This window comes from Nyctereutes procyonoides, unplaced genomic scaffold (genome assembly GCF_905146905.1).
Source record: "Nyctereutes procyonoides isolate TBG_1078 unplaced genomic scaffold, NYPRO_anot_genome, whole genome shotgun sequence".
Lineage (NCBI taxonomy): Eukaryota > Metazoa > Chordata > Mammalia > Carnivora > Canidae > Nyctereutes > Nyctereutes procyonoides.
The window spans coordinates 2,964,246-3,036,334 of NW_026575140.1; positions in this window are offsets into that span (position 1 = coordinate 2,964,246).

Genomic DNA, 72,089 nt, shown 5'->3' on the forward strand with positions numbered 1-72,089 from the left:
CATTAGAGTAATGCATTTTCATTTTAGAAATCTTAGGAAAAAAAATCTTAGAAAGCAGATAATACACAAATATAAAAATACTTATAATACTGCCAGCCAGAACCATTCACCGTAAACCTTGTTTACATTTAGGATATATTTTGTTTCTTTTCATTTTTAACAAACAAAATACAATTCATAAAGACAAGCTGCAATAAATGCAAAACCATAAAACTCCTGAGGGCTCCCTACACTTTCATGGCCACAGCTAATGGGGCAGGCATGGTGGGAGAACGGGGAATAGATCATCCAATACAGCACACCATCCAGCCTAAACTGCTCAGTTTATTGTTCCCTGTCTGATCACTTCAACAGTTATGGAAATTTCTCTACCCCAAAGCTCCATTTCAGTATATTACATTATTGTTTGCCTGCTGAAGGAGTTGTCCTTTTCCAGCAATCTAAAATCATGATACACAGAGCTCAGATTGGTAGGCAGATTTGGGGAGGCCCCAGAGTACCTTAACAGGAATGATGAGAATTATATCCCACCAGAGTGGGGTAGCGTTTAGAGATGACTGGTTTAGAAGCTGTTTGGTGACATCATCCATCCACGGGCCAAGGAAATGATCTTAAGCCAAATGGAGCCCACACGAAATGGCTGCTCAGTATTGGAAAAATAAAATAAATAAAGCTGAATCCACTCAGCAAGGGATAGAGATGACAAGACCATATGATTAGATTCCTTTCTGTATTGATAACTGCAGGTTCTTGGAAAACAGAGATCCTTTTAACGTTTTTCTTGGGAATTCGTCACAAACATCCCTTCCCAGATATACTTGTCCGGGCCGCTTGGGTAGCTTTCAGTTGTCCTGCATAATAGTCTGGAACTCTTCTCAGGCAATACAGAAAAAGGGAGACACCGGCCCTCTGATGCTGTATTTAGTTCTGAACCACCGTCCCTGTATGATTTCTTTCATCCCATTCTCTCCTGCTTCTCAGTAAATCCTGCGACTGGCCTGAAAGGAAGATATCTAGCACACCACCTTCCAACGTGGTGTTTAGAATGTCTCTCTGCAAATGTTAGATCCCTCTTTATCCATAACCTAGGCTTTCCTGTTACATCAGGTTTTCTAGGGGATATATACATGGCATATCACACAGACACACACACACACACACAACCTTATTCTCTTCAGTCTTGGGACTTCTGATATCTTGACCTCAGCACCATGGACAGCACCCCCCCCCCCCCCCCAGTGACCACACAGTTTCTGGCAATAACAACCAGACATGAATATTCATGTCACAGAAACTTAAGGATATATATAGTAATGAACTACAGATACGTTTGGCTGCAATACCAACTCTCTTTAAATTCTTAATAAGTTATATGTAGTAACAGCAAATTTGTTAGAATAATTCACAAATGTGCCAACAGAGGAGAAAAATAAAATTCTGTTAACCATCAGCAAGATCATTGGATGCGTTCACATCTGATAGCTGGGTTCAGCCATATAACAGTCACAAAGAGAGCATAAATTAAATACCTATCTTTCTGCATATTAGTCTTAATAAGGTATATGCAGAGACTTATGCTGAAAATCCCCACTTCTCACAGTTCATAGAAAGAGTGTTATCACCCAAGAAGACATCACAAGAGAGCTAATTTTATAAGGGTAGAACTAGCTAAAATGAGACGGAGACCCCCTATATAAAATCGGAGCACCTACTTCTAGCAGTGGTTTTCTTAGACTTGAGGATCCTTTGCAGTATTTTTATAGAAATCATCATTGTTTGCACAACTTTTTTTTTAATTTTATTTATTTATGATAGTCACAGAGAGAGAGAGAGAGGCAGAGACACAGGCAGAGGGAGAAGCAGGCTCCATGCACCGGGAGCCCGACGTGGGATTCGATCCCGGGTCTCCAGGATCGCGCCCTGGGCCAAAGGCAGGTGCCAAACCCCTGCGCCACCCAGGGATCCCAGTTTGCACAACTTTTATAGAAGAAACAAATAAACTTTGAGATTCCTTTGGAGTTTATGGTGCAAAGATGCAGGATGTGAAAGTTGTGTGTGTTTGTTTGCAAGGGATGAAACTCGTGTTATGTAGGTGCTACTGACAAAGTATTTTGGAAGTGGGAAGTGTCACAGATAAGTAAAACTAAGAGGAAATCAAGACAAGAACTATGAAAAAAAAAAGTTGCAAACAGGTCCATGTATTTTATGTGTCCATAAGTAAGCTCCATAACATATAATAACATACTTAATCAGGATAAGAATGTTCAAAGCAAAAAAAAAAAAAAGAAGAAAAAGAAAGTTCAAAGCAGATGGCTATAGATTGCAATTTAAAGATTTTGATTTTTTTTCAATTTTTCAAAAAAAGATTTATTTATTTGAGAGAGAGAGCACATGTGAGCAAGGGAAGAAACAGAGGGAAAGCAAGAAAGAGAATCCTCAAGCAGACTCTCCCCTGAACTTGGAGCCTGATGACAAGGGTCTCAATCCTAGGACCCTGAGATCATGACCTGAGCCAAAATCAAGAGTCAGATGTTAACTGACTGAGCCACCCAGGTGCCCAGATTTTTCTCAGTTTTTTAATTGAGATGGGAATAAAAACTTGACTTAAACTTAAAATACTGTTATCCAAAATGCAAGGTTTTGCCCTTTCTGGGAAATAGAAGGTTGTAGAGATTACAAAGTAGGAAAGAACTTGAAGAAATACGCCTCTTCAACAGACCAAAGTCCAAGTCTTTGATCACACATCAACAGATAATAGTGGTTGGGGGAAGTGAAAAGAGCACTCTTCCAGGAATGAAAAAATCGGGTACTAGGTTGGCTACATAATGTTGGGCTTTAAATTACTTACCTGAAGATAAAAATTGGACAACAAAACAGCTTTCCAGCGGTATACAGATTCTTGGAAATTCTTTTTACCTTTCTGTCTCTCCTGTTACTTTGTAACAAGAGATTTTTATTTTATTTTCATGGCAAGACATCCCAAGAGCTGGTGGAGAGGTGTCAGAGGAACCTAGACTTCACATATTAATTACGTAGTCCTGTGTCTCCTCCGAACCTGGTTCCCTGGCTTCCTTCTCACATGGAAAAATAGAGGGCCACCGGCCGTCTTCTGTCTCATGCCAGGCATCCCCGGACATGGCTCTCTCCACTATAGTCAATTTAGGGAAAGTTTAGAGGATGGATAGCACATGTCTTTACCTGCTACACTGGAGCTTCATCCCAAGGCAGCCAGGACTCAGGGCCTCAGGAAAAAAAAAAAAAAAAAAAAAAAACTATCACATGAAAATTCATGTAGAAATGAAGTTAGTATAACAAATGCAGCACATGAGACCATTAGTACTAAATACTGGCTCTGATGAGGCATCAAAGAAATGGGTTTTAGCTCTTTCTGAGTGGACTTATTTTCTTTCGGGCCTCAGTGTCACCAACTATAAAGTTAGGGACTCGGATTAGATAACCTGCAAAGGTGTCCCTATGATCCCTCTATGCCCTGTGATCCCTCTATTGATTTTGCTTTTTGTTTTTACAGATCTGATGATGTCTGATGTTTGACCATTCTATCCATTTGTTTCTTCAACGCCAATAACCCACACTTTTCCATACCTCCTCCCCGCCCCCCCACACTTATTCCAAGAAAGAAAGACTAAAGGCAAGAATTTTGCTAACTAGGAGTTAATTCTCAAAGTAAAGGAAGTCTGTAGTCTATATAAGAAGATGAACTCCTGGGGCGGCCCGGGTGGCTCAGCGGTTAAGCTTCTGCCTTCAGTCCAGGGCCTGATCCTGGAGACTTGGGATCGAGTCTCACATCAGGCTCCCTGCATGGAGCCTGCTTCCCTCTCTCTCTCTCTCATGAATAAATAAATAAAATCTTAAAAAAAAAAAAAAGGATGGTGAACTCCTCACTGTTTAATTATTTTAAGGCAAAAATGAGTTAAGAATAGTGCAATTCTATAAGACAGAAGATCAAGAAATACATAAAAATCTTCTAGAAGCATGTTTGTTGACTCTGTTGAGGCATACATGTATTATGAATACAATAATCTTGTAATGAATATTCACTTTGTGCCAGCCAAAGGGTATATATGTGTATTAGTTTATCTGTCTATCTATGCATAAATACCTCAGCTATAGAGCTCCAATCAGAGAGTGGTGTGCTGGATCTTATAACACTTCACTGGGCTGCAAAATGATAGGTAACAACTGAATTTATCAGGGTCTTCGGATCAATCACTAGTTTTTCTTAGCCCATTAGATTTTATGCACCCGACTACCGGGCATCATGCTAGGCAATGGGGTATGCAGCAGTGAATAAAATAAAAAGGGAGTAAGATAATCACAGAAGGCCTCCTTGACGAGGATTTAGGGAAGTGACTTCTTTAAAAATGAAGAGAGGACATGAAGAACGAGAGGAAAAAAGTCGTGAAATGTGTTGGGGTATGACAGGCTGAGACATGAGATCACGTATGCATGAATGAAAACACAATGTTGTGGGAGGTAAGAGAAGAGCATTGCAAGTGGAGGTACAAAGTGTTGAGTCAGGTTAAGAAAATTCCAGAAATTGAAAGACCCAGACCAGTAGTGAAGAAGTTCAGAAACATGAAATTAATGGAAGTGCTTCCAATTAAGCTTCTCTCTTGTAACTAAATGAAATCCTGGCTATTAAGCAGATAATTCTTGAGATATATGTATAATATATGTAGGACAGTTTTTATAGAAATAGTTTTCAAAGGAATGTACACAAATGCTTAAGGGTCTTGATATTACTACAAGGTGTCTTTGAGTTGATATTTATATTCATAATAATATCAAGTCATCACTCTCTTATTTTTTATTTATTATTTATTTATTTATTTATTTTTATTTTTTGTGTATTTTATTTTTTATTATTTTTTATTTTTATTATTGTCTTGCCCTGATGGCACAAAAGAAATAAGGGGTAATACTACTGGAATGTTAGCATAGACCCAGCTTTATTAGTGGCCAATGTAGCCTTTGTTACGATTCATCTAGAGTTTAAAAGATAAGTTTCTTCTAGGAAAAGCACTGGACATGGGTCTCTAAAATATATTGTGTGATATACAGAGCACTTCTACTGCATTCTGAAGTGTGATGACTGCCCCAAGGAAAAGTTCTTGTGTAATTAATTGTCTGTGAGCTGTGCTAGCCGTTTTTACCATGTTTTAACACTATTTTTTTTTAATTTTTTATTTATTTATGATAGTCACAGAGAGAGAGAGAGAGAGAGAGAGGCGCAGAGACATAGGCAGAGGGAGAAGCAGGCTCCCTGCACCGGGAGCCCGACATGGGATTCGATCCCGGGTCTCCAGGATCGCGCCCTGGGCCAAAGGCAGGCGCCAAACCGCTGCGCCACCCAGGGATCCCCACAGTTTTTTACTTGAAAGAATGACTGACAAATTGCAAAGTTAGAAAGAACAAGACCACTCAGCTTCTGAGTCAAGTTTCAAGTTCAGAGGTCCCCAAGATCACCCTGAGGTTCAAAAATTTACTAGATGAATTCTAAGAACGCACTGACCGCTGTTATGCTCATGGTTACAGTTAAAGCCAAGGGGTAGCTGATTAAAATCGGCCAACAGAAGAGGCTTTATAGCAGGAAAAATCCACACACAAAATTCCTCCCTGTGGAGTCATGAGCAGCATTCCTTTATGGCATCAATTTGCAGCAATATTAATGGAATATTTCTAACCAGGGAAACTTACCCTATCCTTGGCATCCAGTCTTTTTGGAGTTTGGTCACACAAACTCGGTTGACTATTCACATGGATAAACTCAATCTCCAGCCCTCTGAAGGTCAAGCTTATGTGGTATGTCTCAAATTCTCCTAAATCACATTGCTTGTGTAGCCCAAAGCCCCAACCCTAAATCACACTGTTATTATCTGGTAGACTTTAAGGCCCCCAGGTAAACAAAGAGACTCACATAGACATGACATTCCAAGGACTTGGATTTTACCTCTAAGAACCTGAGGACATAGGTCAAATGTCTTTTGGGGCCAGGCTAAATTTTTTCCAACACATTAAAAAAAAAAAAAAAAAACTATGGTAATTCTGACTTGGGTATTTGACAGATCTTTTCTCAAAAATGAGTAACACTCTCCTGTCACTTCAAGGAAAATAACTGACAGTATGAGTTACCAAATAAAAATACAAATTTCAAGCAAACATTAGACTTTTGAAAATATGGATCTACTACCATGAGTGACAGTTTCCCAATATTGAGAGACTTTTCAGGAGAGATTAGTGATGATATTAACCAGTGTTCACTGATATGATTTTCAGAATCTGGGGACACCTGCGTGGCTCAGCAGTTGAATGTCTGCCTTCAGCCTAGGATGTGATCCTGGAGTCCTGGGATCGAGTCTCGCATCAGGCTCCCCGCAGGGAGCCTGCTTCTCCCTCTGCCTGTGTCTCTGCCTCTCTCTCTCTCTGTGTGTCTCTGATGAAGAAATAAATAAATTTAAAAAAAAAGAATCTTACTTACAACTAACATTTAAGAAACTACAACTTATCAAGTTTTGGTATAGTATAAAAAAAGAATATCCATAATTATCTGATAAGTCTATTAAAATATTCTTCTCTTTTTAAGCACATTATCAGTGTGAGGTTTGCATCTCTTCACATAATTCAACCAAAATAATATGCTATGCTTTACCAGATTGCGTGCAAAAATAGAAATAAGAATTCAGCTCTATTCTTTTAAACCAAACGTTAAGAGATTTGTTAAAATGTAAAAGCAGGGATGCCCGGGTGGCTCAGTCTGTTGAGCCACCTACTATTAATTTCAGCTCAGGTCACGATCTCAGCATCATGAGATCGAGCCCTGTGTTGGGCTTTTAGTTCTGTGGGAAATCGGCTTGATGTTCTCTCTTTCTCCCTCTCCTTTTGCCCTTCCCCCTGGCTAGCACGTGCATGTTTTCTCTCTCTCACTCTGTCTCTCATATACATAAATAAAGCTTTAAAAAGAAAACATAAAAGCATAATGCTCTTGTCAGCAATTTTCTTGCTCGGGAAAATAATTATTCATTCATAAATATAGGTCACTACATGAGCATGGAATCTAATATTTTTAAATGAATCAATAAATAGGTCTTTAAATTTGTTTTAATTTCTTTTTTTCATTTTGGATTTCCAATATGATAAATATCAGTAGCTATCACCCACATAAAAATGTGTTTGCTTCCATAATTTTTAGAACACAAAGGTGTCCTGAGGCCAAATATTTGAGAATAGCTACTCTTTGAGCAATATTTTTCAAACTGAGCCTCATGATCCTTTAGTCACAATCATAAAAACTACTGTTCGTCTGCCAAATCTGAGTAACAGTCTGCTTTTGCAAATAAAGTTTTATTGGAACACAAACATGCCCAGTTATTCGTGTGGCTGCTCCCACACTACGAGGGCAGTTCCAGCAAAGTTGAGTAGTTCTGACAAAAATTAGTATGGCTTGCAAAACCTGTAATATTTACTCACTGGTCCTTTAAAGAACAATGTTTGCTAACTCTTGCTTCTGTGAGCCATGAAATTAATTTTGAGGGCTTGGACCAGCATTCTTACAAAATGGAGAAAAAAATTAAAAGAGAAAAGAAGTGAAACAAACAGAAGGGATAAGAAGGATATAACATAGCGGCAACTATTGTTTTTACAAAACATTTGTTTCTATGGAGAGTGCGCACGCGTGTGCGTTGGGTTCAAATAGAGAATATTTTCTAACTGTGGGTCATAGTCAAAAACTTGAAATCTGCTGATTTAATGAGCAAGCTAATGACGGCTAGGATTCTCAGAGATGCATTGTTAACAATGTAAACTGTTTCAAGTTCTCCGAGGCAGTATATGGCATATAAATCCAAAATAGATAAATTGACACATTTATATCAGTCTTACTGAAGATATTCATAGATATTTATGGCAAAAACAACTTCAACAGTTTTTATAGAATGTAAATTTCCCCCAACTTTACAGATTTGGTTATGCTTCATAGCCTGTTATTTTAAGAACTCCACAGTTAATGTCATTTTCTCTGCACATGTCATTGCAGATATGAAGTTTGTTTCTTAACCTGAAATTGGTCTTTTTTTGTGGTGTGTTATACTCTTATTGTTAATATGCAAATGACTTCAGAATGTGAATGCCTCTAAAATCACTGATCGATGTTTAACAGGCCCACTTTAATATGCACAGCCCATGAGCACATAGTATCATGAATTTTTACAAACTGAACATACTCATGTAACGAGACAGAGTATGGATTTTTTACACTGCGCATTGGAACACGTTAGAACTGAATTATTTATTGAGACTGTTCATTTATTGAGCATGTTGTTAGGCATTTTGAGACATAAAAACATGAACAGGATTCTTCTCTTGTCATCAAACAGTTTACAATTCAGATGAAAACTCATATATAAATAGTTGTGTGTATGTGTGTGCGCGCGTGTGTGTGTCCATCATACATTGTAGGCTTGAAATCTCACGTCAGATCGAAAGAGAACATGCTTTGGGTTCAGAGGTCTAGACTGAAATTGCTCCTCGAGTATGTACGTCCTGTGAGGCCTTCTTATGTGTGTGGCGCAGAGCTGCTAGACCCTGTGCTGGGGACTGAGCGTCCTCCCAACATCCATATGTGGAAACATAACCCCCACTGAGATTACATTAGGAAGTGGGACCTTCAGGAGATGATTAGCACGAGGACAGAGCTTCACGAATGGGATTCTAGTGCTCACATAAAGGAGACCTCAGAGAGCAACCCTGTCCCTTCGGTTATGCGAGGACACAGCAGGCAGATAGCCGTCTAGGAACGAGGAGGTGGGTCCTCACCAGACACCGTTTTTGCTAGTGCCTTGCTCTTGCACATCCCAGCCTCCAGAACTATAAGGACTAAATTTCTGTTGCTTACAAGCCACGTCCTCTATGATACTCTGTTAGAGCAGCCTGAATGGACCAAGACGTCCTGGGTGCTAAATAAAAATATCCTCAAACCGAAGAAACTAGCAGCAGCATAAGAAACCCAGGTTTTGAGGCTGTTCTGGCGGGGTCCCTGCCTTGGAGGAGGCACTCTGAAGCGATATGGACAGGCCCAGGGACAACCTCAGCAAACAGGTCTGGTAAAATCCATGTCAGGCAACAGGGCTGTGGGGCTGAAACAATAGCCAAGGAACAAAGATAGAAGCACTTGGTTAGGTAGCATCTTTCCAAATTTTAGGGTGGAGTTTTGAGGAGAAGCATTTGAGACTTGCAATTACCCAAGTTACTGTGCGAACTTCTTCTTTCTCTCCTCTTCCTGGAGCGCCAGGGTTAGGTTTTCCCAAACCATTTATGTGGCTACACATGACAAGTCTTATCTGCTATAGTTGCTAGCTCCTTCTTTGTCATGTCCACAATCAGGAAGAGAGCAGCTTTCTTTGAATATGTGTCTGAAAATGTTCAGTATTTTCAAAATCAAGAAGATCAATCCAGAGCAAAATGACTGTATTGCGTCATATTAAGTTGTATTGCATTGCGTTATGTTGTAGTGCATCGCATTATATTTTTCGTGGTGGTGTTCAGATGGCCAATTGCTTAAGTATTGAGCTAGCGCATTGCCAATAGACTCCCCAGTTAAATAGAGGTAAAACCCCCCAATTATATACGTATAATACCAACATCCCTCATCGCTCCCTCACCAATGGTTGCCATCAATAATGGATCATCAATAATGGATAGGCCCTTTCTCTCTGAGCCTAAAGAGACCTCAGAACACTCATGACTGAATTGATCCTGGCAGTTTCCATCAATTGATGAGCATTGGCACATGGGGGGTTTTGTGTTTTCTATATGACTTTATATCTGTAGAGACTCACACAAGCTTTTCTTTATTTGTTTGGTTAGTTGGTTGGTTTAAGTAGACTCCATGTCAGGTATGGAGCTCATTTTGGGCTTGAACTCATGACTCAGATCAAGTTGGCCACTCAACCAACTGAGCCAACCAGGTACCTCAAGCCTAGCTTTTAAAATACAGCTTTCGCTATATGATTCTGATATTACAAATGATTTCCTTCTTCAAAGTTCAGCAGTTGAGCCTCTGCCTTTGGCCCAGGCATGATCCCAGAGTCCCAGGATCGAGTCCCACGTCACGGTTCCTGCAGGGAGCCTGCTCCTCCCTCTGCCCGTGTCTCTGCCTCTCTCTGTGTGTCTCTCATGAATAAATAAATAAAATCTTAAAAAAAAAAAAGTTCTATCATGTTTTTGGGTTGTCCCTGCAAATTTGACTTCTTATTCTGTAAACTTGGGCCAAATCCAAGTTCTTGTACAAAATCCTACCATCATAATAGACATGTTCAGTTGCCTAATCACTCACCATTACTATCTTCTTTCTTGAAAAGAGAGAGTTCAAGAAAGTGAAATACTAAGGTTAACTTTCCATTTTCCCTCATAGATATGAGAGAGGCCACAGGACACAGTCTTGGCCAATGATATGTAAAGAGAAATCTGTGAGGGCTTATGGAAAACCATCTTCTTTTCCTAAAACATCCCCTCACTGTTTTTAGCTTAGAACATCAACCATAACAGTCATATTATGACTATGTGAAGCACAAACACAAGGGAAGTCCAAGAGAGTCAGAATTGCCAGCCTGTACGTCAATAAACCACTCAGCTGCTGTCAGCAGTCATCCACCAACAGACTTCTTGTTAAATCACACACAAATCACTTTTGGTTTAAATCATTTTAAGAAAAACTTACTGTTATTTTGAAAATGCTCCTAATCAAATCATGGCTTGACCCTTGGTTATTGCTATCAATTGCATTCCAAATTATGCAATTAAACAGTCAATTCCTTTATGTTTAAGTAGAAAAAGAAAGAAAAAGGAAAATACTGGCGAGTCAAAAAAAAAAAATTAAGTAGGACATGCGTGCAGTTATTTTCCACAGGACCCTCAGAGTAACTCAGGAAGCTGCAGGTCTGTACCTTCTGAGAGGTCTTCCCATGGGGACATCAATTAAATGATCTGACCCTTGGTTTCTCTTCTGGAATGCAGGAATGCAAATGACAACAATAACAAGGTGCCTGCGCGTCTGGGATTGGTACCCTCCACTTTTCAAGAGTTTGAGTTATCCCACTTCACTTCGCCAAAAGACCTGCTTTTGCTAGCCAGAAGACTCCCCAAGGGGATTTCCAGCCTTATGACGAAAGGCAAAGGCAAAGAGTGTTCAGTGTTGGGACCGCGGTGGGCACCTCCAGCAGGGAGAGCACCTCCCAGCTCCTTGCCCAGGAATCACACTCAGCCTCTTACCATCTCAGGGTCAGACTGCCATTCCTTTGAACCGTGTCTGTGAGCATCTGCGCTTTATGTTGATTGATTTTGTGCATCCCTTAGGAAGATGCGTCCTGAGGTATCAGGAAAGTCTAAGAGAGGCTATTTTTTGGGTCTGGGAATGCTAAAAAAAAAAAAAATACCTATAAATTAATGGTAGTCGCTTGTTCACTTTACACTATTTTAGCTTATGAGGGGTTTCACGGGAATACCCTGTCTTTGGAGAGCAGGGAAAACCGTACGCAGGAGATGTCCAGAAAGCACTTTTGGCACGACTCCTTCGTTGTCTGACACAGGACTTGGCACAGGTGCTTAATGGACTTCTATATTTGATTAAACCCAAGAGAGCTCAAAAGGCTGAAATGATAAGTGTGCACAAAGACTACACACCTCTTTCTATGAAATTCTACTCTTTTTTTTTTTTTTCTATCTCAACTGGGAATTACTCCATATGCTACAAAATGAATCTTTCACTCAAAGGAAAAATGGAAAGCGGTGATATGTTCATCAATTTGCTGGTTTGAGGGTTTAGGGTTTTTTGTTTGTTTTTGATTCTGCATTAGCTACATGGCATCAATATCACTTTTTTCCTGGAGGGACAGATCTTACAAATCACTTCTCAGTTTTGAGCAAATATCGTAGTGAACAATGCTGCTGGGAAGAATCTTGCCTCAAGGGACTACTTATTGTCAACGAGCTTTCAGAGTAGCTGAAATAACATTGTTTTGCTCAACTAATATCAGCTTTAGCATCATGTTTTTGAAAGCATAGATGTAAACACAGTAGAGCAAGGATGTCATCTTCTTTTCTTCCTTTCTTTATTTTTTTAACTTCATGAACCTCCCCATGCACGTATGCCCGCCCACCCATACCTTCATACAAGTTTGAAGCATGAGCCCATGTAGCTGAATTGTTTTAATTTTTTTCTTCACCTCTCTTCCTTTTGTCCTACATAAAAATAAAAAGTGACAGAAAATAGTGTGTATGTACATATATGTGTGTGTGCATGTGTGTGTATTACTTATGCATATATATACATACATGTGCGCATATTTGTGTGTGCATGCATATGCACATTTATGTGATTTTACATCATTAGCACTAAAAGTAAATATAAATGAGGAAGGTGAAGATTAGACTTTTTGTGACAAATAATAATTATTTTTTGTTTGATTTTGAGCACTAGTCAGACAACAGCGGTAAGTGTGATAGCTTATTAAATTCTCAGCAACACTTTGAGTGGAACATGTTTAACCTAATTTTACAAAAGAGAAAAAATGGTTGATGAAAGTTACTCCAAAAATTACAAAGGGGATAAACAGCATGTTTCAAATTTGAATCCGGGTCTATCTGTTATCATTTACCTGCAGTTTTAAATCATTATTACTATTTAAATCATTATTACTAATTAGCCTGAAGAGGCTAATTCATTTCTTCAGGGTAGCTGTTGAACAAATATATAGAGTTTCTATTGAAAACTCAAATTAACTCGGTCAATCCTGACTTTGAAGCAAAATAGAACAATTTATATATAAAATGATGCTCCTAAGTTACCTTCCCTATAGAGAATTAGAAGTGAATACAGAAAGCTAGAAGTCTTTTTTCTTTTCTGTTTGGCTAAGAGATAACTCCAAAAATAGATGACCATTGCTTAGTAGAACTCCTTATTTGGCCTTTTGGATTTGCATAAGCAGGTACAATGATGACTCCAGGACTAAGTTTGTTTTCACTCTTATTTTTTTTTATTTTATTTAAATCCAATTAATTAACTAACATATAATGCATTATTTGTTTCAAAGCAGAGGTCAGTGATTCATCAGTCTTATATAATGCTCAGTGCTCATTATATCACATGTCCTCCTTAATGCCCATTAAGGGTGACCCAGTTACCCCGTCCCCTCACCCCACCCCTCCAGTGACTCTCAGTTTGTTTCCTATGATTAAGTCTCAACGCTTGTCTCCCTCTCTAATTTCATCTTGTTTTATTTTTTCCTCTCTTCCCCTATGATCCTCTGTTTTGTTTCTCAAATTCCACATATGAGTGAGATCATGTAATAATTGTATTTCTCTGATTAACTTACTTCATTTAGCATAATATCCTCCAGTTCTATCCACATCTTTGTAAATGGCAAGATTTCTTTCTATCTTTTTCTTTTTTGATGTCTGCATAGTAAGTAGGCTCTGTGCCCAGCATGGAGCCCAACTCAGGGCTTGAATTCATGACCCTGAGATTAAGACCTCAGCTGAGGTTAAGACACCGACACTCAACCAACTGAGCTACCCAGATGCCCCCAGAACTAAGTTTCTTAGCAAAATGGAGTAAAGGGAACCGAATTTCCAATAAACCCAGTAGAGAGTTATCTCAGTCACTTTGAGCTTCCTCAGCAAAACACAATAGACTGGGATTTTCTAAACAAGTATTTTCTTCCTCATAGTTTTAGAGGCTGAACATCCAAGATCAGAGTAACAGTATGGTCAGGTTTAGGTAAGAACTCTCTCCCTGGCTGTGGACAGCTGCCATCTCTGTGTGTGGGACTTATCTTAACTGGGTGCGCACAAGGAGAGAGAAAGAGAGAGAACAAGTTCTCTGATGTCTCTCCTTAAAAGGGCACTAACCTCATCATGAGGGCCCACTGCCATGACCTCATCTAAACCCAATTATCTCACCAAAGCCCCATCTCCAAATACCATCAGATTGGGGGTTAGGGCTTCAATGTACCAGTCTGGGAGAGGGGGCAATATTCAGTCCACAACAGGATGGACACAGGGAAGAATACAGAAAAGCCACAGAACCACAGAGAAATTAGGGAGGCAAAGACGATGATGGGAACCTAAAATCTATTTCTGTTCTTTAAATGGGAGGGGCAGGGATGCTTGGGTGGCTTAGCGGTTGAGGCTCTTTATGCTATGCTGGGTGTCATAATTATTTTCTTTTGCCTTAAACTCTAAGACTGCCTTATCTGGTAATATCATGGGGAATATTCTAGGAAAAGAGATTATGTTGTTGGAAATGCCAAGCACAATTAAGATCTAACTATGAAGACAAGACAAGCTATATATCTGATCTGCAGAAGCAAGAACTCAGGAATAAAGGGAGAATTACAGCTGACCCCATTCCCCTTTTCCTTAGCCCCTAAATCTCTGGAGAGTTGGTAAGAGTAAACTGCAGTTTGCACTGTGTGTTTCATAGAATTCATTGGACTTGCCAGGGCAGGGCACGTACTTGACATTTGGGTCTAACAGATATTTCCTGAGTATCTACTCTTTCCTAGCCAGTGGTATTGGACCGACTGGGCAAACTTGAGGTCATTCCAAGGGGCTTTAATAATGCAGAGTGATCTCAACTAAACAAAGAGATGTCATGTAACCTTGTGACTATTTTAGCAAAATATAGACTAAAGAGTTTATAATTGCATGACGGTGGGAGTACTAGTTTGTTAGCCCTGTCATAGCAAAGTACCACATGTGGTTGGGTGAAGCAACAGAAATGTATTGTCTCGGTTCTGGAAGCTAGAAGTCCAAAATCAAGGTGCCAGCAGGGTTGGTTCCTTCTGAGAGGTGTGAGGGAGGGATGTGTTCCAGGCCTCTCTGCTTGGCGTATAATGGCTGTCTTCTCTCTGTATTTTCACACCTTCCTTCTCTATGTGTCTGTCCTTGTGTCCTTGCAGACAAAATGCCTCTTAATAAAAACACCAGTCATATTGAATTAGAGACTATCTTAATGATTTTACTTTAATTCAGTTACTCCTGTAAATACCTTATCTCCAAATAAGGCCACATTCTGAAGTACTTCTGGGTACTAGGATTCCAACATAGCTATTTTGGTGGGACACAATTCTTCTCATAACAGGAGGCAATCAATGCAATTTCAGAAAATCATCCTATATTAAGAAAGCTCCTTGGATGGACCCCTAATTTACTCTATTGTACAAGACAGCCCTTGGATGTAGGAAACATAGAAAAATGACAATGTAGCAAGGTATTAATGGATGGTAGGAGTGACTTCTTTACTTTCCCCAAATTACAAGGCAATCATTTTTTTTCCTGAAATGTAACACAATCCAAGTATTGCAGGTATAACTGACTTCCAAAGTTGTTTTAATAGTACTGGAATAATTTTCCATTCTACCAAATGGGATACTTTTGAAGAAACAGCATCCATCTGAAACTCTAGTTATGGCAGGTTTGTTGAAATATTAAGTCCTGTTATTTTATGATTATGCTCTGGATGTTGTAGCTTTCTAAATGAGGTTTCTGACTATATTATGGATTCTTAGAAATTTTCAGTTTTGCATTTAAGTTTTCTAATCAAAGATCATATCATTTAATTTCTGAGGTTCTGCTCTTTAAGTTGAAAGGTAAAATTCTATGATTAAAAGTTTTATGATTATTGTAAAACTGTACACAACAGGGGATACAATAGTATAGTCAAATTCTTTTTAAAGTATGCAGTAACACTAAACATCAATAATTTTATGCCTTTAAAAATATACTTTTTATTTCTCCTTTTTGCAAAGATGGTAGTAGCACATTGTCTTGGATGCATAAGAGCACTCATATTTAAAATGCTAAAGTCAAAAATTTGCATTATAATGAAACTGGTAACTGTCCAATGTCTTATTCTAAACCACAAAGTTCAAGTATTCTATGGTCAGGGGCAAGAAGTCAAATTTTCTCCCTAAGATAAAGAGTTGAAAAAAATCATAAAATTTAAATGTCTTTCATTATAATTTTTTAAATAGGTCTATCTCATATTTTCTTATTTCTACATTGTCTTCATCAATGTAAGTCTGTGACATAAATTTTAATACATGATTTATGGTTACAAATTCATTTTTTCATTCTCATTTATTATGGGGTGTCACATTTTATCATGCCTGCATTTAATCATCTCCTGTCTGCATATTAATGTTACAAATACGATACCTGTGTAGTCCTAAGAATCCAGGAGCTTAGCTGTCTTTGAGTGTAACGGTTGAGTGCCTTGAAAAGTGGGGTTGGAAAAAAAAAAAAAACTTTAGATGTCTTTGTACATGCATATGCATTATGGAATAACTCATGTAGTGAAAAAGAGGGTTTTCTACAGTATAGAGTCAATTTGTATAAATTGATTTTTCATAAGCCCCCATAATTTGCACATCCATAACTGTATTGAACACATAATAAGGCTTGTGTCAAAACCAGGTAATATCATAAACAAGACATTTCTAAGTTTTAGTGTCAAGTTTAGACCAATAGGAAATATACTAATGCCCTTAGGTGCATTCATTCACATTGACACATCTTATGTATTATTGGATACATAAATGAAAAGGCATGTTTTTGGGAAATTCATGTTGATCTGAAGTTGACGTGAGGTTTTGAGAGTTGAGTAGGGAATGTGCAACTAAAGATAAGTAGGGAATCTGCTGCCATTAAAATATGGGTGCTTGACAAAAAAAAAAAAAATGAGCTCAATATATGTGTGATTAATGAATAAATATTTTATTTCTACTTGTCAACAAATAGTACCTAGGAGTTACACCTGGCATGAAAGCAAATTGAGTTGCAATGCTCTTCATAGGGAGAGTGTAATGAGATAAGTGTGGAGGAAGAACTGGGCTGAGTCCTACTACCAAACTATAAGAGAGGGAGAAACAAATCATAGGCAGAGCATCAGGTGCAAAGAACAAAACCAAACCAAGATCAATGAAAAGCCATACATGCCTGGGAAGAAAAGGAATTATGGCAAACTTGGGAGGAAAGGTGATTTGGGAAGTCAAGTACAGAGGGCTAATAGAATCAGAAAAGGAAAAAAAAAAAAGAAAAGAAACTAAATCTGTGGTCTGTGACAGAGGGTGTGCTCCTGACTATAAAAACTTGAGGTAGAGTTTGAGAAGAATGAGGGGGCATATTAAATAAGAGGAATTGAGCACATGATTGGTATTGCAGTAGAGAAACAAATGTGATGAGTTGTCATCTTTGGATTCAAAGATGGCTACATGGGAAGACAGTCCTAACTCACAAAGAAAATAAGAAGACAGAATCACGGAAGACATGCCAAAGTGCTGAAATGTAAAGATACGAGAGGGTGGTTTGTCATGAATATCCATGTAGCCATATTTAAGGATTGAGAATAGAGGCACAATAACCCCTCTTTTCAAAATAGGACAGTGGCCTTGAAATAAACTGGATCACCTTCCAAAATCTTTGTTGTTCTACTTTCTTATGTTACTCTAGTTTCTAAAGGAGAAAAACTTCCAAACAAAGCCTCCACTCTTGGAAAATAAGGTACCTGGTGAATCTTCCTTGGATTCTAGGTTTTCTCTTCCTTTTGGCAAAACTTTAAGGATATCAGAATATTAAATATTATCAGAGTAATAAAACAAGGCCTATGAAGCTGATAAAGCCACTCCGCTTAGAGGAATGTAGATTCCCGAGACAGAGGAAAAATGTGCTTTCCCAGAGATTCTTAATAATTATTTCTGCCTTTTTTAGATATGATGAAGTTCACATGAGTGATAACTTCTGTAGATGTTGACAAAATCAACAATAGCTCTGCAAGGAAATAAATTGTACAATTAGAAATTTCAGTAGCTCTGTGAAGAAAAAGGAACCCTTGTGCTTTCCTTGTGGGAATGGAAACCAGTCCAGCCACTGTGGAAAATAGCATAGAGGTTCCTCAAAAAATTAAAAATGGAATTAACATATGGTCTAGTAATTCTATTTATCCCAAGAATACTAAAGTATAGATTTGAAAAGAATATATACACTCCTGTTTATTGCAGTGTTATTAACTATAGCCTAATTATGGAAGCAACCCAAGTGTCCTTTGATAGATGAATGAGTAAAGAAGAGGTGGTGTGTGTGTGTGTGTGTGTGTGTGCAATGGGCTACTACTCATCCAGAAAAACAAAAATGAAATCTTGCCATTTGCAACAAATACACCTAGAGAGTATAATGCTAAGTGAAATAAGTCCGTCAGAGAAAGACAAATGCCATACAACATCACTCGTGTGTAGAGTTTAAGAAACAAAACAGAAAAAAAAGAAAGGAAGAAACCAAAAGCCAGACTCTTAACTAGAGAGAACAAACTGATAATTACCAGAGGGAGATGGGTAGGGGCATGGGTAAAATAGGTGAAGGAGACTGTGAATACACTTATTTCAAGACAGAAAAGTTTCATGAGATGAAAGCAGTGCACATCACGGTCCAATGAGCCCGAATGTGGTCAACATGGAAGGAGAGAAGTCTGGAAGATCACACTGGAGTTTTGCGTCTCAGCTGGTGAATGGCATAAAACACTTCCAGTCACATTTCATTGACCAAATTTAGTCAAGTGCTCTATATTAACTACAAGGGAGACTGGACAAATGTAGTGTTCCAGGGGCACCTGAGTGGCTCCGTCGGTGGAGAGTCTGACTCTTGATTTCAGCTCAAGTCAAGATCTCAGGGGTTTGAAATCAATTCCCACATAGGGCTCTGTGCTCAGCTTGCAGTCTGCTTGAGATTCTCTCTCTCCCTGGCCCTCTGTCCCTCCCCCACTTGCTCCTTAAATACATAAATAAAATCTTTAAAAAAATAATTAGTGTTCCTGAGTGCAGTGGAAGAAAATGTTACAGTGTTAGCAAAAATAGCATTTTCTTATTATAATACTTGTGTCCTCAGACACCTCCCCTTCTTTCTCCTCTCCCTGCTAACCCTTCCCTTCCCTTCTGGGGCTGTATTAATTCTCTTCAGCTAGCTGATCTCCCCAGTCTTGCATTTAAAAACAAAACAAAACTATAGTAACGATAGACAAATTTCCTTCTCCAGCGCCAGCGTATCTCCTCTGAAATCCAAAAGGACATATCCAATTGTCTCTTGAATATCTTCATTTAGCTGTTTCATAGCCATTTCAAACTTGGCATATTAAACACGACTAATGATTGACCCTGTCCCCAAACCTGGTCCTCTGACATGTTTCAGATCTGTCAGGCAACTCTCATTGGCTTAGTCTCAATCTTAGAAAGTTCCAGGAAAATACTTTCTCTCTCCATCCCAAGTCCTCGTATTTAAACTTTGAGTTAGTTCCTGAATCTGAGCGCTCCCCCACCGCTTACTTCACCACTATGATCTCTCACCTAGTGCAATGATCCCTTAACTGATTTTTTCCCAAATTTAACCCCTTGCTATTTATTTTCAACTGACTACCCAAAGTAATCCTATTTAATCTCAGTTTAGAATGTATTACTCCCTAAAAAAAACTCTGATATTTCTCCGCATTGCACAGTTCACGCATGGCCTTATTAAAATGGCTTCAGGCCACGTGTCCTAACTCAACCTCTTTAATCTCATCTTGTAGCGTCTTCCCTTAGCTAATTCCACCCTGCCTGCTTGGTCAACCTGCTAGTTACTTAATCTTTCAAACGGGTAGAGCCTGCTTCCACCTCAAGTACTTAATATTTACTTTTATCTATGTTTGGATAGCACCTTTCCCAGCAATCTGCATGGCTCTCCCCAGTCCCTTGAGGTATTAGCCGAAATGTCATCTGTTAAAGACGGCTTCCCCAAAAATCCAATATAAATTGATAGCCATCCCCTACACACACCCATTTTTTTGTCTTATCCTGATTAAATCTTTCCCCTCATTCTATTTATCATCAAACCATGTATTATTTATAATGACTTTCTAGAGAGCCCTATATAAAATCGTGACCCTCAAACTTCCTTCTCCCCTATGCTGCTTAACTGTTTTTTTTTTTCCTTATAATGCTTATCTTCAAAGAACATGTTATTTAATAGGTTATTTTCTTGATGTATTAGTTTTCTACAGCTGCTGTGACAAATTGCCAAGCTTTATGGCTTAAAAATACAAATTTATTATCTTAAAATTCTGTTGGTCAGAAATCTGACATGGGTTTCATACTAAAATCAACGTGGTGACAGGACTAGAATTCTTTTCTGGAGTCTCTAGGGGAAAATCTGTTTCCTTACTTTTCCCAGCTTCTCAAGGCTGCCTGTATTCCTTGGCTCATGGCCTCCTTTCATTTTCAAAGCCAGGAATGTCTGGTTGAGATGTTCACACATCACAGTTTTGACTCTGGTACTCCTGCCTCCTTATTCCACATTTACAGGCCCTTGTGATAATCCAGGATGGTCTCCCAGTCTTAAGGTCAGCTGATCAACACATTTATTGCCATTTATGACCTTAACTCCCCTCTACCATATAACTATATGTTCACAGGTTCCAGGTTGGAATGTTGGCATAGCTGGGAAGACAGGGGCATCATTCTGATGTCACACTTGCTTGTTTTCTTCCTCCCTGGTCTCCAAAGATTCTCAGTGTTGGGAGGACAGGGATTGTGTTCCCGACTACTCTCCTGCCACTGGACTCTTCTTGGTTTGTGGGAGCAGCCCAGTAAGTATTTGGTGGTTAAATAAAATAGTGAATAATAGGAGCGCAGGTACAATCACTAGGATGTAAACTGATTCTTGAGTTCTCACTGGCAGGGGTCACCTAAAGCCACATTATCAAAGTGTGGTCTGTGGACAGGCAGCATTGACATTACCTCAAAAAGTGCTAGAGATGCAGAACCTCAGGTCCACCCTTCGTACTGTTGAATCTGAATCAGCATTTTTTATAAGATCTTCCAGTAATACGTAAGCCATGCTTGAGAAAGAGTGACGTAACAAATATGAAAACCAACCAATCGATTTGACACATCTCTAGGAATTTGCAGAGATCTTGTTCTCCATGCTTGGGATTTTGAATGAGTGGATGCTCATCTCCACTGATCCAAGCATCCGCATATGCCAAATCTCCTTTTCTCCATGTATTACATCAAATGATCTCTTGAAGTGGTAAAATCCAAAATTTGGATTACTATTTTTGATAAGCCTCAAACACAAAACTACAAAACAAAAGGACAAAAAACAGCCTAATAGTCTCTACAGCTTTGCAAGTGCAAAGAAAAGAGACCTAGCCAGAAAGGAACTCAGCACATAACTGCCTGAATCATTTAAACTCCTTTCCTGGTAGGGGGTAGGGGTTGGGGGGATTAAATACTATTTTCTTCAAGCCTTTTAACAACAGAAACTGGCAGGAGACTTTTAAAACACTGCTGTGTTTCATCAAGTCTTTTTGACTACACCAGAGGATAAGGCTTATTTTTTTATTATTGATTATTTCACTTATGTGTATAAGTATGTATTTTAAAAACACAAGAAGCAAAAGAAGAACAGGTAATTAGGCAATATAACAACAAAACAACTTTTGATTTTACTTGGCTCACAACGGGACTAAATATATTTTGTAAGAAAAAGTGATTATATTACTTTAAAATGAATTGATCGTTGTGGCCTGAACTCTGTAGCCTTTGGTTTTCTCCTTAGTCAACTGAACAATGAAAGATCTCGCAAGACTCCTTTTGACAACTCAATGCCTTGGTTTCAAGATACAATTTGTTCTCTCTCTCATAAGACTAAACCCATCTCAACAAAAAAAAAAAAAAAACAAAAAACAAACAAACAAAAAAAAAAGACAAAAACCCTCTATTTTCCAAAAGGCATTTTCTTTTGAAAGAAGCAGTATTAAATGCTGTATCTTCTCCCCAACTCTTAAATACTAAATTGCTAAATTCCTTTGTATGTAGGGAATTCTAGGCCAATGCCAGAAATCTAAACACACACACACATACCAACCATAAGCATATTCATTGAAGCATTTTAAAACACAGTCCTTTCTTGATTCTCACTTTTGTCTAGAATCTAACCTCGCCAGAGCCAGCTAATCAGCTAAAGATCAGCATATCTAGACTATTTGCCTCGGTCAGTCCCCAAGCTGAAGTTTGACTGCATTTGGGCTTCATCCCACTGGGACTGTGGGCTACCCAAGGCATATGATTAGTTTGTCACACTCCTATTTTGTGGTAATCACTGATCTCTGCATGTTTAGTTGTAAATACCCTGAGTAAGTTCATGCTGTGATATTCATTTGATGACATACCAGCACAATGCTGAAATTTAATAATGTTTGTAGCATGTTTTCCCATTCAGATGTGTATTGAAAGCCTAATGAAGCCTGTTGGAAGTTCGTTTGTCTTTGTCTTCTTAAACTTACTATGTCATCAGGAATGCTGGGCAGTTTTTTGTTTTTGTTTGTTTTGGCTTTTGTTGTTATTTATGTATGTATGTATGTATGTATTTTTGAGGGGAAAAAAAAACCCTCCTCTGGTGATTAAGGACAGACGCAAAGAAAAAAAAACTAATTCCATTAGATGTAATATTATGCCATGTAATGTTTCACCAGTGGCATTTTAACAGAGATTCATATTGAATTGCACTCTGGACAACTCAGAAATGTTGGTGACCATATGCTAAATTCTGCAAGGCACAGTAAGAGGGGATCACATGCTTGTTAGGATATGCCAGGGCAATAGCCACAAATATGTTGAATGGCTTCATACACATACATGCTCTCAAGGTAGATTATATGTGGAAAATCAAAGGCTGAAAGACTTCTGCATCCTCTCCTGCTCAAGTGGAAAGATTTTAGTTTAAGAATAAGGTACACAGCTTATACTTGAGCTACATATAAAGTTTTTCAAGCATTTCTTTAGGAATCTTCAGAAAGATTGTCAACTCTGTTTCTTTCACATTTTGTCCATCTTTGGTTGGGACAAAAGTGTCATGAGAGGTAATTGCACATGTTTATGCAGAGATCATCACCATCATCATCGATGTCAAGCCATGATTTACTTAATTTATGCCAGCTGGTCTGGTAACTGCGCTATGTGCATGACAGTATTTAGTCACAGCTCCATTGTATTTCTATCCTCATTATGCAGATCAGAAGATCACTGCTTTGAGAGCTTAAGTAGCTTCCTTAAGGTCACACAGCTAATATTTGGTGGAGACTGGCTTTTGATACTGACTTGATAGCATCGATTCTTGTCTGTATCCCATGTAAATAAGTAAAGAGAATGCACATTTTGAGAAATTTTTTGGATAATATGGTAAAAATTGAATAAGTCTATATTATAATTCTATATCAGAATGATTAATCTTACAGAACTTAAAAATAAAATTGTATTTATCGTTTGTGTAAATCGAGGCCAAGACTTGAGTGACAACTCCATGATCAAACACATTATGAGAAAATGGCTTTCTCTTCCAGCATCCCTACTGTAGTCTTCTTGTCCTTACAATCCAAAAAAATTTTTGCAGCTTGAGCCAGTAGATCCAGACTAGATGTGTCAGAGTGCAGCAAAAAAGGCAAAGAAGGACACATGATCTTTTCTATCATCTATTATCTATCTATCTATCTATCTATCTATCTATCTATCATCTATCTATCTAAAAGGGAGAGAATGAGAGCATGAACTGAAAGGGGGAGAGGGAAAGGGAAAATAGGAGAACAGACTCCCCACTGAGCAGGGAGCCTAATATAGGGCTTGATTGCAGGACCCTGAGATCATGACCTTAGCCAAAATCAAGAGTCTGACACTCAGCCGACTGAGCCACCCAGGCACTCTGATGCACCATCTTCTCTAATATCCTTGATTGCGATACCTGACAAAACTTCCAGTGATGGGGCACCTGAAGGCATAGTCAGTTGAGGGTCCAACTCATGTTGTGATCTCAGGGTCATTAGATCAAGCTCCAAGTCAGGCTCCATGCTCACCATGGAGTCTGCTCAAGATTCTCTCCCTTTTCTTCTACCCCCTCCCACACATCTCTCACTCCCTCTCTCAAATAAATAGATAAATCTTAAAACAACAACAATGAAAAACTTTCAGTGATGTCTCTCTTGGTGGCACATGTCCTCATCTAGCTTCAAGAAATATTGAGGAAGGGCAGCCTGGGTAGCTCAGCGGTTTAGCGCCAACTTCGGCCCAGGACATGATCCTGAAGACCCAAGATCAAGTCCCACATCGGGCTCCCTGCATGGAGCCTGCTTCTCCCTCTGCCTGTGTCTCTGCCTCTCTCTCTGTGTGTCTCTCATGAATAAATAAATAAAATATTAAAAAGAAAGAAGAAAGAAAGAAAGAAAGAAAGAAAGAAAGAAAGAAAGAAAGAAAGAAAGAAATATTGAGGAATATGCCCTATTATGTGGGCAGCAATTTTCCAAGTGGGGATGGCATGATTCTATAACTAAAAACAAAAGGGAAAATGGATATTGGAAACTGTCAGCAATAGATACCATAAAATCTAAATACTCCAAAAAATTCAAGTTTTTCATTTTTAAAAATAATTTAGAAAACATTAAAGTTGCTATATTAGGGATAATCTGGATGACCAGTTTATACACAAGAATATTTTCAAAAGATTTCAGGGTTCATGCTAGTTGCATTCCGACTTACAAAATTGTCAGTGACAGCATTTCCTCACTGGCTTCTTAAAGCTTGGCCACCATAATGAATGACACAGTAACTATCCCAACCCGGAAGTTCATGACCAGTCGACGGCTACAGCAGAAGCAAATGGTCATTGATGTTCTTCACTGCAGAAAGGCAACAGTACCTAAGCTGAAATTTGGGAAAAACTAGCCAAAATGTATAAGACCACACCAGACAGATGTCGTCTTTGTATTTGGATTCAGAACCCATTTTGGGTAGCAAGACAACTCGCTTTGGCATGATTTATGATTCTTTGGATTATGCAAAGAAAAATGAACCCAAACATAGACTCAGAAGACATGGCCTATACGAGGAAAAAAAAAAAAAAGACTCAAGAAAACAGTGGAAAGAACGCAAGAACAGAATGAAGACGGTCTGAGGGACAGCAAAGGCCGATGTAGGTAGTGGCAAAAAGTAAGCTGGAGATCTGACAACAGCAGTAAAGATTTTGCAGTGACTTTATCTGTAGAGATTGTACAGATTTTTCACAAGAAGATTGATAAATTAAGAACTTTGAAAAAACGTCAGTCACAAAGAGCACCATTTCCATTGTTGGGAAGTGATGAAAGAATTGTGGCAATTCTACTGCATGAGTGATGTATACATGCCAAATGAAGGTCAAATGACCTCAATCCACACAGTAGGAACAACAGTTTTATATTAATTTGAATAGAGAAAAATGATCACAGGTTCGATTCCCCCCTTGTGCACAGCAGAACTGATGTTACAATTGTAAGACAAGCTGTGCCATGGCAATCACATGGCAAGCAGGGACTTTATTTCAGCAAAACAATATCACCTGCCAAGCAAATAATCCATGCTTGTTTACTGTGATTTTTATCAATGTACATTTTTTTGTGTGTTTAGTGATAAACTTGAAAATTTATAGTTGTTTAATAGCTATAAACCCATAGATCTTTTAACCAACTTTATGTTTATTGCATAAATAACCTTAGAGTAAAATTAATTTATATCCTCATGGGTTATATTATTTTTTTCTCCCTTTTAAACAATTTCATTTACACGTTATTCAAATTTCTAAAAACAAAGACAAGTAAAAAGTGCTTGGTAAAGGTAAATAATCACTTGAAGTGGTAAATTCAAGTTTACTTCCCAGTGTCTTCAAAAACAAACCCATTTACTCTACACGATGCTGTGTGATCTCCAGCCTGAGATTAATTGACACTTTTCTCTCTAATTCCCTCTTCTCAGCATCCGTCATTTCCTTCTGTGTCTCCTGTGTGCTTGTGTCATTGATCAGGAATGGTTTAATGCCAACGGTCTTGACTGCTCACTCTGAACCTTTGTAAAATGCAGAGGCCCTGAGAGCCCATTTGGGCATTTCATAAAAGGGCGATTGATGGATGGACGGACGGCCCCCATGAACAAAAGCACTGGGCATGAGTGTAGATGCGGCTTTGCCCTGGACAGACTTTCCTCCAAGGAAAGGCCTGAGCGGAACAGGGTATAAAAGTCAAGCCATTTTAATTTGTGGGTAATTGCCTTGCAGGACAGCACTGGTTTGGCTGAGCATTTGCTGGGCTTACTTTACAATTCAACTTCTCCCTCTGGCCAATCCTGCTTGCTTTGCCTTCCTTTCACGTGGAATTATTTGTAAGAAACATTCTGTGCCCCAAGCTGCATCTTATCATCTGCATCCGGGAGCCCAAGCTGTGATCTTAAGGAACTACTGCGTTGCAGGTGCTAGCTTGCTATTTTTTTTTTCTCCCACTCTTGGTTTGTTTCCTCTGATTCTCTAATAGTCCTTTCTACTACAGAGTGTGATATATTCCCATTTTACATCTAGGGATGGTGAAAATCAGAGAAATCCACTTACTTAATCAAAGTCACATAATTGATAACTTGTAAAGCCAGAATGAAGTCCAGACTTCAACTCCAATAGCCTAGCACTCATTATTTTATTCATTAGAAAATGCTCAAAGATGATTTAATGAGTATTTAATTTATGCCAGACACTGTGCTAGCCTTTGGGTAGGTAAATAATGAGAGTGGAAATATGTACTCCCCTTTGTCACCGCTATGAGACATATAGTCTAGTGGGGAAAACAGACATTTCCCAGATAATAAAACTTCAAGAAATTACAACCTGTATCTAAGAAGAGACATATATGGTCAGCATAATCTGTAAGAGAGAACTTTAACTGCAGGATATTATACAGGGCTTCTAATGAAAAAAATAACATTTTGTCTGATATCTCAAGGACTTATCTAGGAAAATAAGAAAGGAAAGAATATTTAAGACAAAAAAAAATATGATGGACAAAGTCCCTGTGACAGAAGTAGTATAGTTAAAAAAAAAAAAAAGAAAGAAAGAGAAGAAAGAAAGAAAGAAAGAAAGAAAGAAAGAAAGAAAGAAAAAGAAAGGAGGATACAGAGAAGAGATAAAAGTGATCTGAAATGAGACCAGAGAGACATATATGAAAGATAAGGAAGCCTAAGGTAAGAGGTTTTGTCTTTATTATATGAATAATGATAAGGGACACCTGGGTGGCTCAGTGGTTGAGTGTCTGCCTTTGGCCCAGGGCATGACCCCAGGGTCCTGGGATCGAGTCCCACATCGGGCTCCCCGCAGGGAGCCTGCTTATCCTCTTCTTGTGTCTCTGCCTCTCTCTCTGCGTCTCTCATGAATAAGTAGGTAAAATCTTTTTAAAAATTTAAATAAATTTAAAAACAATAATGATAAGCTATCCAACCATTTCAAACAGCTAGATTCCCATTTTGAAGTCCTGACTTTTCTTCAGGACGAAGCAGAGCCATTGGAAAGGGTGGGAATAAATAGAAGAGGTAGTCTGGGAGGTCCAAGCCAGAGATGTCATGAGCTTAAGATGGAGAGAGCAGATGGAGGGGACAGCCAAAGGAGTCAACACTAAGGACCTGGGATCTGTCATGCCATATATGAAATGTGACATTTGAAAGTTATCAATATGCCATTGGGTGATTTTAGTGACATTTTAATTGAGCAGAGCAAAAATTCCATTGCAGTAGACAAACAGGACTAGAAGGGGAAAGAAAGCTAAGCTAATAGAGCTTCATGCAAAGCCTAAAGAGACAGGAGACCGTGATCCAGACAAACAATCAGTCTTAGAGGGGTGGTCTACCCCTCATTCTTCTTGGTCCACAATAAAAATATGTTCATATATCTTCACAGCACGTGGGATTCTTAAAGTTTCCTTCTTTTCCAGAATCAAGGCTGTCTATTTGATAAACGATCTTCTAATACGTGAATGTGAAGTCTGTTCCTGATACTCTTTTTCCCATCTTTGGCCACTAACTTAGAAGTAGCCTGATCCATCTTACTGAATAGATAATTGCCTTGCTGTGAAATTAGCCTCTCCCCCCAGAACCGTCCTTAAAGGGATGAAGCAGCATGCTTGTAGAGCCCCTCGATGGATATTAATAATTCTTGTTTCCTCTACTTTACTTAGGAATTTATCCATCAGGCTCATCAAAGCGCTGGCATTTTCAAGTATTTTAAAGATTGTTTGTTCTTATAAATTAGGCTTTATTTCATTAAGGCACATAAGAAGCTGGCTAAAGGCCTTTCATTTTCAAAGCAGCACTCACCCTTACACTCGCATAAGGAGTCTTGAGAGCTACAAGATAGGGCTCATAGAGATAAATCAACCTTTCACCCAATAAATATGGCACTTTGCTCTCAAGAGGAGAACTTGATCATTTTTCACTTCCTTCTTGTCTCTTTCTGTTCTGGTCTTTCCTCCACAGAGAGCCAGATTTATCTTTTCAAATCATTCTAATCATGGCAGGCTCATCCTTGAAATCCTAGAATGGTTGTCTACTTCCTACAGAACGGAGTAAACATTTTAGCTCGGCACGTGAGGCTCTTCAAAATCTGGTTCCAAAGCTCTGCTTTCAGGGTCATCTTCTGACATAACCTCTACTCCCCAGGCACACTATGCTCTCCTTCCAGAACTGCTCATGGGCTCCCAGCAAAATACGCCAACACCGACTTCCTCGGTTTTGCATTTGCTGTCCCTCCCATCTGGAATCCCCTCATTTTTATCCTCTGCTGGAAAATACTTGCTCACAATTTAAGACCTCTTTCGAACGTCACCTTCCCCAAAGAGCCTTCTGAATACCCAAACAGTTACTCCTTTTTCTCCTATTTCAAAGAAGATTTGTAAATATTTCCATCATCTCCATCATGATATTTTGTGACGGCCTCTTTACTCGTCTTCCCAAAGTGCTTTTTTGGTGGGTTCTAGAACTTGAGGAAGGTACAATAGATACGTATTGAGATTCTACTTTTGTTGTTTGTTTGCTTGTTTTTAACAAGGATGTAATGGAATCTTAATGCACGCAAAGTGGCAGCCCAGAGCTGGATATACGTGGCTTTCTCATTGTAGCTTTTCTTCCCAGTCACGTCACCCAAAGAATAAACATCCCGTAAATCCATGGGATTTATGGACAGAGACACTTAAAATATAGGAAAACTTGCATGAACCTACACAAACACTCTCAATACTTAATATGCCTCAAATTAAGAAGTACATGAACCTCCTGGACTTTCCGGTGTTTGAACTAGATGCAGTATAATAGCGGGAGGGCAGAGAACGCCCGGAGAGAAGTGCTGGAACAGTAGAAATTAATAGCCTTAACATGGCCTTAACATATGAAAGATCTGGTTTTGCATGCCATGGCTCTCACATATTAGCCCTTTGATTTTTGGGGTAAGTTACTTAAATCTTCTAATCTGGCAAAGACATGGTTGAAATGACTGTACCATTGGGCAGCAGGGGATATCTGGGAAAGAAAATATATCACAAAGAGGCTAATTATGAGAGGAATATTATGCTCAAGAGAGCAAAGGAGCAGCATACAATTCTGTATCATAGTTTCTAATTTCCTATGAATAAGCACTGAAACTAAAAGGATCTATCTAGGCTGGCTCTTTCGTCTCAGAAGCTTTGCAAAAACAACTCAAGATCATTTCCAGAGTGGCAAATCGTTCTCTGAGATAAATCAAGGAAAGCTACTATTTGGCAAAATTTTCAAAAAGCTTTGCTGTGTTTAAACCTCCAGGGTCTAAACTAGGACGTAGCATATACATAACAACAGGATCCTTAAGAGCTGAGAATTGCCTTCTCCCTTACGAGAAGTCCTAAAGTAGCCCAGAGAATATGGGATTGTATAGGGTCTAAGGACCTTGTTAGGATTCATCAGCTGGTTGGTCAACTGTCAATATGTTCAAGTTGGATTCCAGATTGTGATAGTGGGAGACAGGGAAGGGCTTCGGGATTAGAGTTTAGTGTGTTTCCCAAGTCACGCTGTTATTATTATCTTTTAAAAAAAAATATTTTATTTTATTTTTTTATTTGAGAGAGAGAGAGAAAGAGAAAACGTACCACAGAAGCAGGGGGAGGGGCAGAGGCAGAAGCACAGGGAGAAGCAAACTTCCACTGAGCTGGGCCTGACACAGGGTACATCCCAGGACCCTGAGATCATGACCTGAGCCAAAGTCAGGGGCTTGATTGTGGAACCCTCCAGACGCCCCACACTGTGACTATCATTCTCGGTGGCAGAGTGCTTCTCCCAGGAAACCCAAGCCGAGCCTCCAGTAAGTGAAGCAAGAGGCTCTTAGCTCACTTGAACTCTCCCATCACGCTCCTCCTGAATCCCACCCACAGAGGACCCCTGGCTTCACTCTCTGACCAGCTGTGCTCCCCAGAACAGACCTTGGAAGTGTCCAGTGTGTCGGGAGAAGCAAGGATTTCAGAGTCAAAGAGATTAGGATTGCAGTCCTGCCACCATCACCCAAAGCACGTTTACTTTACATGAATATCATTTTCTCTCTAAAATCTAGGGTCTTCTTTACAGAATGTGAAGAGGGAGGACTTTCTTTTAATTACAGAATTGTTATAATAACTGAATAATCACAATGGTAAGAGTTGGCGTATATCGAGCGTTTACTGGGCGTCAAGAACTGTTTAAAGTATTTTCCATGTAATATCTACTTAATCCTTCCAGAAACTCTAGGAGGTAGGCGCTTTATTACCTCTTGCTCCCTTTTTGTCTACATTACCAGACCTTCCTGTCTTTCTCGCTCTTTAGAGAACACCATAAGGTAACATGGTTAGTGTTGGGTAAAGTCGGGGTTCAGGGCAGTTCACCCCCAGATGCCTCGCTGTTAGCCAGCAGCTTCTAAGCCTATACTGAGTGGCACATACACAAAGCCCAGCACCTAGGATATCCTCAGTAGGTGAAAATCCTCTCAAAATCCATTTTATGCCAAATAAAATCTGGCAAATAATAATAATAATCTGTTATGTCATTACTGACTCAATATCAAACAGGAACATATTTAAATATCATAGTTCAATGTTGTTTCAAAAAACTACTCAAAATGTTGAAATTATATTGATGTTGAAATTATGTTAACTGTATGGAAGTCTTACATTTTTATTCCCTGTTTCCATCTTGGAAACAGTCAATTCCACCCCCACCCCCACGCAAGAGGTAAGCTAAGTCACAAAAATAAGAAATCCACAATATACCGTATGACAAAATATAGTTAGTATTTATCAATCCTCAATGTATTTAGCCTCTCAACAGTCTCTGATAGAGGTGACTATTAGTTTCGGCCTTTTGTATGCTACATGTTTCCGGTCTTCCTCCTGGATGCACACCTTCTCCATCCCTGGTTCCTTTCCAGATCATCTCCTCACATACATCACTTAATGTCCCCCTTTCACATCCGCCCCTTCAGTTTCTCTCTTTACAGCTCTTACTCATCAAATAGCATCTCCACACCCACTGATGACTGCAGCCCACACTGCTTCTCTGAGATCTAAACTCATACGTAGAGTCAGAATCGCCCAGTTCTCCCTTCAATATGGTGGACTGAACACACTGGCAGGGTGCACGGTGCCCGAAACAGCACCACTTGAACGCGTGGGGCTGGAGATATAAAGAAAGGTTTGCTAGGACAGTGCACGTAGTGGGCGACTCTACTTCAGGGTAAGCTGGAGAACCTGGACTGTCCTCTCCTCTCCTTTCCTTTCGTCTCCTCATGTCTCCTCTCGTCTCTCCCCATCTCCTCTCACCTCCTCTCCTTTCTTCTCCTTTCCTCTTTCCTTTTCCTATTCCCTTCTCTTCTCTAATTACGTTGACTCCACCTTATCTTTTCTTACTTCCATTGCTTCAGATAAGCCAGAAATTAGTCATCTGTAGGCCACCTGCTATTTTTCTACATATATTTCTTCTCCTTCTTTTGGGGGATGAGGGCAGGCAAACAGTCCTGAGTCCTAAAACTATTTTTGACACCTTTCTGTTCCCCTTAGGTAATTTTGAGATTAAATAATTTATTACCATTGCTAAAATGAACACATATACTTGATACTCAACTTTCTGCAGAACTTTAAAAAACTAGTTTTAATACAGTATCACAATTTACACAGGTATTTTGTCAAAAGACCAGTGTTCCTTGTATTAACTTCCGCAGTCTCTACTGTAGGCACAAAAACTTGTTTTAAATATCTTCAGAGTGTAGGAATACAACAATTAAAGGATGAATTGTTCACCCATTCCCACCTCTTTTCTTGATTTATCATACTTCACCCCATTCACTCCCAAACTCACCCCAAGCTTCAGCCAGCCTGATTCGTCCCTGTAGAAAGGTTATTTACTTCTAATCATAATTCAAGCTGAGTTACAAAAAATCTTTTCTCTTCCCACTTTTAATATTCAGCCCTTCCAATTCAATTTTATTTTATTTTTTGACATTTATTTACTTACTGTAGAGAGAGATAACAAGCAGGGGGAGAGAGAAAACCCAGCTGACTCCCCACTGAGTGTGGAGCCCAATGCAGGGCTTGACCTCATGACCCCGAGATCCTGACCGGAGCTGAAATGGAGAGTCTGGTGCTCAACCAACCGAGCCACTCAGGCACCCCTCCAAGACAATTTTAAAGATCTCTAATTTTATGTCCCTTCATGAACAAAATTTTTCTTGACATTTTTGTCCCTCCAGAGCAATGGATCGTTACATCCCACCTCCTCCCACCACTCTACCCCAGAACCTATTCATTTCATTGCTGAGACTTCCAGCTGAGATCAGAACTGGATGCGATGTTTGTTTTCATCTTTATAACTCAAACTAGATCATTCAACATAAAAGCATCTTACAGAGAGCTCAGCACAGTCTTGCTCTAGTTGTTCCAGGGGAGATGGATTTCACCTGATAGGCCAGGCACATGCCTATACTTAGGAGCTTGAGTCATTCACTGCTGTCATCGGGAAGAGTACTTCCTTCACATTTGCCGAATCATAGGTTTGCTGCGCAATGCCTCAAAGCAGCTGATAGTTCCTTGCGACCATTAGTATTAAGGATAAGGGTAAGTGGCAGGGATAGGTACAGTTGGAAGAGATAGACTTAGGAATCTGTCACAAAAGCTTTGGGCACCTAGGTGGCTCAGTGGTTGAGCATCCGCCTTCGGCTCAGGTCGTGATCCTGGGGTCCTGGGATCGAATCCCATGTCAGGCTCCCTGCATGCAGCCTGCTTCTCCCTCTGCCTGTGTCTCTGCCTCTCTCTCTACGTCTCTCATGAATAAATAAATAAAATATTAAAAAAAAAAAAAAAGCTTTGGGGATGAGCTGGGGGTGGGGGAGGCTCATATATGTGACAAACTCAAATGTCTAGAAAACCAGCTGATGATCATCAGTGGAAGGAAAGGGAAATCACTAACTATGACTTGAATCACGTCTACTGCAGGTGTCTTTCTTACAAAAGGCGTGATCCCAAGCCAATTATATTGAAATGACTACTTAATAATAGCAGATGGGTTTATAGTTATTTTTTTTCCACCCTTTTCAAAGAACATCACCACATAAAAACACAATATGCTCCTTTCCATGAAGTTACGCAGTGATTTTGGTATCATAGGTACCACTTAATGTTATACAGCTAATGAGAAAATTAAGCTCTGGCTGCAATGCCACATGTTCCTTTGTTCCTAATGAACACTGGCATTAGTGCGCAATTAACAATGACACATATAATCATATGAGCCTTTGCTCTGATTCCAACCTAGTATGGCTGGACCATGAGGAGACCTCCCTGTGTGATCAGATCAAAGCTCCTGTGCAGTGTGTCTTTTCAGAGCAGGGAGGAGACAAATTAATCAGATCTATCTAATTTTAAGTAGCATGGTTGGAGAACCATTGGGGAAAAGTCACGGCAGGGGCATGGAAAAAGCCAGACTCTAAACAGGTTCATGTCACTAAAGAGGCAAAGTTCCACGCCCAGCAGTATCTGTTTGCAGTTTTCTGCTTTCTAATTTTTCTCGCAGATATTTAAAATTAAATTAGCACTTCTCTTTTTTAATAAGAGATATAAAAAGCAGTCTTTGGTCATGATGCATAGCACATTAGCTACAATTACATCAATATATCTTTCTCTGCCTCTTTATGCAGTTTTTGATTTTTTTTTTCTTTCTAACCTCCTTTGGGGAGCTCTCAGGGAGCAGCTTTTGCTAATAATTAATAATGGGAGGATTCTCCTGAGGAAATCGTTTGGAATCGTTATGCTCTTCTAATAAATCGTCATTTTAGAATTCTAATCAGCAAAATTTGGATTCCAAATGTTTGGTAATTACAGTGGCCCATTGCATCTGGATTGATTAAAATGTAAATGTAACTGATTCTGTCTTCAAAAGTCGATATAGCGCAATGCATATACATTCATGTAGAACAGGATTCATGCGCTTGGGAACCTTAAGGGAGGGCTGATATTGAGATAATAAAAGCATATGTTTCAATCTCTGCATAAATGGGCTTCTTACATTCAATTGCACTTTATTGTTTCATTAGTCTCTGCTGCAGGTACTTCAAACACCTAGACTCTCTCAACACTGTCACACAACCCACAGTCAAATCATATCAACGTTTATCTGCCTGAAATATGTTATAGTGCAATGACACCGCCATCCAAGGACCTCTCACTATTGTACCAGTGCTTAGGAAAGGAACCCTGCCCAAGCAGCCCATCATGAAAGTTGGAAGCAGAACAAACGGACAATAACCAGCTATAAAAAACCAGGACAGTTCATGAATGACGCACCAAAATCAAGGACAGGATAACTACCAGAAAATCTGCATCTTGTTTTAGTTAAGAATAGTGTCTTTTCAAAAAAAAAAAAAAAAAAAAAAAAGAATAGTGTCTTTTCCAGTCTGTTATTCCTTGTAGGTTCCCATATAGCACCAATTGCAAACTTTAAAACTTTATTTCCAAACATCATTTCATGGACTCCGAGAAGCAGCTTACTTTAACAGCTGTCTTTGGGATGAGTAAGGGATGCTAGCACTTTGTCAAATCTATTTGCATGTTAGCAAGACCCAGGGGATTTATTGTGTTTATTTGTTTTTATCAATGCTCAAGCCCAACCCATAGAGATTCTGATTTAACTAGTGGATGGAGCACTGGCATCTATGCTCTAAAAAGTCCACAAACAATGCTATTTTGCAGACAGGTGGAAAGAACTACTTTTAAGCAAAGGGATTAATCCACTCTGTTTCCAGATGTACCCAAGTGGGCGTGAGGCTAGGCTGAACAGGGATGAGTTCTTTACTTCTGGAACAATGTGGGACAGTGCTAAAATCAAATCCCATCCACCCATCCATGTATCTGTTGAGCAAAACTTAATTGGATACATACCGTGTGCCCAGCACTGTTCTAGATAACGTAGCAGTGATCCAAGTCGGCAAGGCTCTTATCTTCAGAGAGCTCACCATCTGCTGGGGAAGACAGAAAGGAAACTAGTCAACAAACCAACCAAAGAATCAGTAAGCCGAATCATCTGCAGAAAGTGGAAGGAACAGGTTCATGAACATGAAGAACAGACTGTGGGGATGCTTTGGGGAAGAGAATCGGGAGGTAGCAGGAAGGCTTTGGGGCTACCACCTGAGTGATGGACAGGAGCCTTCAAGCAGAGGTCTGACGGGGAAGCTTCCCCACTGAGGCCTAGTAACCAAACATAACTGAAATGCGATCTGGCTTAAGGCATTGGAGGTAGAGTTTCGGAGATTAGTGAGGCTGGAAGGACAGACGGGGCCGAGCAGAAGCCACAGGCATTTGGCAAAGCCTTTTCAGCCATGGGGAAGTGTCTGAATCTTGTACTAGTTTTTCATGAGAAATGGCTTGGCGTTTGGTTAAGTAGGAGAGGACATCATGATAACTTTGAGCAGAGGCGAGTGAAAGAGGCCATAAAGGGTGGATCATACGTCTCAGTAACAACAGAGTAAGGGATGGTTGTGCTCTTAAGAGTTTGTGTCTGAGCTTCAGGGATTTGGTTTTGGTTGCTGTTATTTTACAACATAATCAGAAAATCATCATTTTTCTTGCCCTATTCCCTCTAATAGTTCCTTGAGAGACAAAAGCATAAGAGGGAATCCCAAATTTTGCATTCCGAGTAATCAGTCCCTTTTCTGAGTTCTTAATATAACTGCTTCCAGCAAGAAAATAACTCTTCTGTCTCTACCCCACACACTTTGCAATTTTGTCCTTCCGTATTTTAAGAGGATCAAAATTAGGATCAAAATCAAATTTTTCCATCCTGAAACAGTCAGGAAATGGCTAGGGAGATGAGGAATGAACGGAAAGTGGTCATCGCAGGGTCGAAGAAGGTGGACAGGGATGTAGGCACCCTCACTGTGACTCCCCCGCTGATGGGCATCAGGGACCCACGTAACACTCAGCCCGGAGAGGTACATCTTTCTATTTTCATTTCACAGACCCGGAAGCTACCAGGAGCATATGCAGCGTTTGCACCCAGAACCCAGCTTCCTTTTACTCCAAAATCGATGCTACTAACCAGTTTACCACACTTCACGAGCCACTTGTTTCTTTCTATAGTTCGATGACATGAAAGTGCCTGTGGGAGAGAGTAGACCGACAAGTCCTCTTGCAGACTTTTCACTTCTCTCCTCTCCCAGGACACAGGGATCATCTCAGTCCACAGAATCAGGGAGCGATTGTGATATATCTAAAAGGGAGGGTGGGACCTGCCGCCTCCCTTTCTACAAGCAAGGAAACTGAGTCACACACACACCCCTTGCTAAAGGCAGAATCAAATCTAGAAATCAAATCTCCCCAGTCTTAAGATAGTGCTTTGTTTGTTTGTTTGTTAACAAACTACTTACCAGGCTGCCTTTGACTCTCCTGGATATGATTTATGCTTCAGCTCGACATATGCCAACCCAAGGATTGTCAGGACCATGATGGTCTCCATCCATGACCTTGAAATTGGTTTCCTGATGCCACATTGGAATCAGCAACACTCACACCACCTGCCAACCTTTGATGTATGGAGAAGATGCGGATTCTCTACACTCTGGAACAAGGATCTGAGCTATCCCAGGGCTCCAGATCATTCCATGTTTAACCAGATAGTCTGGGGAACTATAATCTCAGTACTTCTTTCATCCATAATACTTACGCCAGTCTTTTTCAGAGTTATGCTTTCTTCACATTGTTTTCCTGACCTGAAATGCCCTTCTCACTTCTTTTTGAGAGAGGACTGCAAAGCAAGCCCATTACTCCAGGCCTCTCTCCTTACTTGATGTCTCATTTTGCAAGACAAAGGCAACTGATAATTGCTATAATATGGTCCACCTCACTCCGCTTCCCTGTCATTCATTCACTTATCAAATCATCTGTTCAGAGCCTTTTGTATGTTAAGCACAGGGTTAGGAGTTTGGAATACTAAGAGGTGTTAACATACAATCCCTGCCCTCAGGAGCTAAATCCAGTGGAAAGATTAATAAATTAATAGACAATTACAAAGAATGTGAAAATCCTCTGGAAATCTCTAAGGACACGTTCGTTCGCAGTTAGATGAAGCCTATAAATATTTAAATCTGTATATCATGTTGAAGCAATTTATATTAAATTTCTCTTCTGTGTTGAGATGATGTCGTTGTATGTGACACTACTTTATATATCACTTATTTTTGGCAACCTATCTAATAAGAATTTGCAATGCATTATTTAAGTATTATTACTTAACATGTCATATATTTATCCCTCGTGTCCTGAGTGAATCTTTGAGGCGAGGCATTATGTCATGTGTACGTGAGTGTGTGTGCATATCCTTTAAAAGCAATTTCTAAAATAAATACTGATGTAAGTGTCAATATTTTTTTTATGTTTTTATTTGAAAGTACATCACCTAATGTATCATGCTGTACATAAAACTGCATATTTAATGAACTTTAACAATGTTCCAACAACAATCTGAACCCCACTTAGGGTTCACAAAATTGATTCTCATCCTGCCGTAACTCCAAAGTAGCTGGTATTAATAGCTACAGATTTTATTTTCTCTCTTTAAAAAGTATATCTACAGTACCGATAAATCCATTAGTTAAACTGCATTATCTTAGGATCCTATCTCTATTATATCTCAAAACCAGTATGGCTTAAAATGTAATCTCCAATCCCCTGCCAAAAGTGTCAATCACAATTTAGCAACCAAACTACAACGTGAATATAGGGATACATGATTATTTTGTTGGAAAACGTCTTGTGTGCAAAAGCAGTATTACAAGAGGGAAAAAAAAAGTGCCTTACTTTTCTCTTAGTCTAAAATACTTGAAAACACTTGACAGTTGATTGGAGAGTTTTCCCATGCCAAGCTCTCCCATTTTTGTTTTATTTGCCATCCTTGTGTACCATGGATGCTTGAAGTAACTGCTCCCTGTATCTGCCAGGATAGCCCTCCATAATGGCTGTAGCGACAGCCTATGCTTAAGGCCCTCTGCTTGAGGATATATCGTCCCACCCTTGTCCCTTTACCCGTGAATTCTATCTCCTGTCCCTGGATGAAGAGTCTTTGTGGGAACTATCAAAGAGCACCAGAGAACTATTGAAAATTCAACCTTCCACAGTTAACAGTGACTCTAGACATATATTAATTCATCAAGACAGTGACTGGTAGTGACATCATTCAGTGATGCTAATATGGAGGACATGTAATATAGCATGATCATAAATTCTTTTGCCAAAAAAGGGGTGGAGCATTCCAAAATAAAAACAATAGGCAAGTACTCTGCCTACGAAGTTCTCAAGCTCATGGACTAAATGCATCTGTTTTCTGTCCCAAGCCGTGATGAATTCTATCTCTTGCTAGATTAATGTAATGTTTTGGGCCTTCTTTGCGACACTCAACATGCTGTCTACTGACTCCCCCCCATACTGCCACTGCCCCCGTGGAGTATGTTTTCATGTCTCTCACTTATACACATACACACACTGACTTCAGCCTCATCTATGTTCCCGATTTTTACTTTATTAATGACAGTTCAACATGAGCCTTCTCAACAATGCAGACTGAAGAAAGGGGCAGAGGAAGAACAAGAACTCTGCACTTACCTGAAAATGATGTACCTGGGAGATTATCCTTAGGGAAAGAGCAAATTTTGCACTGCACTTTACAAAGTCCTTCAGGATATGGACTAGTTATCTAGCCACTGCCCAAAAAGGTCTTTTTTTGCACTGTGGCCTCTACACACATTAAACAGCTTATTGTACAGAAAGAACTGTATTTTCATGTTGCTCTACCCACCTACGAAGCCATTTCTCTTTCTCCTTTTGATTAGTCCCTTTTCTTCCATTAGATATCAGCTTAGATATTGCCTCTACTAAATCATTCCCTGTAATCTCTTTAGGTGTTAGATATTCCTCCTCTGAGAACCCAGAGACTTGAATGCTTACTCTATTGTTGTCCTTACCAACTAAACATAATTGCCTTCCTCTCTCACTAGACTGTGAGCTTTCTGAGATAAGAACTATGAATTATTCACTTCATAATCTCTAGTACTGAACTCTACTGGCCAATTTTATATGTTGAAGGATCATTAAAAAAAAAAAATCCCAAATCAAGATCTGTGATTTACCTAAACAGCTATAGATACAACAAACTTCATCAATTACGAAAAAGAAACACATCTAGGATTTTACTTAGGAGCTATTTAGTCCTATTTCAGAAACATATGAACAGATTTCTTGATTTTCAATTATTATGATGCTAGAAAAAGGGAAAAAGATTTCAAAAACAGAAACACTGGGCTCAAGAGCAAGACATGACACAAACTGGTCATAAAGAAGGAGACAGAACAAAACCAATCCAAAACAAATGAATAAGTAAGCTAACAGAGGCTTCTTGTCAAAAAAAATATATATATATATTTTTTAAAGGAATCACAAGTAAATTCAATGTCTACTTCTTCATATCGAGTTAAATAGTGTAGGGAAAAACTGATCATCATACCTGTTAGATTCTCAGGTTTTGAACTTACTACAGGATAACATAATTAGTTGTCATAATTATGAATGAAATATTTTAAAATAACTTTATTAGTAGTGTTTATCTTTCATTTAATGGCAACAAAATTCCAAGAAAATAGGCATTTCTGTTCTATGCAGTTTTAAGATTAAATGGACAGAAATTAGTGATTTGCCCAAGGCCACTAACTAAGTCTTTATTCTGCTCTTATAAAGCATAAGAAAGCATGGAATTGATATAAGTTTTAGATATATTTTTCACCAGAAATAGGAAGGTATATTATTTTAATGCTAACAAACAAATGACTATTTGTTCCACATAGTCACCTTGAAAAGCAATCAATTAATTAATGTGTATTCTTATAATTCTTATAAAATGTATCATAAAATAGGTACATTCTTCATTTAATATCACCCCAATTGACATTACGTATTTAATTATGTTAAAATTCTTGAATTGTGAAGGAAAAGGTACTTTGATTTAATTATGTTAAAATTCTTGAATTGTGAAGGAAAAGGTACTTTGATTCATTCTTATTTAGAGTCTGCCTCTAACTACTGGGGGGGTGAAGGGTGGGGGTTGGTAAGTGTTCACTTCCCCTGACTCATGGTCTCCATCTTCTCCCCATTTTCAATATGATAACCTTCTGAAAATGAAGTATATGTCCAGTCTAGTGCTGGACATAGCATTGACTTGATGGATGTAACATATCACCACTTCTTGTGATTAAAATAAGAAGATGAAACTAGATCATCCTGCAAAGCTCAAGACTCAAAATGAGAAGAGCCATGTTATATCTAATTAATCACTTGTGAGGGCAAGTGATTCCATTCTAGCTCATGGTCACAAATTAATAGAAAAGTCGTTCACTTAAGAGAAATATTCTGAAAGTTGGTTGCGATATTCTATGTAATATTACTTGGAGCTTAAAATACAACTTTTCATTGAAATGTCACAAAAGGGTTAAGGATGAAGTGGTATAAAACAATATTTCCAACCATTTCAACTTCATTTTTGGCACTGCCTTCTGAACCTTGCACATTTTATTTCTTTCCTATATTGAGTGACTTTTCAAGTGGTCCTGCCGTGAGCCAGTAGAATTACTAAGAGGTTTCTGATTTCATAGCTATTTTTTATTATATTTGGAAGCTGGTCTTAAGTAGAGCTAAAACTCCAGGGCCACTATTTTAGAGTAGTAAAGATTGACATCTAAATTATGATGTAAGAAAAGTATAAGGCCATAGCTTTCATTGAATGTAGAAAGAAGTAAAAAAATGGATTTGTCTCTGAAAACGTTGGCTATTTGACGTCTTTGAGAAATTTTCAAGCATATTAAATTCTAAATCTCAGCAATGAAATTGTAATAGACATTTGGCTTACATCTATTACTCTTAGTTAATTCCCAGTTAAAGTTCCTTAAATCTACCTTTAAATGACTCTCTCTTCTCCTGGGGAAAATATGCCCACATAGGATTTAAGAGTCTAAAGTACATGTTTAGGGATTAGCAATGCTCAATGGTAGGACATAATGCAAAAACAATTTATTGCAAAAAAAAACTAGCAAAACAAAACAAAAAGAGAGAGAGAAAGAGATTGAACGCATCTGGCATTCTTTGATTCAATCCCAGATTTCATACACAGAAACAGGAACTTTATACTCTACTCAAATGTAAGTAAAATAGTATGAGTTAGATGTTCCATTTCACATGTGAATGAAGCCAAAGGAAATTAGGATACATGCCTAAGGTCATTTGGGTAGAAAGCAGCATTCCCTGGGCCTAGAATGAGTTTCTTCCAATTCTTTCTCCTAATGGGTTCTTTTTATTTATCCTTAGAAATGGAATTTAAATAATACTTCTTAGGATAGCCAGCACCATTCAGTATGACATGGATGTCTAACCTCTACATCTTCGTAATACCTTGTATGTTGATCTTAGAATTTATAAAATATATAATAATAATAATAATAATAATAATATCTTCATTTCTTAATTTAACCCACTGACACCAACTCCACTGAAGCAGGAACGATGCCTTACTACATATGATAAAACAAATACCCACCTTAAATGAACGACACATATTAAGCATTTAGGGAACAATTATTGCATAAAGTAGCATAGCTAGAACCAGACATAGGTCCGTGTAACTTTTAAGGCCATGCATTTAACGGGGGCAAGGCAAAAATTATAATCTGGGCTATTACTCCGCAAAATAAAAGCAATAAGCTCTGATGAATTGGGTATCAACACAGCGGGTGGCTTTGTCTGGAGTTAGAGTTCTATGTGGTTATGTCACCAATCAGCTCTTCATCCTAAGGCAATATCCATATTTAGTCTAAAAGACAAATATAGAAAATTATTTTTTCAAACCCTAGATATCATACCAGTTTCACTGAACATTATAGGGCAGGGAAGAAAAAGAGACAGACCGACTCCCTACTGACTGAAACTGAGCCAAGAAAGTGAGAAAGCAAGAAAATAAAGATCTTCCCACATAATGACCCAAAGTAGGTCTTTCAAATACCACCTCCAACTTGATTCTTATTTTCGGAAGACAGGTAGTGTTAGAATGTTGCTTTGAACTCTGCGCATATCAAAGCTAAATCAAAACACATGCTATAAACACTATCACACCCTGCACTGTATTCAGGTTGCTCCCGTTTGTAACATCAGCCATTATTACCAACACTATTTAAGAGCGCAGAATGGTGTCGCAGAATCCCAATGATAACAGCATCAAAATATAAAGACAAATACAATTTCAAAGTATTCCAGGGTGTACAAGAATCAGGTCGTGAATAAGGTCGTACTGCCTAAAGTTTGCCCCGATTAGTTGCTGGCTATAGGTATCTGAGAAGGCTGGTAGGAGAGTAGACACACACGTAGATGTCATAGGAACACTTAGCAAACATTCCAATCCACAACTGCTGGTTCAACCCAGGTGTTCAACAACCCAGGTGTTCTTCTACATTGCCATCCTGATTTCTTGAAGTTACGATGCTACACTGTTTTCCTTGTATGAGTGTGTATGAAGTTTTTGGATATTGGGAGGGGAGGGGAATAGAGAATGGCTAATTACTGCCCTGGCCATAAATCCCACCCATAATATGGTATTTACACCATCAAAGATGTATGGAAACTCACCGGGCTCAACATCCTCACACCCAAATACCATGGAATAAAGCTGAAACTGAAAACCGAGTCGCCAATCTCCATGGGATAGCAGCACTGATGTCGTGACTCACAGACTCTTTCTGCTTGTCACTTTCAACAGAATTGTCTTATGAAATGACAAGATTCTAAGGGAAACAGAATTGTCTTGATTAATGTGGCGAACTACCGCAATCACCAACACAGTGTGAACATACTGAACTGTGGCACAAATAGCTATTGTTGAAGATGGTAGTGGTGGTGGCCATGCTGTTGCCAGGTTTAAATTTGTCTGCTTAGAAAGTCTAACGTCTTCAAGTCTGGTGCTATTTTGGTAGCAGTAAGAAAAAAGGGCTGTAAGTCTCTATATTTCTTAATTTTCTTTTGAAATAGGGTTGGAACAATAATGTTCTTCTATTTTTCCCCAACTCAGGTGTCATGGGACACACAGACACACATGCACGCACACACATACCCCTTACCATTCATGGACAAGGTCATTTTCTGCGCTTATTCTTTTGTTAAGTTCAATCTTTAGCCAATGATAACACTTTCCAGGTGCTTTTGCCTAATATTAGATATTGGGATGAATGATTGAAATCGTGCCCATTAAAGAAGCATAGACTACATAATGCTTCATAGTTTCTGGTAATGTTAACTTATTAGTAATTTTAGAGATCTCTTTTACTTCTGTTAGCTATTGTAATAGCCTAGCATTACCATTCACCCTTGCCTGGAACATTCCAAGGTTTTATCTTTATCCCCGAATAATTATTAATGCTCATCAGTACTAAACTTTTCACTCTCAAAAGTGTCATGGTTTTGGGCAGCCCAGGTAGATCAGCAGTTGAGCACCTGCCTTCGGTTCAGGGCGTGATCCTGGAGCCCCGGGATCGAGTCCCGCGTCGGGCTCCCTGCATGGAGCCTGCTTCTCCCTCTGCCTGTGTCTTTGCCTCTCTGTCTCTCTCTCTCTCTATGTGGGTCTCTCACAAATAGATAGATGATAGATAGATAGATGATAGATAGATAGATAGATAGATAGATAGATAGATAGATAAAATTGTCATGGTTTTGTCATCCTAAATCCTAAGCATCCTTTACTATAACTATTGTTAAGCATACAATTATATTGTTACGGTGCCACTAAATATACTTAAAAGTATGACCTTTACTAAGTAAACCCAATACCAACCCAGATTAGAGATGAGACATAATGCAGAGATAAGAGTGGTTTCAGAGACAATAAAGGTATTCTTTCCCAAGTATTTATCCGGTGTATGAAAGACAAAATATCCGTCAGGTTATTTGTAAGTTTTCTGTCTTCAGGATCAGCCCTGTTAGTAGTATCTCCCTCTGTTTCTATCATCCCAGTTGTAGTATACATTCTCAGACATCATTATCCTAATGTATCATAGAGATGATAGCTCTATCTTCTAAGCCTGGCAGTTGGCAATGTGGCTTGTTATGCATTCAGAAATATTTGGAATGTGAAATTAAACAAAAGAAGCATGTAGATATCAAATGACTACATGTAAAAATGTCTTTGGCACTTTGTTTGCAATTAAAATAATTCTAAATATACCTAGCACACTTTTGCATCCGATTAAAAAAAAGAAAAGAAAAGAAATGTAATTGGTAGAATTTTATTGCCCATGATTAGGTATTCATTTAGTTTTTTACCCCCTGAGAGTCTACAATTGCAAATAGTTTCTATATATTGTCACAGTCCATAAAATACACCCTTTCGTTTAACATATTAGAGCTTTGGCAAACAGTTAAAAAATAACTGATGCATTTTTGTCATCTGTTTTGTTTGTTTTTTAAACCGTTCCTCTCTAAAAATATAGATCCAACCATATACACAGACTTTTTTGTGGTCGGTATCAAACTTCCATTTAACCAAGAGTTAGTCTCTTTGTGTTGATTAAAATATCCTTTTATTCTTGAAACGTTGGCAAAATGAACTAGAGCTGAGATGCGTTTATAAACTGTAAAATCTCTGGCACAATCTATCAGCTAAGCAGTTTATTATTTTATAATGAAAAGACACTATCACTAATGGGTCAAACATGCTCTCATTCTCATGTTATTTTCTCATTTTTTGTGATGGTAAATAGAGTGTTGTTATCTTTGGACAGGATGACAGCTTCAGGCAGGAGATACAACCCTAGGGACTAGCACTTTAATTTAAAAAGCCAAGAGGAAAAAAAAAGCACCGGAGGAAATCAGACAAGGCGAGGCTGGAAACAAAAGCTGCATTTCACAATCAGAGGTTGGACAAGGAGCCCCTGCTAATCTCAAGTCGGCTCCAGAGGTGGTACTTTTAATAGCAAAAATAGAGGAAATAGAGACAAATGGCAGACGACTCTTTGGTGAGGACTTGAAGACACACATTCAGCATAGGATGACCCCCAGGATATTACTTTCTGGAACAGGTTATCTATGGGAGAGGCATCGAGTGTTCTGACACACTCTGAGTATGAGAAACCACTTTCTTTTTACTTCCATTAAGGGAAGGTGTGTCTATAAAGTAAAGGCTGTAGCGTGTCTTCCATTCCTCTGCCAATAAACCAGCCTTTCTGGGCACCTAGTAAATGGTAAACGCAGATGGAAGACAGTGAAGCACAGAGACAGAAAGTAATGTTCTAATTCTGGTTGCGAGAACAGATCATTCGGGGACCAACAAAGTATTCAGGTGCCTGAGATATTACTGTTGGACCATGAACTCTTTAAAGCATATATATGGTCATTAGGGGATCCCTGCCGCCTGGGTGCCCAGCACAGGTGGTTCTCACACATATTTCTTGAATTGAATCATCCCAAGGTATGAGAATGAAAAACCTGGAGTCTTCTAGGAGTATACAGAAGGTGTCTAATGACATTATTCAAAGACGGTGACTCTTAGCTTAGTGTTAAAGAAGTAAACATTAACTAAACGGAGGTGCCTGGGTGGCACAGTTGGTTAAGAGGCCGACCCCTGGTTTCATCTCTGGTCGTGATCTTGGGGTCATGAGATGGAACCCCACCTTGGGCTCTGCACTCAGCGTGGAGTCTGCTTGGGATTCTCTCTCTCTCTCCCTCTCCCTCTGCCCTCATTCTCGAATACATACATAAACCTTAAAACAACAACAAAAACGAGAATGTTGACTAAATGTCGGAGACGTGATCTGGTCCCAACAGAGACAAAGCAATATGTCTAGTTCTGTGAAGCTTGTTCTATGGCTCTGTGTGTATGAAGCAGAACTAGGGGAAAATGACAAATGAGGAGGGGGGGGGTGGAGGAGGACTCTGGTGGTGGTAGTGATGATGACATTTAAAATTTCTATTGGTTTCAATGACTATGTTAAACTGTTTATGAAGTTACGGACTGCTCATTAATCTTCATAAAAATCCAATAAAGGAAACGTAATTCCCAGGACAAATTGTCAGTATTTCTAAAAGCCTAGAGGAGAACTTCAATATAGTTACCTGGGTTAAATAAAATAGCATCTTTCAACTTTGGGGGAAGAAATTAGATCAATGCAATATGGAAATTCTGGTTATCTATCTCATGGCAAGTACATGTTCTGAATGATATATGCACATATTTTTGGAAAAAAAAACTAAGAGTGGAGAAAAATGGACATTGATTTAAAATACAGTTCATGTGCTGGACAAAAATAAAACATGAGTTCATAAAAAGGGAATGAAAAAGATCTTTTGTGGTGAAACCTTTGCAAAATGCGAATTCTTTATAAAGCTTTAACATTCTAAAATCCCAAAACTTTAAATGACTTAAGAGGCTTCAGAGGTGAAGTTGATTCTGGACTTCAAGTTTTTAGCATCCAGGTCTTCTCTCTGCTAAATTGGACCTCTAGCATCTATGATCTTTTTTCTCCAAGTTCTTCAATTAATTGCTTATGTGCAGCTCATTGTTTATGAGCTAGTCAGAGAAGTTAATTTTTAGTTAATATCTGAAACAAGGAGGCCATCTCCATGTGTGCTATCCCTTCTTACTACAAATTAGCAAAGTAACAGAGAACCCTTGACAAATATTCAATACTCAATATCATGACTTTGAAATCCTGCTCCGCCTTCTACCCCCCCTCCCTTGGCTACTATTGATTGTTCCTTACTGCAGTCCAGCTCTTACTACGGTGGAGGATTTGCCCTGCAACTCGACTACCTTTGGTTCATTGCTTCTCAGGAATGCAACGTCAGCTAATGTGGCTTGCATATTACTTTAATTAAAAATATTTAATATTTGGAGGGGTTTACAGAAAAGATAAGCAGATGGTACAAAGATGTAACAGGAAAGTTGAGTGAAAAGCACAAAAAGTACTGTCTGGTAAACTTCTACACACTTGACCCCATTACTGATCTCTTACATGAGTGTGATACAGAAGGTAAAACTGATGAGCCCGTATCAACACAGTATTATTAACTGAAGTGCTTACATAAGGGATTCGTTCTTCGTGTTGTACCTTCTATCAGGTCTCTCTCTCTCTAGCTCACCTTCTACCTACGTATTTAAATATAAAATGATATTATCCATTAATATAGGATTCCTCATTCCCCTACAAGTCCACCTGTGCTCCACCTATTTATCCCTCATTTCCACCAAACCCCAGAAACCAATGATCTTTTTGTTGCCTATGGTTTTGCCTTTTCCAAAATGTCCTGTAGTTAGAATCATACATTATGGTATTTTATACAGTTTATTGTTTACTTATCAATGTTTATTTAAGGTTTCTTCATGTCATCATGGTTTGAAAACTCATTTATTTTTATTATCGAATAACATTCCATTATCTGGATGTGCCACAGTATCTTTATCTGATCACCTATTTAAGAATAACTTGACTAAAAAAAAAAAAGAATAACTTGACTACACACAGTTTGGGGTAATTATGAATAAAGCAGCTATAAATATATGTATACAGGCTTTCTGCGGACAGAAGTTTTCAATTCATTTGGGTAAATACAAAAGAGCATAGTGCTCTATTTGCTTTTGGTTTTATTTGCTCTTCATTTTGTTTGATCTTAAGGTGTGAGCCAGACTTCATTTGAGAGTCTTCCTTTATTTATTTATTTATTTATTTATTTATTTATTTATTTATTTATTTATTATTTATTTATCTATCTATCTTTTTTTTTAAGATTTTATTTATTTATTCATAACAGACACACAGAGAGGCAGAGACACAGGCACAGGGAGAATCAGGCTCCCTGCGGGGATCCCAGGACCCCGGGATCATGACCTGAGCCAAAGGCAGATACTCAACCACTGGGCCATACAGGTGCCCCAATTTCTCCTCTTGTTAGTGTACAAGTTTAAAACTATAAATTGCCCTCTCAACAATGCTTTAGGTGTGTCCCACACATTTTATATATTGTATTTCCATATTTATTCTGCCCAATTTTAAAATTTACTTGTATGTGTTTTTATTTTCTTTACTCCCCTTTGACCCAGGAATAGTTTGAAAATTTGTTATTTAGTTTCCAAATGTTTGGATATTTTTCTGTTATTTTTGTTATGGACTTCTAATCTGATTCTATTGTGATTCAAAAACATTCTCTGTGATGGGGCACCTGGGTGGCTCAGTCCATTGAGTGTCTGCCTTTGGTTCACATCAGGATCTCATTGTCCTGGGATCAAGTCCCAGGTGGGCTTTCTGCTCAGCAGGGAGTCTGCTTCTCCCTCTGCTCCTGCTTGTGCTCTCTCTCTCTTCCTCTTGTGCACATACTTTCTCTTTCTCAAATAAGTAAATAAAATCTCTCTCTTTTTTTTTTTTTTTTTGAACTAACATTCTCTGTAGGATTTCTGTTCTTTTAAATTTGTGATTTATTTTATGGCTTGATATGCATTCTCTGGGAACTTGAAAAGAATGTGTGTTCTGCTGTTATTGGGTGGTGTGCTCTATAAATGTCAATCAGATCCTGCAGGTTGATGGTATTGATTTGTTTTACAACTTTGTTACTTTTCTGTCTAGTTCTTTCATTAATTGCTGAGTTAGGCCTACTAAAATCTCAGGCTCAGGTCGCCTGGGTGGCTCAGGAGTTGAGGTCTGTCTTTAGCTCAGGGCGTGATCCTGGAGACACAGAATCGAGTCCCACCTCGGGCTCCCTGTATGGAGCCTGTTTTTCCCTCAGCCTGTGTCTCTGCCACTCTCACTTTGTCTCTCAGGAATAAATAGATAAATAAAATCTTAAAAAAAAAATGAAGTGTCAGCTTATAATTATGGACTTGCCTATTTTTTTCTTTCAGATCGATCAGTCTTTGTTTCACCTATTTCGAGGCTCTGTTGTTTGGTGCATACACATGTAGAATTGCTATGTCTTCTTGGTAGAGTGACCCCCTTGTCATTACATAATGTCACTGCCTGCCTTGGCAATTATCTTTGCTCTAAAATCCGCTTTAGCATATAGTAAGACATCCACAAGCCTTTCTGTTGTTTATATTGGGTAATTTCTATTTTTATCTGCAATTTTGTCCTCTTTCCCCTCCACTCAGCTTTTGAGCCCAACCTCAGAGTTTTTGTTTACTTTGTTCTGATTATTGCACTTGTTTTACATTTTCCATTTAGTTTACTTTATATCTTCTATTCCTTTGCTGAAACTTTCTATATTTGTTTTAAATTTATTTTCACTTTTTTTTTCTCATTTCTTTGAATTCCTTATGACTGCCCAGCAAGGTCAAAAGTCTTAATTTCTTACTTGGGCATTTCTGGTATCACTTTCAAAGGTGAACAGATGGTAACACTTCATTACACCTTGGAGAGGATGAAAGTTTAGCTCTCTACTTGTTCTTTTCTGGAGTGGGTAGAGATTAGAGCTACAGAGTTTTCTGCACTCTTTGGTTAGACTAGAGCAGTTGTTTTCTAAAAGTTTTCTTTCTTTCCAAGCTCTGACTCTCCTGTTCTTATGTCTAGAGTGAAAAGGATTTTTATTTGTTTTTGTCATCTCCATATTTTAGATGACTGGCTTCTTCAGCTCCATAACTTGGAAACATAAAGAAACAGCAAATTAAAATCCAGGGAATTTATAACCATATCATTGCTTGGGTCCTCAGGTCCCTAACTGGTCTGCCTTCTTCTCTTCATCTTACACTGTGTTTTATATATATATGTTTTTAATTTCATTTAGTGGGAGAAAACAGGGAAAAATATGTCTACCTCATATTCCAGGAAGCATAACTACTCTATACATGTCATTGCTTTTGTATAAAAACTCTAACTTCAATACACATATGTTTTGACTTCTTAGTATCATTTCTTCATACACACCAATTCTCTTTGGCCTCAATCTTGTACTCGCGTAGGTCCTTTGATTGAGTAAAAAGACATCACCTGAATTGTCCTAAGCCAGAATCTCTGATGGGATATGGATTAACTTTTTTTTTTCCTAATGTAATCCTCTGAAATCAGAAGAACTTAGGCTTTTGACAAATTATATCACAAATTTGTTCCTTAGTCTTGAACATAAAAAAAGAAGCAAGCTGTGGATTTAAGGAGACGTGTTTTAATTCCAGAGTGAGCTAAACCAATATAATGATAGAGGTATGATGCATTAATCAATCCTAGCCTTAGTGGATGTAGCTCATGCCTGATAAGCCCTATAATCAATATAACTGACCATACCACATCCTTTCTCCCCAAGCACACACATGAAACTTGGATCTGAAATTATTAGAAATTGTATTTGGAATATGGTTTTCTAGAGTCAAATGGAAGAAAATTACTTACAGTGAGCATAATTGAAATAAAGTTCAAAGATGGGTTGTGATCTATCCAAGGATTTTGGTTTCTGTTTTTCTTATTTATGATAGTATTTATTAAGAGAAGAAAAATGCATGTATTGGTAAGAATGAAGACAAGTACAAATTTTTGTGATATCATTTTGTAAACCATCATTTTATACACACACACACACACACACACACACACATCTTGATGACAAAGAATATCAAAATTTAATAGGAATCTCCACTCAGGATAAAACTTCGGTTCTGAGGATGTTACAAATAGGCTATATATATTTACCAATTTGTTAAAATGCACAGTCACTTATTTTTCTATAAAACATTACTTCATAAATAACTTGTTATATTTTATTTGATGGCATTTCTGTATATCTTTTTGATCATTCCTCTGCAAGTTAAAATCAATATGATGAATATAGGCCCATCCTACCAAGTCATATTTAAAAATTTGTCACTGGATAAAGCATTTATTTTTAGTTGCATCCAGAGACCACTTCATATGGTTTAAACCTTCTTTCATTCCCCATTTTGCCTTTCATATTATCAGAAATAATTTAGTAGCAGATCCCACGGACTTTACCCACCACTGAAGACTCTGAGCACTAACAGCTTGTGAATGACAAATGTGCAGCACATAACCCAGATTTCTGTGAGGGAAAGTTTAAAATCCATCACTTTCTAATATCCCTGTGTTGACAGAAATTCTTTAACAGAAAGTGAAAAAAATAAGTGTCACCTATAACACTGAATTCAATGAGCAGTCCTGTCAACAACGGGGGTTAAATGTCTCTGTGGTATCATTTGTAGATGTTTTGTTTAAGACAACATTTGCCACACAATTGGTAACTGAAGAAATAGTGAATCAATACAGATTTAAAGTTTAAAAAAAATGATAGTTGTGTATGAAGAGAGGCAAAAGAGAGAACTGATGTTTGCTGAATACTTACTATAAACCAAGCACAGAGACTGCCACTACACAGAGCATGTTCTATTTTATCATCCTTGAGCTTAGCCTTAGAATGTAGTCTTTGATACCCTTCTCATGACAAGAAAACTAAGACTCAGAGAAATTAATTTTCCAAATATATCTATCTTATATATATTTATTAACACATATATCTTTGCATATGTTTCTTAAATACCCAGGTAATACTTCTTTATGACGCATGAAGCAACACAAAGCTGTGTTAAAGATAAGTAAATCACCTCCTTAAGAATTACTGCTACATAAGCATATTTGGGTAGTAATAGTATAAACAAAATTGTAGAAAAAATATAAATAATGAATTCAGAGCATTAATGTCAGGATATTCTCTTTTGAGTAGAAAGAACTAGATCTGAGACTTAAGTAGTGGGTAAAATTATAGCAGGAAGGAATATAGGAAGACACTAAACTACATAAAATACCATGAATAGGAGCCTGAAGATAAAAAGAAGAGAAACTAACTTTTATTAGATACTTATCATGTTTATCTCCTTAATAGGACAACACATAAAAATAGAAGTCATCCTCCACATTTTATGAATGAAACGAGTATATTTGCAACTCTCAGTTCTAGGGTTTTGACACGACACTGGACAGTCTTACCATACGTGTTTCCCCTTAACCAAGGGTTTGGTAAGGTGATTATAAGCACCTTAATAGAGATCAGTATCAAATTATGTTCTTGATTACATTCTAATGGGATTAGATTCCATTTTCCAGGTAGTGAGATTTTTTTTTTATGGTCTTTGAAAATGGAGTGACATAGTCAAAGACAAATCTGGTGACCATATGAAGACTGGATTTTAGTACCTAGTTCCTGAACCCAGAAAATGAAGCTAGGAGATTACTGAAGTGATTCAGATGTCTGGAGAGAAGAATCTGCCCTAAAGTGGATTAGTGGTCAAGAAAAAGAAAAATGACTACGCGGAATGCTTTGTAAGTAAACGGACTGGATAGAATGCAGTTATCAGAAGAACAGGAAAAACCGCCTATTTCACCTTCCACGTCCTACGATGTTTTTCCAATGAATTAACAAACTAATAAGGAAGCTAACATTTCACATGTGGCAGAAAATGTGGCAAAGCTTTCAGACCCACAAAGCTGATGGATGTATTCACATAAATGTAGTTTGGATATATTTGGTAATTATTTCAAATTATATGAAAGGGATATAATATTAACATGATGGAATGCTTCATAAAGTTCATGAAGTCCGATATTTTATTAAACACAGTGCACTAAAATTCCAAATAAATATATAGCAGTTATTAGAGTCAGTAATAAAATCTGATTATTTTTATAATATATGTTGATTTCAGCAGTATCGATTTTGGTCTTATTTGTATTAGGTTATTGAAGCTGTGCATTACTTACACTGGTTACTGTTCAAATTGACATATTTATGCCCTTTTTTGTAGTTATGTAATTGGCTTTATTTTTATTACACCACATTCTTGTTGTGAACTTTTTTCTTGACTATTGACTTTATCATGTATTATCCACGAGGGGGCCTTCAATTAATTCTCCAAACTAGATGGAAGGGGGACAGCTTTTGACAAAAGCTAAAAACATATATATATTTCTTATTTCCTATGTAGATTCTTTTTATTTTTAAATATTCTTTAAATGTATTTATTCATGAGAGACAGAGAGAGAGAGAGAGAGAGAGAGAGAGAGAGGGAGAGGCAGAGACATAGGCAGAGGGAGATGCAGGCTCCATGCAGGGAGCCCGACGTGGGACTCAACGCCAGATCCTGGAATCAGGGCGCGAGCTGAAGGCAGACGCTCAACCACTGAGCCACCCAGGCATCCCTCCTATGTAGGTTCTTATATTTTCCTTCATCGGATCCAGAAGTCAACTAACATCAGCTGGCACTTATTCGGTGCATTTTTAACAGGGGCATAGGTAGACAGAAAACAGGCCTTTCACAATCAATATATCTGAAAGAGCTGCTAAAATTTGCCCACTAACAAAACCCTTGAAATCAAGAGTTTTTGAAGGAATAATTGCTGGGATACTAAATGCAGGTCAGAGTTATGAGCCAGTGCAAGAAAAGTTGAGAGCAACTGCACTTGTGAGATCCCTTTCTCTCTATTTTCTACACTCGACATAATAATGCACCGCCAACTACCACGTATTACTGCATGGCTCTCAAATGAACTTATAATTTCCTCCGCAGAACTGATGAATGTCGTCAGTCATGCTTGCTCAGAAGAAGGGAAATGTCTCTGTGCTTCCTAAGATGATCCTGGGTTGCAGAAAGAAAAGGAGAGCACAGACTGCTGAGCTGGGCCATGAGAGTCAGGTGCCATATTCCCCCACTAGGGTGTTCAGTTGCATTCTCGCTGCCCCAAGATGAGCTTCCACTTTAGCTGAGAGGGGAAAACAGACTCCTTGTTCAACAGGGACAAGAGTTACTTTCTCATACGAGGCTTCACTTATTCCCTCACTACCACAGCTCAAAACGTCAGCGTTCCGGCAGGATATTTCCCCCAGGAGTGCTTGACCACGTCCGACACTAGAGGACACCGAGGCTCACAGAAGTTCATGATGCCTCAAGCTCACTTAGGCGGAAGCTATAAATGCAGATTTAAAAATCAAGTCTTCCTCACTCCAAATCCCTTTTCTCTTCTACACACAAAGAATCAGAAAAAAATTATAATAATTTGAATTTCTCATGAGCCTTAACTTCTGAAAGATATTTCTTTTCTCCTATTGTATTTCCTGATTCCTTCCTCTGGAGGTTACCTTTAGCTTTGGGCCGGGGCCATGGACTCTAGACTGCAATGCAACCAAATTTTCTGGGAAATACACTAAATGGTTGCTTCTCTTCTGCCATTTATTAAACACTTACTACAAAACAGCAATTGTGCTGAACTTTTAACATTTATGATTTTGTACCTGGTTTTCAACCGAATTCTGATGTAGGGATTTCTCCACCTTTTCAGAAGAAAAATAAATGAGGTTAAATGGTTGGGAAAAGTCACAAAGCAAGTAAGTAGTGAGGCCTGTATTCAAATCCAGGTCTATGTGACTTAAATTCTATGCTCTCATCGCTCAAAGTTTGTGCTCTTACTTAATTATTGTTTCTCTCTCAAATAAAGTCAAATTGAAGAAACCTATCGTAATAGGGTCATAGACTCTTCAATTTACAGGACTATCCACAAATCTTCATCTTTTCTGAACTCTTTTTTTGTAGCATTGATAATAATTTTAATTAACATATAAATATTGGCATATATATTTTTTTAATTTGCTTCTCACTAGACCATAAGTTTCACGATGACAAGGACCTCAATCGCCATGTTTCTGTTTGCATCCCAGTATCGGAGAATGATATATAGTTTATCTTAACACACACAGTTTAAGAGAAGCAATGCATATATGAAAAAAAAAAAGCTAAAATACTCAAGAAGTTTTGTTTGTTTTTGGTCTGTTGATACCATTGCTTCATTTAGGAGCCATCTACTCTTCATATGCTTAACCTGACTTCTTTCAGAACTTCTTCTATCCTTCTCTATTCATCTTTGAATGCTGGAAGGCTGACCTGTTAGATTATATTGACTAGAATTCTTGTCCTTGGCTTCCTGTGAGATTCGGCCAATGGGAGCCACTGACAGGTGATGTAAAAGTGATGAAGAGATAGGTCAGAGTATTTATTCCCCCTCCTCTTGCCCCTGAGGGCCATGTGTTCCAATATGAAAGACCATTGCTCCTGTCAAAAGCCTCCCTCCCTCACAGAGTTACTGCAACTGAGTTACAATAACCAAACTGTATCCGTTTCCTAGGGTTGCCATAACAATATATTGTCATTTAGGTTACTTAACACAGAAATTTATTATCTCACAGTTCTGGAAGCTGGAAGTGTGAAATCAAGATGCCAGCAGGGCTATGCTATCTCTGCAACCTGAAAGACTGCTTGCTTCTCCCAGCTCCTGATAGCCCAATGTTATTCCTTGGCTTATAGATACATTGCTCTTATCTCCGAACTTGGCCTGCAGATGCACCACACCAACTGCCCCCATCACCATATGCTGCTCTCCCTCTGTCTCTGCCTCCATGGCTCTCTGCCTTCACATGACCATCTGATTGTAAAAAGCTCAGTCACATTGTATTAGGAGCTCACCCTACTCTCGTCTGACCTCATCTTAACTACTTACATCTGCAATGATCCTATTCCCAAATGAGGTCACATTCTGATGTAATGGGGGTTAGGACTCCAAACATATATATTTTTTGGAGAGACGCAATTCAATGTATAACTCATCCCTCCCCTTGTTCCTTTATGTCAAGATATACTAAGAGACACCTCTTATTGCTTGCTATATTGTTTTCACCACCTTATTGGCTTTCATTAATTCTGTCTATGCCTGGGACACCTGGGTGACTCGGTTGGTTAAGCATTGTCTTTTGGCTCCGGTCATGATCCCGGGGTCCTGGGATCTAGTCTCGCTTCATTGGGCTCCCTGCTCAATGAAGGGCCTGCTTCTCCCTCTCCTTCTGCCTGCCACTCCCCCTGCTTGTGCTCTCTCTTTCTCTCTCTGACAAGTAAATAAATAAAATCTTTATAAACCAAACAAAAAAAAAAAAAAAAAAACCCTCTGTCTATGCCTCTGCATATACTCCTTTCATTCAAGTTGCTTTGTTCTCTCTCATTTTTAAAGATTTTATTTATTTATTTGAGACAGAGACACAGGGAGAGAGAAAAAAAAAAAAAACATATGAATGGGGGGAGGGGCAGGAAGGAGGAAGGAGAAGGAGAATCTTGAGCCAACTCTATATTGAGTGGGGAGCCCAGAGGAGGTCTTGATCTCAAGACCCTGAGACATGACCTGAGCTGAAACCAAGAATTGGAGGCTTAACCTATTGAGCCACCCATGTGCCCCTTGGTTATTTCTCTTGAGAATGCTTTCTGTTTCATGTAAGAACCCTCATCATGATAAACTATCCCTATTTTGCCAAAACTCAGTGTAGTATTTATTAAATTTGGCCAGAATTGGATGTGTCTAAGTTTTGGAGGTTTGAGAAGAATTTTTAAAAAATAAAAATAAAAAGCTAAGAAAAGAGTATAAATTGAGAGCTCATAAAAGGTTTAAGATAAAGGTGTCATTAATATCAAACAGCAAGACAGACCTCTTGAATTTGACCTTAAGAACTAAAAAAAAAAAAAAAATACACATTTGTCTGATATCTGGTGACCTCATCAAAACTAGTTGTAGCACATTGTTATTTTTTTACTGAGAAATCCAATATGTCCTTTAGACATCAGCTGTAATAGAAGCTGACAGGTACTAGTAGAGAGGGTAAAGTAAAAATTTCAAAGCCATTTGTGAATTATAAATAAAATATAACACCATATATTGAATTGTCACTCCGAATCCATTGCTCAATGATGATAAGGAGATCCCTACCTGCTTTAAAGGATAATATGGCCATCATTCACCAAAAATCACGTGAAGTTGCTTCAGAAAGTGGTTACTGGGATGGATGTGCTAACAAATCCATGCTTTCCTTAGCACATTTTACATAATCTGGCTTCCCTAGTCTTCACTCTATACAAACACCATGTTAAACACTGGAGAAATGAATGTCCAGTATCTCTTCCAAGCAATGAAAACTATCCATTTGAGTATGACATCTCTGTTAGAACAAAGCAATCTAGAATTGTGGTGACTTTTGCTACACACATGTTTGCATGCACATGTGTCTGTGTACATGCCTGGGTTTGGTACAGATTTATCAGTAGTCCTTTATGTAGAAATCTTCAGTCTAAATAATAAAATGTTGAAGTCTATGAGAGTAACCTTGAGAATCTGTGGCATAGTTTTTCTATGCATAGGCCAAATTAGTTCATTATTCCAGCTTAAGGGTCTGCAAATTTTCATTTTACTTTAATGCATTTCTTAGAATAAATAATGTGAATATATTCTGACTGAAGGTAATTTCTATCAAGAAGATCAGAATAAACAACATTAGCAAATGAAATAGTCTGTTTATTCATAGAATTTGAAGTTATACATTTGCCTAGTCTTTCATAGGTTTGCATCAAATAAAATAAATTCTGTGATTTCAGTGTCCATTTTGGTCTTTAAAGCATAATAAAATGTTACAATTTGGCAGAAAGAAAAAGCCAATGGAATTTATAGAGACATGGACGGGTTCTAGGATTGGTTCTGCCTCAAATTTTAAAATTCTCTCTGAATATATCCATTTGTTTTTCTCATGTATGGAATACAAGCATTCTTCCTAAATATTATCCTGTTTCTTTCTAGTTCGATCAATGCGTGACTTTATGATATACAGAACTCTAGGGAAAATTTAGCCTGTTGTGTGCCATAGATTATTTTTCATATAATATAAGCCTCTTGAAACCTGAATATCCAGACATGGCAAATATACTTTCCATTATCCTTCTGGAGTGGCTATATATGGGTCAACACAAATAAAATCCTGGTTCATATTACTCATAATGGTCTCTGTAATTTCAAAGTACTTTTAACTTGTTTTAGTTTATTTTAAATAAACTGTGACAGATATCTAATTTTAGAAGCATTTGAAAAATTTTCTATGGTAGACAGCTTCTAAAATGGTTCCCAGTTATTCCTACCTTCTGGTATTCATGCTCTTATGTAATCCTTTCCTTTTGTATGTGGGCAAAATCTAGTGGCTTGCTTTTAATAAACAGAATATATCTAAAGTGATAGGCTGTCACTTCCAAAATTAAGTTATAAAAGATTTTGTCTCCCATCTGGTTCACCCACTCTGTCTTGCTAGCTCTGATGTAGCATGCTGTTATATTGTGAGCTGCTCTATGGAGAGGCCCATGATAATATCCAACCAGTAGTCTACAAAATCAAAACTCTCAGTTTAACAGTCTCTGAATCCTTCCAATGATCATGTCGACAATCATGGAAGCAAATCTTTCCCCAGCTGAACATTGAGATGACTGCATCTCTATCCACACCTTGATGGCAATCTGGGAGAACCTTAAATCAGTGGGCCTGGCTATGCCCAACTATGCTACAGTTTACAATCCCTAACTGTAGAAACTGAGGAAATAAATATTGTTGGGGAAGTCACTAAGCTTTAGGATAATTTGTTACATGGAAATAGATAATTAAGCTATTTTCTCTTTAGCATGGAGAGAAATGCTAATGTAGAGTGCGGCCAAGTGCTTACTTTTGGGGGGAAGAGAGGAGTAGTAAAATAGACCTGAGTAATGACTGCAAGTGAGATAGGTTCTTATTTTCTTGAAGAGCTAGGCTTCCTGACTGGAACAAAACAAAACCAAACAAAAACAAGCTCAGAAGCGCTGGAATTAGGACAAAAATAAGTGAAGACGTTTTGCATAGGTCCCTGTCTCTCTGTCAAAACTCATTTTGTTTTGCACAGCAAAGGAAACCATCAATAAAATGAAAAGACAGTCTACTGAATGCGAGATGATATTTGCAAAAGATATATCTTTTAAGGGGTTAATATTCAAAATATATAAGAAAATTATACAACTCAACACCAAAACAACAAATAATTCAATTAAACATGGGTAGAGGACGGGAATAGGCATTTTTCCAAATAAGATATAAAGATAACCAAGAGACACATGAAAAGATGTCCAACTTCACTAATTATCAGAGAAATGCAAATGAAAACCACAATAAGAAATCACCTCACACCAGTCAGAGGGGCTAGTATAAAAAGGACAAGATATAACAAGTGTTGGTGAGGATGTGGAAAAAAGGGATCCCTTGTGCACTCTTGGTAGGAATGTAAAGTGGTGTAGTCACTATAGAAAAGAGTATAGAATTTCCTCAAAAAATTAAAAATAGAAACATCTATTGATATGACCCAGGAATTCCATTTCTGGGTATTTACCTCAAGAATACAAAAATACTAATATGAAAAAACATATGCACCTCTATGTTCACTAAGGTACTGTTCACCTCAAGAATATAAAAACACTAATATTAAAAAATACATGCACCCCTATGTTCATTGCAGCATTATTTACAATAGTCAAGAAATGGAAGAACCTAAGCATCCATCAATAGATGAATAAATAAAGATGTGATGTGATCCATGCATGCATGCAGGTGCACATACATGCACACACACACACGATGGAATATTACTCGCCCATTAAAAATGAAATCTTGTTAATTGCAACAACACAGATAGGCCTAGAGGGTATTATGTTAAGTGAAACAAATCAGACATGAAAAGACAAATACCATATGGTTTCACTTATATGTGGAATCTAAAACCAAAACAAACAAATGGACAAAAGAAACAGAAATATCAATACAGTAGAACAAACTGTGCTTGCCAGAGGAGATGGGGTGGGAGAATAGGGAAAACAGGTGGAGGGGTTTAAGAGGTACAAACTTCCAGTTATAAAATAAATAAGTCACAGGGATGAAAAATACAGCAAAGGGATATATTCAATAATATTGCAATAATTTTGTATATATGTAGGTGACAGATGGTAACTACACTTATCATGGTGAGCTTTCTGGAATGTATATAATTGTCAAATCATTATGCGGTACAGGTGAAATTAACATAACATTTATGTCAACTATAGTTCAATTTAAAAAAAAAAAGAGTCGTGGAGTGTCTGGCTGACTCAGTTGGAAGGATATGGAACTCTTGATCTTAGGGCTGTGAGCTCAAACTCCATATTGGGTGTAGGGAGTACTTAAATAAAAATAAACAAATAAACCTAAAGAAAAGGTCATCTTGTATCACATATAAGCTCTGTATTTTGCTTAGTCATCAGAGCCTAGTCACATTTGTCTTCTTCCTGTTACTTAAACAGATCACGTCCTTCCTTGCACAGAGTCTTTACGCTTGATGTTTCTTTGGCCTAGAGTGGCCCTTCTACTCCACTCCACATGCTCATCCTTTCTTTCTTTTCCCCTATTTGTGAAATTATTACCTCCTAGGAGTACCCTTCCAAAGTAGTTCTTTCTTTTCTACATCCATGCTCTTTTTTTTTTCCTGTGTAGAGTATTTACAATTTACGATTAATTGTTCGTTGTTATCTTTTCTACCCACTGGATTATAAACTCCAAACAGCAGGGGGTCGGGGGATAGGTCCTTTTTATTCACTCTTTATTCCCCAGCACTATAGCACAGTTTCTGGAACAAACAAAGGAAGCAATAAATGCTTGTATGGGAGGAATTGGAAAAGGAGAAGAGGCAGAAAGCCAGTTAGCATAGCGAAGGGACTAATTTCAAGGTCTATATGAGTACCAAAAGCATTGAGGACCAAATATTAAAGTACAGGAGACATACAGTTTTTCTTTGAATGCATCTTAGAAGTCATATTTTTTAATAATGCATGAGTTAGTCACATTTGGAAAGATGATGCTTGATTTTGCTTATGTTTGTTTGTGCTTTATTATAAAAGTGGAATCAGAAAGTTCTAACACTGGTGTTGAGAAAAAAGTGGATAATTATAGTTGAATGAAAGAACGAACGAGTGGATGCATGATTCATCATCAAACATTTCTAGTTTTAGACTTGCCCATCCTTCTACAATATTTAGCAAAGTTTACAACTTCAGTGGGTGACTTATCTATAGAATGAGAAGAGAGATGTATTAAAAATGTGAGACTCTCCTAAATCTAAAATAATTTATATTATTCTGTTTCCATTTTATTATTTTATTCAATTTTATACATTGTAAGTTATACTGAATTGCAATATCAGGACTGTGTCTACCTGAAACTGTCTGTCAGTGAGTTTACCAGGAGAAAAGTGTGGCAGATTGTAAATATATTCCGATTTTTCACTACTTCCTATATGCAGTCACTTTGATTTATACTCCGCAGCCCCATCTAGCTCTGGGCTTGGGCATGTGATATGCTGTGGCCAATGAGATGTTGATAGAGGTGACACAGCAAAGCTTCGAAATGGCCCCACTTTAGCTCTTGCTTGTACTCTGAGGACATTGACACCACCATAAGAAGAAGATACCAAAGGCTGACCTGCTGGTCTGGGAAAGAAAATGACAGGTGTGGGAAGCATAGCAATTAGCCAGCCCCCAGATGCATGTGTAGCTTTAATAGATGCACAGACATTTAAGTGAGACTAGGAAAGGTTGGGTGCCCCCTGGCTCTTTCAGCTGAACTCAAAGACTCATGAGAAGAAATGTTTAGGGAAGCTTGTTACATGGCAATTCATGATTGATATAACAGAGAACGTTTATGGCAAAGAAGGATGAAATACTATATTTTGTAATGCATTACAAAATCATCATGTCAGGCAGTCAGCTTCTGATACTACAAATATTCCGTTAAGATCAGAATTTTTATTTTGGGTCCTTTATTATTTGGAAACAGATTAAAGGCAATTTCCTTGACCTCTATTTTCAAAAGCACCTATATTTGAAAACCAGTGAGGAATAAGTAATGCTTCCAATTCTTAAGGGCTATACGATACTAGGGAAGTTGTGTAAAGCAAAAAGATATAAAAGAAATTAATAAAACTTATAATTTGGAAAGAGTTTTGGACTTTAAAACTTCCTCATATATGAACAGTTTGCTTTATTAATTTGTACATCTGCTATATGTTTATTATATATTTTAGATAGTTGTGGAAGCTTATAAGCCATGAGAAAAAAAAAAAAAGAACATCTGTGCCGGTGTTCTTGTGTTGGACACATTTGACCTTTCTATCAAACAGCAACAATCAGCTCAGATCATTTATTTATCTGTGTCTATATTTATCTCCACCACTATGCTGTAAATTCACTTAAGGCAAAAACTGTGTCTCTTTCATTTTACTATTTCCCCAGAAATAGTGCCTGCTTAATACAAGCACCCAATAAGTGCTTGGCAAATTGAACTAAATTAAAGTTAAATTACAATCTACTGAAGTAGACAGCTGTATATAGAAGTGCACAAAACCATGAGCTGAGAGTTTGACAGTTACGGTGCAGCAAGAAACTCTCTTCTCAGAATGTGGTCATTGTCTCTCATGTCAGAGAACTTGAGGAAACAGGAGAAAAAGCTACCTATCTGAGGACACTATCTGAAAACAGATAGTTTCACTATCTGAGAACAACAGCTTGTTGATGGGAATTTAATTGAAAACATTCTATATTAAGACAATATTGATATTTTGTGGAAGAGACAGGCATCAAATTATCATAGTTTTAAGATAAAACTCAAGAATTTTAAAAAGATAGCAAATAAGAATGGAGGAATTCTTCCATTGGTTCTACTACCCACAATATTTCCATGGAAGAGTCTGGGGCCTTCTAGTATCCTGCGATCATTAAGTAGGTTAAAATTTCACCTCATCCTTCAAAACCAAACAAAACAAAACAAAATTGACTTTTTCTCATCTTTCTCTGTAGCTCTAAAGTTCATTCCAGCCCCCGGCACATTTATAGGAACCAAAGTTTTGTTAGCTGGGTACATGGGTGGATGGATGAATCAACCAATATCAGCTGATTGAGGAGAATGCCTTCAATTTTAGCATCAGAAATCATACATAAACTATGTATTAGAGAAGCTGATAATTTCCCTAAGACACAGGCCACTAAATCTTTCAAAGTCTCACATCTATTTCTGATTGCATTTTTGCCTGCCTATTATGTTTAATTCCAAATTGCTTTATCAATACTCATTTTTCACTATTTTTCCTTTTTTCAGTTTTACGGAGGTAGAATTAACAAAATGGTAACGTATTTAAAGTGCATGATGGGATGATTTGGGCTATTTTCTTTATATTTATATACCCAAACAATAAAATTGCAGTGTTTACATGGACCAGGCGCTATTGCCCAGGCATTGAGGACACAGGAAGGATAACTTTGAGTAAAATATTTTCCCCGCTGGAAGCTACAAACAAGTGATGAGACGTGAGACAGGGGAATACTGAGTGCTGCATCTCTTCTGCAAGTTTGCAGACAATATTTCTTAGGAATATATTTATTTTTAAACTGAAATTTGAAGAATTAGGAATTGAATTAAACAAGCAAAGCGTGGAATCAAAAGGGTTTCAGACCTAGGAACAACATGTGCTCACAGACGGCCTTTAAGAGAACATTGCATAATAGAGAAAGTACGTGACTCTTTAGAGAGAGAGAAGGATGGCCTCATGAGGAATGAACACTTACTCGTTGCTAGGCACAGGAAACAAGCATTTTAAATGAAATCGCTCAGTTCATTAACTCAACGATCCAGTGAAAAATGCTGCTACTCCTCCCTGTTTTTTAATGGAAAAAGCTAAGGCTTGGATGAGCTAACTTAACCAAGTCTAAGTCTTAAAATTTGAATTCAAGCCATCAGACTCAAAAGCTGCTTTCAAAAACCACTTTTCGAGATAATGATACTTTGTAAAGCGGTTAATAAAAAAAAAAAAAAAACACAAGAGTTTGCTTGGTTCTAGACGCTTTAATAAACAGTTGAAATTCACATCAATGATAGCAGGTAAATGCAAAAATAATGATTTAAAAAAGCTTAACAGGGGCAGCCCAGGGGGCTCAGTGGTTTAGCGCCGCCTTCAGCCCAGGGCCTGATCCTGGAGACCTGGGATCGAGTCCCACGTCGGGCTCCCTATATGGAGCCTATATCTCTGCCTCTCTCTCTCTCTCTCTCTCTCTCTCTCTCTCTCTGTCTCTCATGAATAAATAAATAAAATCTTAAAAAAAATAAAAAAGCTTAACAGAGATAAGCAACTTCTTCAAGTTTATAAACTACATAAATGTTGAATTTTGAACCTGTGTATCCAACTTCAAAGTTAATGGTATTAACTACTGAATTTTAGAGAAACATTTGGATCACACCAAAGCTGGAATTAATGGTAGTAGAGTTTGTACCTTTATTGTCCTCAAATTACAGAAGAGATATAAGTGACTGTATATGTTTGGTTTTGAGAACATCCGCCCAAGAGAGTACTATCTTCTACTATATAATTCATAAGGCCACTGTAAAGATTAATAAGACTGATCTCATTATACATAAAGTCTAAATCTTAACGTGATACACAGGGCTCTTCACAGCCTTACCTCCAGTTTTCATTTTAGCATTACCCACTCACCTGCCTCCTGAACCCAACCAAGACTTTTGTCTCACAGAACTTCTGAAATCATACTCATTTTTCCCTGTGCAATTGTGAAAGTAGCCAACTTAACTAGGATTTCAAACCACCTATTACTATTATAACTTGTTACTTTGCTGGTCGATTTGATTAGTGCCAAGCTCTGAAACAATAGGATACAAAGAATTAGTAGATGTCAGTTTTACGCCACGTTCATTTTTAGGCATTTGCATATATACCTGCTCATTAAATTTTTATGACACTAAGAAATATTCTCCCCACTATAAAGATAAAAAATATTGATGTTTCAAATGGTAAGGGCTTTCCCCATGGTTAAAAACAAAGTAGTAAGAGTAGAATGATGAATTGAACCTAGGTCATTTAGATTCCAAAGTCCATTTACATTCTCTTCAGCCAGATTGTCTTGGTTATTTTTAAAGCAAAGTAAATTTTCAGAACTAGTTTTAAATTAATCTGAAACTTATCTTAAAGCCTGCATACACTCACGATTGCCAAAGCATTTCCATCTTTATGTAAAAAAAGATGTAATAATGCATATAAATGATCTTGCACTCAATAGAGCTAGTTCCTCTCCCATTTTTTTCTCTAGCATCTGTGATATGGTTGGTGATAGATGTTTGGAAGGTCAGATGACAGATGGGGGCCAACATGTCTAGTTTCAGATTAAGAATTTAAATTCTGAGATTAAAATCAAGTGTCTCCAAAGGGGGAATTGGAAATCTTAGAGTCTTTGAGTTGCTCTGATTCTCATCAAGATTCAATTAAAAAAAAAAAAAAAAAGCCTTTCCATTTTAATTTGTACCTTTTTGGGATAGAAATACCACTACACCATTCATCTAAATGAAGAGTGGAAGATGCGATGAGTTTTTGGCCATCAATATGGCCTCCAAGAGCCATCTGTTCTCAGAACCAGTGAGCAGTAAGGATTTATGAGCTATTCCCAACAAACTCCATGTGTGTGGCAGGGAAGGGCAAATCCAGCTGCTTTTTATTTTCATCAAACCTCTTGATCTGTTCTTCAAACATTGCGGATTTGATGAAAACCCAAATACAGTTTGTCAAACACTTTTCTTATCTAATTAGGAAAACGATTTGAATGTTAAGAGAAATTGCAAAAGATGACTCTGATTCATTCATATTTGCATAAAGTCACCAATGTTGTACATTTTATCAACACCCTAGATTCCCAGGGTCTGCCAAAACAAACAAGATTATGCACAAATTCTCACACACCATCACATACAAATATATCTTTCTTCTTAATCAGTCCGAAGTTAAACAGAGGCTTGAACTTTGGGAAAGTATGTTTTGTTCCCTTTAATAAATGCATTCATTTCAAAACTACTGAATGAATACCACCATGATTGCTAATAATTATCCTTAATATGTATTCAGAATTTTTAAGCTCTTTAAGTGCTTTCTCACACATTATTGCTGTGTGCAATAGAACCAAATGATGGAGCTGAAAGCTGTCTAGAGATCATAGAGTCCAATCTTTTCATTTTTTTAAAAAATAAACTTTAATAAGATATAATTTACATATAATAAAGTCCATTCAATTTAAGTATAATAAGAGTTCTAGGAGTTTTGACAAAAGTATACAATATGTAACTATCAAAATCATGCTATAGGACATGACCATCACTACATCAGTGTCCCTCGTGCCCCTCCCACATCAATACTAGTCACCTCTGGCCCAAGCAACCACTGATTTTTTTTTTTCTTTTCATTTTAAATTAGATTAGTCTTGGGACTCCTGGGTGGCTCAGCTGTTGAGCATCTACTTTTGCCTCAGGGTGTGATCTCCGTCCAAGGATCAAGTCCCACATGGGGCTCCCTGTAAGGAGTCTGCTTCTCCCACTATCTGTGTCTCTGCCCCTCTCTCTCTCTGTGTCTCTCATGAATAAATAAATTTAAAAAAAAAACTAGATTGGTCTTCTCTAAAGTTTCATATAAATGGTAACTTGCACTACTTTTCTATCATATTTGACTTATTTTGTTTACCATGACATTATTTGTGATCCATTCATATTCTTCACTACGTTAAAAGCTCCTTAGCTTTGAGACACCGGGCTGACTCAATCAGAGCACATGACTCCTGATCTAGGGGTTGTGCGTTCGAGCCACACATGGGTGTAGAGATACTTGAAAATAAAATATTTTAGAAGAAGCTCATTAGCTTTTTATTGTTGAGTAGCATTCCCCTGTGTGGCTATTTCACGGTTTATTCACTTACCTGTGTATGGCCTTCTAGTTGTTTTTTTTTTTTGTTGTTTATTTGTTTGTTTCTTCCAGTTTTGGCTTATTGTGAATAAAGTTATTATGAATATTTCTCTACAGGTCTTTATGTGGGTATACAAATTTATTTCTCTTTCAACTACTTCAGTGTAAGAGGAATACACAGACCTCTGCTATCCAAAGTTCCCAATTAAGTAAAAGTCTCCATCCAACATCCTCATCTGGAGATCTAAAATATTAGGGGGTAGGTTTCCACTGCCTATAGCTTAGAGTAAGTTATTCTAAGTCCATGAGTGTAGTCCTCTCAGCTATTAAGACTTACCTGAATCTTTCAGAAGTGACAGACACTGCACAAGGAGTATGCTCTTTTGATGGAGAATGAAACGGAATGGTCACTGCAGGACTAAATTAAAAATCACACAATATGTGCACAAATGTGCACATGTATGTGTGCATATATACTTTCAAAATGTAATGGAATCATTGAAAAATTCACATAAAATTCTATAAAGCTATTTTTTTCTAGTGATTAAAGAACTCTATGGAGTAGTGAAAATTAATCTGAAAGTCGAAGAATGAGAAAGAGCCAGCAATGTGAACAGCTGCCCTAAGAGTATCCAAAAGAAAGACTAACATGCAGAAAAGTCCTGAAGGAGTGATTCTAGAGTACGGTGATTGAAGTGGGGAATGAATTGAGATGGGACTGAGAGTCAGGGAAACATTTCTTATTTTCAACTACTTAATTAAAAAATACATAGATATGGGATCCCTGGGTGGCGCAGCGGTTTGGCGCCTGCCTTTGGCCCAGGGCGCGATCCTGGAGACCCGGGATCGAATCCCACGTCGGGCTCCCGATGCATGGAGCCTGCTTCTCCCTCTGCCTGTGTCTCTGCCTCTCTCTCTCTCTCACTGTGTGCCTATCATAAATAAATAAAAATTAAAAAAAAATACATAGATATATATTCATTTCTATATATTCTATATAATTATAATCTGTACCTAACAAAAATACATAAATATTTTTTTTAAAAAAACACTTTTTTTTTTATTCATGAGAGACACACACACACAGACACAGAGAGATGCAGAGACACAGGAGAGGGAGAAGCAGGCTCCATGCAGGGAGCCTGACGTGGGACTTGATCCCGGGTCTCCAGGATCACGCCCTGGGAGGAAGGCAGGTGCTCAACCCCTGAGTCACCTGGGCTACCCAAAATACATAAATCTTAAGAGTACAGTTAGATATGAGGTTTGACAGATGTTTACCCACGTAATTAAACCTCAAATTAGGAGGTAAAGATATATAACTTTTCTATCATTCAAGAATATTCCTTCACATATATCCTTTTCAATTGACCCACATACTCTCCTGCCACCCCCACTAGGATGCAGTCACTTTTCTGGTCCCTATTGACATAAATTAGCCTAGATTAACTCTGCCTGTTGTTAAAATACACAGGAATCATACTATATGTACTATATGTATACATTTGTGTCTAGCTTCTCCTGCTCAAGATGATCTTTTCAGATTTATCTGTGTGTTTGTTTTTATTGTTGAATAGTAGTCCTTTAAATAAAACATATCACAACTTTTAAAAAATTCATTAACCTACAGATGAGAATTTGGAGTTTTTCTAATTTTGAACTAAGTCTTTTATGAACATTTATGAATAAGTTTTCTGGACAAACCTGTTCAATTCTTGGATTCAGAATGCCAGGCCATCACATAACAGTATGTCTAACTTCACAAGAAATTCCCTAACAGTTTTCTAAGTTATAGTACTACTCTATATTCCCAGCAGAAATGCATAAGTCTCTATCATTGACATAATGGCCAACATTTGACATTTTAGAAATTTTTTCCAATTTCTCTCCAATTTTGACTTTTCAGCAAAAAAAGTTTTCTTTTCTTAGATTTATTCAGATATTGTTTTTAGCACTTTGCTGTAGGAATTACAAAATGTGCCTCCCTAAGTTATCATAGTATAATGTGAGTTAAATTGTATTATTTCGTGTATGAAGAAACTTATGATGATATTATTACATATCCTATCTTCTTCATGCTAGCATTACTCATATATATCTATTTTATATATGTTATAAACTCCAAAATACAATGCATTTATTTTTACATAAATCAAGTAATTTTTCTTAAGGCAAAATAAGAAAAGAAAAATATATAATCTTTTACATTTATCCACATATTTAAAATGTCCACTCTTCTTCATTCCCTCTTGAGGAAATTGAGTTTATAACTGGTATCAGTTTCCTTTCAAGTAAAGTCCTTAGTTTAGCATTTCTTGCTCCAAAGTTCTATGAATGGCCCTTCTCTCCCTGGAATTTATCCTATTAAGAGTTCTTTGAATCCACTCTTTTTAGATAGCTTTGTAAAAAGTAGGAGTGTCCATTTATCTATTTTTTCCCCTTGATGAGATCAAGAGAGTAATGGTCTTTTGTGACTGTCCGCTAACTCTCTCAATGCAGTAAAACTCTCCAGATCTTATATGCATTTGAGTTAAGTGAACTATGGCATTAGCTATAGTGAGGGAAGAAAACATTTGATATAAGTAAGTTGTCAAAACAGAGTCAATGGTTTTTGTTAATGGTTTGGAAAGGGGTATAAATAAAGAAGAAACTAAACAGGAAGGTAATAGACATAGTTTTAAGGATGCTATGAGACATGACAATGATGTTTTCCTATGTGAAAGCACTGACCATAGTGTCTTACACCTGGAAGGTCCTTTTGGAATGAGAGTTAAATCTGAATTGGCTTTAAATAGCTGACTTTAGGGGCATCTGGGTGGCTCAGTCAATTAAGCGTCTGCCTTCAACTCAGGTCATGATCTTGGGGTCCTGGGCTAGAACCCCAAGTCGGGCTCCCTGCTCAGTGGGGAGTTTCCTTCTCCCTCTCCCTCTGCTCCTTTCCCCGCATTCCCCACTTGTGTTCTCTCTCTCAAGTAAGTAAAAAGTATTTTTTAAAAAAATAGTTGATTTTAGAGGAGACGACTTATAATAAAGTCTAATTATATAAAAATATTGAAATAAGTTATTACCAAATAAATAAAATAAAAGGTTCATGCTGCTAAGCTTTTAGGTAGACAAAATGATAAAGTATATTTAGTTTATTATCAAATTTAATTGCAATAACTATAATCTGTTCTAAATTTTGAAAGGGCTAAGGATTTGGGAAAGGGACTAGATAGGGCATTTTAGAGACAGGGGCTAGATTTGTTTAAAAGATAAGAAGCCAACTGAATTCTCAACTACATGTCATGAAAGATATGTAGAAAACTAGTTAGCCATAGCATTTAAAATATATTTGACATAATACATGCTCACCAGATCAACTTTCTTAACTATGCTTATCCTGCACATGAGTGTATGTGTGTGTGCACATTTACACAATCACACACAGAGACACACATACACACACACAGCCATTCATATACTCCTTTTCTTTTAATATTCTTCCAAATGTTTGGATACAAGAGGTGATAAATGCAATAAATGAGATTCACGGGGCCAAAAGAAAACAATCCATTGCTTTTAGAGAAAGATAAACTGGAAAGATTTCTGCTGGATATTATAAGAATGGTCAGGACACAAAGAGGAATAATCATACCCTGTATCCATTATCATGCAAACTTTTATTTTCTGGGGCATTCAGGGATTTTTTTAAAAGTTTGATGACATGAGGGAATAGTGTATACTCCCAGGTTCCCTTCCATGTAATACCCATGTTGTCATGTGCATGTCTCACAAATTCCATTTGTCTATTTGGAGTTGCCAGTTACCCCACTATAGTGTTATGCATATGATTTAAGCATGGTCAATTAAAATTTTTTTTCCCGAAATTTGACATAGGTACATGGAATCACTTCCCTTCTGTGGTACCAACAGAGGAGGCTGAGGAAGAAACCTGGTTTTCTACTTCTACCTGTCTGTATCCTCTTCCCATGCCATAGTGGCATCAGACAAAACCAGCTAAAAGATAAGGTTTAAATGAGATTCAGAGTCTGATAATTTAAGGCCCCAGAAGTAAGTGTTTCAATAGAAAATCATTAATTATTCCAAGAACCAAAAATGTCTCAATCTAAATGAAAAGATAATCTTTAGAGGTCAACATCAATAAGAACTAAAATTATCTAGCAATAGAAATACTTCGATAAGTAATTATATCATTCAAAAAAGTAAAAAATAAAAAATAATAATAAATAAATAAATAAATAAATAAATAAATAAATAATAAGATGTCTCACCAGAGAAATAGACTATCTCAGAAAACAAAAAAAAACTACACAAAACATATAGAAGAATTAAATGGAAATTCGATAACTGAGAAACAAACAAACAAAAACAATAAAATAGTTTCAAAGCACAGTGAATTAACTCAGCATCAGAATTAAAGGGACAGGGGAAAGATTTGGTGAAATAGAAGACACAACAACTAATCTGAAAGAACAAAGAGAAATCCGATTAAAAAGAAAATAAAAAATTGCAGAGACTTAAGGCCTTGTAACAATACAAGAGATCTGACATTCATGTTCTCAAGAGTTCCAGAAAGAAACAATAAATAGGATGAAGCTAAAAAAGTACTCAAAAAAAAAAAAAAAAGGTCTGGAAACTTCTGAAATTTTCTGATGGACACAAATCCATAGATTCAAGACACCAGAAAAAAAAAAAAAAAAAAAAGAGACACCAAACAAACCCTAAGCTGAATACACCTCCAAAACTCCACACCAAGAGTATTGTCATCAGTTTTTTGAAAACTAAAGACAAAGAAAAAATATGAAAGCAGAAAAATACTAAAGGGGAAAACAATTAGAATGACAACTGATTTATCATCAGAAACAATGGAGGCCTGGGGCATCTGGGTGGCTGAGTCGGTGAAGCAACTGCCTTCAGCTCAGGTCATGAT